We start from the raw sequence: 72089 nt of genomic DNA on the forward strand, positions 1-72089 counted from the left end.
GTCACACTTCAAACTCCACTATGGCCAAGACCAAAGAGCTGTCAAAGGACACCAGAAACAAAATTGTAGACCTGCACCAGGTTGGAAAGACTGAATCTGCAATATGTAAGCAGCTTGGTTTGAAGAAATCAACTGTGGGAGCAATTATTAGGAAATGGAAGACATACAAGACCACTGATAATCTCCCTCGATCTGGGGCTCCACGCAAGATCTCACCCCGTGGGGTCAAAATGAACAGAAGAACGGTGAGCAAAAATCCCAGAACCACACGGGGGGACCTAGTGAATGACCTGCAGAGAGCTGGGACCAAAGTAACAAAGCCTACCATCAGTAACACACTACGCCGCCAGGGACTCAAATCCTGCAGTGCCAGACGTGTTCCCCTGCTTAAGCCAGCACATGTCTAGGCCCTCCTGAAGTTTGCTAGAGAGCATTTGGATGATCCAGAAGAAGATTGGGAGAATGTCATATGGTCAGATGAAACAAAAATAGAACTTTTTGGTAAAAACTCAACTCGTCGTGTTTGGAGGACAAAGAATGCTGAGTTGCATCCAAAGAACACCATACCTACTGTGAAGCATGGGGTGGAAACATCATGCTTTGGGGCTGTTTTTCTGCAAAGGGACGAGGACGACTGATCCGTGTAAAGGAAAGAATGAATGGAGCCATGTATCGTGAGATTTTGAGTGAAAACGTCCTTACATCAGCAAGGGCATTGAAGATGAAATGTGGCTGGGTCTTTCAACATGACAATGATCCCAAATACACCACCCGGGCAACGAAGGAGAGGGTTCGTAAGAAGCATTTCAAGGTCCTGGAGTGGCCTAGCCAGTCTAGCCAGTCTCCAGATCTCAACCCCATAGAAAATCTTTGGAGCGAGTTGAAAGTCCGTGTTGCCAGCAACAACCCCAAAACATCACTGTTCTAGAGGAGATCTGCATGGAGGAATCGGCCAAAATACCAGCAACAGTGTGTGAAAACCTAGTGAAGATTTACAGAAAACGTTTGAGCTCTGTCATTGCCAATAAAGGGTATATAACAAAGTATTGAGATACACTTTTGTTATTGACCAAATACTTATTTTCCACCATAATTTGCTAATAAATTCATAAAAAATCCTACAATGTCCTACAAATCCTACAATGTATCTTTTTAACCTGTTACATCTATGGGGGCGCTATTTCATTATTGGATAAAAAAACGTGCCCGTTTAAGCGCAATATTTTGTCACAAAAGGATGCTCGACTATGCATATAATTGACAGCTTTGGAAAGAGGACACTCTGATGTTTCCAAAACTGCAAAGATATTGTCTGTGAGTGCCCCAGAACTGATGCTACAGGCGAAACCAAGATGAAACTTCAACCAGGAAATGAGCAGGATTTTTGAGGCTCTGTTTCTTATTGTCTCCTTATATGGCTGTGAATGCGCAAGGAATGAGCCTGCCCGATCTATCGTTTCCCCAAGGTGTCTGCAGCATTGTGACGTATTTGTAGGCATATCATTGGAAGATTGACCATAAGAGACTACATTTGCCAGGTGTCCGCCCGGTGTCCTCCGTCGAAATTGGTGCGTCATCTTCAACTGCACATCTTTTTCCAAGCGATGCACCGTAGAAAGTAGACTACCACGAACGATATATCAATGAAGAGATATGTGAAAAACACATTGAGGATTGATTCTAAACAGCGTTTGCCGTGTTTCAGTCGATATTATGGAGTTAATTTGGAAAACAGTTCGCCGTTTTGATGACTGAATTTTCAGGTTTTTTTGGTACCCAAACGTGATATACAAAACGGAGCGATTTCTCCTACACAAAGAATCTTTCAGGAAAAACTGAACATTTGCTATGTAACTGAGTCTCCTCATTGAAAACATCCGAAGTTCTTCAAAGGTAAATGATTTTATTTGAATCCTTTTCTGGTTTTTGTGCAAATGTTGCCCGCTAAATGCTACGCTAAATGCTACGCTAGCTATCAATACTCTTACACATGCTTGTTTTGCTATGGTTCAAAAGCATATTTTGAAAATCTGAGATGACAGTGTTGTTAAGAAAAGGCTAAGCTTGAGAGCTAGCACATTCATTTCATTTAATTTGCGATTTTCATAAATAGTTAACGTTACGTTATGCTAATGAGCTTGAGGCTATAACTGGATACAGGTTTTTTTCATAGCCAAACGTGAACAAAACGGAGCGATTTGTCCTACACAAATAATATTTTTTTGAAAAACTGAACATTTGCTATCTAACTGAGAGTCTCCTCATTGAAAACATCTGAAGTTCTTCAGAGGTAAATGATTTTATTTGAATGATTTTCTTGTTTTTTTGAAAATGTTGCTGGCTGAATTCTAGGCTTATAGCTATGCTAGCTATCAATACTCTTAAACAAATGCTTGTTTAGCTATGGTTGAAAAGCATATTTTGAAAATCTGAGGTGACAGTGTTGTTAACAAAAGTCTAAGCTTGAGAGCAAATATATTTATTTCATTTCATTTGCGATTTTCATGAATAGTTAACGTTGCATTATGCAAATGAGCTTGAGGCTATAAATAGGATCCCGGATCCGGGATTGCTCGACGCAAGAAGTTAAGCGGGAGAACTTGCACAATTGGTGGCTGTCTAAATACTTTTTTGCCCCACTGTATGCTCGATCACTCACCCATCACTGTGATTTGTCTGCCATGGTGCAATGGACCTTTCTCTCCATCAGGAAGCTAAAGTACTGGCACACCTTTGTATACAAAGCATTGATAGCACAACTCCTTTTGGATCTCTGTTCCTTACTGACCAGATCAGTCACTCAATGCAGTCTTTTTTCACAGTTGCTGCTGTCTGTTCCTAAGGCTAGAATTGAGATGAGGAAACAATATTTTTCCCATCATGCCCCTTCATCCTGGAACATGCTTCAAAATATATTAACGTTAGGGGAGTTAGTGGCCTTGCTTGTTTTTAAGACTCTGATCGACAACAGTTTTTGATAGCGCGCAGTTGTTCCTAATCTTCAAATGTATCTATAATTTGTGACACTTTGTCTTTTGTGTGTAAATGTAATGTAAATGTTATGTATTTTCTTTCTAATATTTTATGTACACACATGCTATTTCCCTGTTTTGCCTTCTTGCCTCAATGGTTAAACCTCTTACCTGGTTAAATAAAGGTTAAATAAACAATTAAATAAAATGTATTTTCCCAGAATGGTTTTTCCTGCACTGCTCTTTCCAACTCTGGTTTTCCCAGCAGCACAATCCTGAGTTGATTAAAAAGAGATATCAAATGAGAAATTATATTGTGTGTTATGTGTTTCTTTCCAAAACGCTACATCCACCAATTTTTCAAATTAGTGTTTTTTTCAACATAAGTTATTGCTTATGGGTTCCTTCATGTGTGTAAAATATTACTGTTCTTTGACTTTTTATTTATATATTTTTTTAATTGAAAGAAAATGTATTTTTTTCTAAATGCTATTTTTTCTAAATGCTATACAAAACATTAAGAACACCTGCTCTACCCCTGACATAGACTGACCATGTGAATCCAGGTGAAAGCTATGATCAACATGGGCCAGGATCCCTATGGAATGCGTTTCTCAATATTAGGACGTTGTTCCTAATGTTTGGCATACTCAGTGTTTATCCATTGTTTAGAATGGAATGGAATATTCGTATCCTGTATATTTGATTGTGATATTTGGTTGTCTTTGGTTCTTTCATCTTAAGATGAATGCACTTACTGTATTTCCCTCTAGATACAGATCTCATATGGATCTTTTTTTTTAAATACATTGATTTACATTTTAGCAGACGCTCTCAATTAACAATTGTTACCCGGAGAGAAATGGGGGAGGGTCACAACTTCTTGTGGTCAATTTGAAGTAGACAAATTATTTGTAATTATGTTCCGCCCCCCTGACCATCAAGAAATACTGGTTGATGATCCTTGCTGTAGGCTATTCCTGCGAGTTGTTCTCCTATGTTTACAAGCAATATGTTTATCCAAGGCCGCTTGTCATTTCATAAATATCTGATAAAAAATATATATATTTTGCTGTGCAAATTCATTGGGTAGGCCTATAGGGTATTCATCACAGTATTATTCCTAATAATTCCTCTTTAGCTCTTGGAGTCCCAGGAAAGGCTACAGTAGGACTACAATAGCTTGTTGTACACTTACACTACATGACCAAAAGTATATGGACACCTGCTCATCGAACATCTCATTCCAAAATCATGCTCTTTAATATGAAGTTGGTCCCCCTTTGCTGCTCTAACAGCCTACAATCTTCTGGGAAGTCTTTCCACTAGATGTTGGAACATTGCTGCAGTGACCTGATTCCATTCATCCACAAGAGCATTAGTGAGGTCGGGCACTGATGTTAAGCGATTAGGCCTGGCTTGCAGTCGGCGTTCCAATTCATCCCAAAGGTGTTCGATGGGGTTGAGGTCAGGGCTATGTGCAGGCCACATTGACCTCGACAAACCATTTCTGTATGGACCTCGCTTTGTGCATGGGGGCATTGTCATGCTAAAACAGGAAAGGGCCTTCCCCAAACTGGAAGGGCCTTCCCCAAAGTTGGAAGCACAGAATCATCTAGAATGTCATTGCATGCTCTAGCGTTAAGATTTCCATTCACTGGAACTAAGGGACCTAGCTCGATCCATGAAAAGCAGCCCCAGACAATTATTCCTCCTCTTCCCAACAGTTGGCACTATGCATTGGGGCAGGGAGCATTCTCCTGGCATCCGCCAAACCCAGATTCGTCCTTCAGATTGCCAGATGGTGAAGTGTGATTCGTCACTCCAGAGAACGTGTTTCCAATGCTCCAAAGTCCAATGGCGGTGAGCTTTACACCACTCCAGCCAATACATGACATTGGCATGGTGATCTTAGGCTTGTGTGCGGCTGCTCGGCCATGTTAACCCATTTCATGAAGCCCCCGATGAACAGTTCTTAGTGAGTCGGTAGTGAGTGTTGCAACCGAGGACAGACGATTTGTATGTGCTACGTGCTTCAGCACATGGCGATCCCGTTCTGTGAGCTTGTGTGGCCTACCACTTAGCGACTGAGCCTTTGTTGCTCCTAGAAGTTTGCACTTCACAATAACAGCACTTAAGTTGACAATGGCAGATATAGCAGGGCAGAAATTTGATGAACTAACTAGTTGGAAAGGTGGCATGCTATGATGGTACCATGTTGAAAGTAACTTAGCTCTTCAGTTCGATCATTCTACTGCCAATGTTTGTCTATGGAGATTGCATGGCGGTGTGCTCAATTCTAAACACCTGTCAGCGATAGGTGGGGCTGAAATAGCCAAATCCACTAATTTGAAGTGGTGTTTACATACTTTTGTATATATAGTGTATATACATGTATGCTTCATTTTTGCCAATAGGTAGAAAAGGGTCTCTTTATAGTAATGCTTTAATGACTTATACGCTAATGATGTTGAAATCAATCTGTTTAGGTGGTGACAGACATGATTCCTATAAGTCTCTTCTTGCAAAGGCTTGAATAATTAACTGACCATGAATGCCATGTTGTAATCATCTCGTTCTTATTTTACATTTAAAGTCACTGCACTTTTTATTTGATCTCTTCTCTTGTGCAAGGTTTGACTTATAATTAGATTTCATATTTTTTAGATATTGTATTTGTAATATAATGTATTTTCTGTTTCTATGGCCTTTATAATCAGTTGTTTTAACTCATGTATTCACTATTTTCCCTTTGTGTCAATTGAACTGTTTCTGATTGTTGATATATTTTTGCCCATATCTATGACTTCACAGTTAATTATTAATAATTCATCTTTGTTAAAATAAATTGAATTTGCAAGTACAGTGTGCAGGAGTATATCTAGTCGCCTCAAATTTTCACTTGTGTTACAGTAAGAGGCATACTTTCTTATAACTGGTGTTAAATTAGTAGAGACAATTATTTTATTAATTAGTCTCTGAGTATTTACCTCCACCAGCATCCTTGTGTTCTTTAGGAGGTGGTTTGACTTATTTGTGTATTTTGTTTAAGGCATTAATACAGTGGCTTGCAAAAGTATTCATCCTCCTTGGTGTTTTTTCTATTTTGTTGCATTACAACCTGTAATTTAAATTGATTTTTATTTGGATTTCATGTAACGGACATACACAAAATAGTCCAAATTGGTAAAGGGAAATTTAAAAAAATGGCTTGTTTCAAAAAACAAACAAAAAACAACGGAAAAGTGGTATATGCATACTGTATGTATTCACCTCCTGTTCTATGAAGCCCCTAAATAAGATTTGGTGCAACAAATTACCTCCAGAAGTCACATAATTAGTTAAATAAAGTCCACCTGTGTGTAATCTAAGTGTTACATGATCTGTCACATGATCTCAGTATATATACACCTGTTCTGAAAGGCCCCAGAGTCTGCAACACCACTAAGCAAGCGGCACCACCAAGCAAGCGGCACCACCAAGCAAGGGGCACCACCAAGCAAGTGGCACCACCAAGCAAGCGGCACCACCAAGCAAGCGGCACCACCAAGCAAGCGGCACCACCAAGCAAGGGGCACCACCAAGAAAGGGGCACCACCGAGCAAGGGGCACAAACCAAGCAAGGGGCACCACCAAGAAAGGGGCACCACCGAGCAAGGGGCACAAACCAAGCAAGGGGCACCACCAAGCAAGGGGCACCACCAAGCAAGGGGCACCACCAAGCAAGGGGCACCACCAAGAAAGGGGCACCACCAAGCAAGGGGCACAAACCAAACAAGGGGCACCACCAAGCAAGGGGCACCACCAAGCAAGGGGCACCACCAAGCAAGGGGCACCACCAAGCAAGGGGCACAAACCAAGCAAGCGGCACAAACCAAGCAAGCGGCACCACCAAACAAGCGGCACCACCAAGCAAGCGGCACAAACCAAGCAGGGGGCACCACCAAGCAAGCGGCACCACCAAGCAAGCGGCACCAACCAAGCAAGCGGCACCACCAAGCAAGCGGCACCACCAAGTAAGGGGCACCACCAAGCAAACGGCACCACCAAGCAAGCGGCACAAATCAAGCAAGCGGCACCACCAAGCAAGCGGCACAAACCAAGTAAGCGGCACAAACCAAGCAAGCGGCACAAACCAAGCAAGTGGCACAAACCAAGCAAGGGGCACCACCAAGCAAGGGGCACCACCAAGCAAGGGGCACCACCAAGCAAGCGGCACCACCAAGCAAGTGGCACAAACCAAGCAAGCGGCACCACCAAGCAAGCCATGAAGACCAAGGAGTTCTCCAAACAGGACTGGGACAAAGTTGTGGAGTAGTACAGATCAGGGTTGGGTTATAAAAATATCCAAAACTTTGAACATCCCACGGAGCACCATTAAATCCATTATTAAAAAGTGTAAAGCCACCACAACAAACCTGCCAACTGAGGGCCGCCCACCAAAGTTCACGGACCAGGCAAGGAGGGCATTAATCAGAGAGGCAATAAAGAGACCAAAGATAACCCTGAAGGAGCTGCAAAGCTCCACAGCGGAGATTAGAGTATCTATCCATAGGACCACTTTAAGCTGTACACTCCACAGAGCCGGGCTTTACGGAAGTGGCCAGAAAAAAAAACATTGTTTAACCCTTTCATGCGCGAGTTCCAAATATCTCTAACGGTCGCCCCAGCGTGAGTTTTTATGCACGTGATGTTAGAACGTTCTCTCAATTCCAGGATGTGATTGTTACGCAACAGTACATTTAACCCTCAAACCAAGGCATGCAGCCTGTTTTTATTTATAGGCTGTTTGTCAAATTATTTTCTAACAAGTTTTTTTATTTTCTAAGAACAGTTTTAATTGAGGTGTGTTCCGCCTCATACATTCACATAAAAGTCATCATTTTTACTTAGGTAAATGAGGTAACATTACTAATTTCATAACCTTTATGGTGTTATACTCAATGCTTAGGTAGGTAGCTACATTATTCTATTAGCTCTGGAAAACAATGCTAATTGCGTCAGAGAGGTATTAGCCTGTGTTGTATTTTGAAGATTTCCTGGCCTTATGACTCCCAAGTAGCGCAATTGTCTAAGGCAATGTCTCAGTGCTAGAGGCGTCACTACAGACACCTAGGTTCAAATCCAGACTGCGTTCCTATCAAAGTAAGTGCCGTATTATGTTATAATAGTTTCTGTATGTCATGTTATACTGTTTCTACTGTAGCTCACTGTGTGTATGGATTATAATATATTTGTGTATATTCCTTATAACCGCGAGTATGAGGTAACGTTACTAACGTCATAATCTTTATGGTGTTATATTCAATCGTGCGTACGTATCTAGCTACATTCTTCTATTAGCGCTGTAAAACAATGCTTATTGCATCAGAAATATTGGCTTGTTGTATTTTGAAGCTACCCTGGAAAAATTTTAAACATATCTTCTTGTACTACTTGGTTGTTTTCTGAGTGCATTCCACAATGCTGTTTATCTTGTCCGCCTTATCCACGGCCCCCATTTTGAGGTTATAGTCAAGCACACAGTCTGGTTTGATTTTTCTCTCTCCCCTCAGGTGGTCCACCTTCCCTGTGGCCGGCGTGGTATCTGTGTGTAGAGTACATGGATGTCTCGTTTGTCATGCCACTTTACTGCCAGGTGTTGACATTTTTTATTTTGTATAACGACTCATTTAGGATGGCAGTAGCATTGTTGATGAAATGCTGTCATAGCAGCAGAACGAGGAAGAAGTCTTAGGAAAAGAGGGCGGAAAAGAAGGGGGTTGCAAGCATAGGATCTGTGCTCCAGTATTCTCTTAGGGAGTTCTTCTTTACAATCCCCATGAGAAGGACTGTCACCAGGAAGGTATACATTTCAATTGTGGTTATCCCCCGGACTCCTGGCTCTCTCTTCTCCTGTAGCTCCAAGGCATAGAGTTTGGTCTCTGCTATGTCTCCCACCAGCTCCTCTGTCAGAAAACAAGTTGAAGCACTCTGCCTCAGATGAAAAGGGCAAGGGGCGTTGCACTCCAGACTGGGACTCATCAAAGCAAACAGCAGGGTCAGGAAGGGTGAAATGGCTGGCGGCCTTCCAGCTACCACAGGATTCCTGTACTTCATCCATTGTTGGCCTGCCTCCATCACCACCAGCATCTTCAAAGGGAACTGGGACTTTGTCAGTGGACAAAGGGTCCTCAGGTTCCTGGTCCTCAATGGCTGGAGGGCAGCTCCTCACTGTCACTGTCAAAATCTGATTCTTGACTTTTAGACTCATTGTCAGAATTGTAAAAAATCTCCAGAATTTCCGCATTTGTGAGTTGTCTCCCTTTGAAAGACATTGCTAATGCTACAGCTGAGCTCACTAGCGACATACAGTATATAAACAACAACAGTGAATGGCTCAGAGTGGGAGTGAGAGGTTATGTGATTGACTGCCTGCACGTGCCATTTGTATCAAATCACTATCATAAAATGTTTTGTTTGGTAATTATTGATATATTTACTGTTTTATTCACATGTTTTTCAAGTACCTGTGATAAATCATGCATTCCAATTCTTGCATAGATTGTAATGGGCACATTATTATGTGTGTAAAATACTTTTTTGAAGGTTGTACTGATTATGACGAGCTAAGCTAAATCCAGCTAGATGAGCCATGTTTGTTGACATACAATGCATTCTGGGTTTTAAGTAATCGTCTGTCAGACCAAAGATGCTATAACAAAATTAGGTGAGTAAGGGTTCACTCATTTTTTGAGAACTTCAAGAAGTGAATGGTGGGATGTGAACAATGGCAGATGACACACCACTTCAACTTGTATACTATAAAGAGACCAAACTCATCTTGTCTTACCTTTGATTTCTGTGAGGGAAAAAAAACATGGCGGTGCGCTGAAACTAATTGTCGGATTAGTTTTGATTTCTAGAAAGTGTTTTACTATAATTCATTTGTGCAATGGTGAGTTCACCCGTGATGTGAGTAATTATAAAGAGTAATTGCTATTATCTAATTCATATTGTAGTTTGTCAGCCGAGAGTTATACAATATAACCGCTTGTGTTGCATCAATCTTTCCTCAGTTAGCGCTAGGACAAATGTAGCCTACATTTTTCCGGTTTGGATGATTGCGTTAAGCTATAGATACTTCTGTGAATATCTGAACATTGCATCCAAAAATAAACTGCTCACATTCTGGACATAACTTTGTAAGGACTGTGTTTGTGCAAAATGTTTCCAAAAAAACAGTGTGGCCTGCTCAAACGCTGATTGTTGTGTTCTAATCATGTTGTTGCGTTCTAAACGTTCTAATCACACGGGTGTGATCGTATGCTTCATGGTCCACTGTAGAGTGATCACACCCGTGTGATGGTACGTGTAAAAGGGTTAAAGAAAAAAATAAGCAAACATGTTTAGTGATTGCCAAAAGGCATGTGGGAGACTCCACAAACTTATGGAAGACTGCACTCTGGTCAGATGAGACTGAAATTGAGCTTTTTGGCCATCAAGGAAAAGTCTAGCGCAAACCAAACACGTCTCATCACCCCGAGAACACCATCTCCACAGTGAAGCATGGTGGTGGCAGCATCATACTGTGGGGATGTTTTTCATCGTCAGGAACTGGGAAACTGGTCAGAATTGAAGGAATGATGGATGGCGCTAAATACAAGGAAATTCTTGAGAGAAACCTGTTTCAGTCTTCCAGAGATTTGAAACTGGGATGTAGGTTCACCTTCCAGGAGGATAATGACCCTAAGCATACTGCTAAAGCAACACTTGAGTGGTTTAAGAGTACACATTGAAATGTCTTGGAATGGCCTAGTCAAGGCCCAGACCTCAATCCAATTGAGAATCTGTGGAATGACTTAAAGACTGCTGTGTACCAGCGGAACACATCCAACTGGAAGGAGCTGGATCAGTTTTGCCTTGAATAATGGGCATCAATCCCAGTGGCAAGATGTGCCAAGCTTATAGAGACATACCCCAAGAGACTTGCAGCTGTAATTGCTGCAAAAGGTGGCTCTTCAAAGTATTGAATTTTGGTGGTGGGGGAGGTGAATAGTTATGCACGCTCAAGTTTTCTGTTTCTATTTATTTTTTTGAAAACAAGTTATTTTTTTCATTTCACTTCACCAATTTGGACAATTGTGTGTATGTCCGTTACATGAAATCTAAATAAAAATCCATTTAAATTACAGGTTGTAATGCAACGAAATAGGAAAAACGCCAAGGGGGATGAATACTTTTGCAAGGCACTGTACAATTAGAGCAAAGTGGGTGAAGGTTATCTTCAAGTTACAATTACATACTCTCTGAACATTTTAAAGGAGAGCATGGCTGCAACATACACAAGGTTATACTTCCACTGGGAACTATTTTAGGATACACAAAACAATTCTGGTGTTTTTAATAAAATAAAAACAATACATTTGGCTCCTTTAGTTGGACTATGTTGGTCTGGGGATACAACAAAGTAATAGGACGTTCTCACACCGTTCTTATCAATACAGATTGAGATACAGTGCATTACTGCCGCATACAGTACTCACGATGAACTACAATTACTGGTGCTCTTCAGCCTGCTTAGTTACACTTCCTTGTTTAAACAGTAGGGGTCAGTGTTACACCGGCCTATCCCCTGCTGACTGTAATAGGTCCTGAGCTTTCCCTGCTAAGCTCATAGGGTCAGGGAAAACTCTAACCATTAACCATTACACATATTTCTTAGACTACTTATCCCTTTGAAAACGTCTTTCTCAATAACTGCTCTTGTGCGGTTTTCAGTGGAGTGATGTTACATTCACAGACCATGTAAACCAGGTTGCACCATGAACCCCTAGTCAAAAGGTTTTGGTTTGAGGTAATGCTGATGCTGATGAAGTATCTGCTGTGAAATATACAGTAAATGATCTTAGATAAGGGGGAACCATATTGCCTTTGTTTATGTGTGTGAGGTATTTTACACATAGATATGAGGCAATTCAGGTTCCTTCAAGATGGTTGGAGACATGTTCCATTTCAGCAGAGCTGGTTCACTGTGGTGCTCTAAAGCAGAGGTTCCCAAACTTTGTTGTTTTCTATTTTATCCTATTTAGTCTATTTCTATGGGCACAAGCACTGTCCATGACACAAACTGTTCACACCCCTCTTGTTGGTGAAGAGAATTCAGCAGGTTTAAAGCTTCTTCTGTCTTGCAATTCTACATTTTTGCCACGTCTAATAGGTATTCATGCGATATTTGAGTGACTAAAATATTAGAACATCATCTCTGGGCTAAAAAAACTAAATAAGAAAACGTTAGCTGGGCTAGTTGATCTGGATATTTCTGACAAGTTATAAATAGCTCTCTAAGGTATGCAATTACTAACATGACAAGAGGAACTGATGATGCACTACCCAATTTCAAAATTGCACCTTGGGCATTCTGCTATTACAACTCTCAAGAGTAATTTTAAAGTCGGACGGAGTTCCTGCACCCCACTGCCGACCCCTCGTTCCCCCTACACATTTTGGGAATCACCGCTCGAAAGCATGTCTGGAAACGCTGTAGAAATCCCAGCCTAGATGAAAACAACACCCAGAATGGAAACCCTTAAGTGATTAATGCACCAAAATGACACAAAAGCTGCAATGTTGTGAATGTGCTGAGGGCAGGTTAGAGTTATCTGAGGTCATTGGTATAACTACTTTCAGACTAAGTTGTTTGTGTTAACACACTTGATTTACAACTTATACTTGCACTTATGTTGCTTGTTTTCAAACATTCAAAACCTTAAAAAGCAAAACATGAAGTAAAATTGTACAGTATCTTCTATACCTTGAAGATCGAATCCGCATTTGAAACTGTGCCACAGTGCCACAGCACCTTTTTGTATTTTTTTTGTTGTTGTTGATGAAATGGAGGATTGTCCGGTAGTGTGGTAAAAAAAATATCTGTACATATTATGCTGTTTTATTGCGTGTGCAATGATGTCCGAGGGGGGAAAAAACAGTGTGCTTTATTTGCAGTAACTTCTTAGTTGTGGCATTATCCCAAATGGACGTAGCAGTTTGACCAAATAAGGATTCTAGCTTTAAAGGGGCAGTTTGGGATTGGTACTATCAGAACTCAGGATAAGACTCAGATGCAGACAGCGCTTGTCACAAATGTTTATTGACCCAAACACGGGGCAGGCGAAAGACTTAGAATGTCCCTGTGGCTAACTTTTCTATGCACAACGAAATGGAGGTTGTCGTGGAAATTCAGTACTGAGAGAGACTTATTAATTTCTTCAAATAATCATCTTTATTTAATATTGATTAATTATTGCAATAATGAAACCGTCAGCCCAAGAGTCTTGACTGTCAGACCGAGTGCTTGAATCATACAGAGAATACTGTGTCTTTATATACCAAACTTAAAAATGCTTCAACCATGGCTGGCTCCACCATTCCCAGATAGATTGGGGGCGCACCACTTTGGGCTCATCCTGGCTTTATCTGCCCCTGGCGTTATCTTAACCCCCGACCCTGGCCTCATTTCCCAGGCCAGGATGTCTAAGGACCACTGAGGCCTTTGTTCTACTCCTCTCTATCCCAGCTAAACATACACCATATGTTGTCTATGGAATGCAGGCTCAATCAGACCAGAGACATATGTCTCACATGCACCACTAATCATAGAATGAAATGTGGATATTTGGTTTCTTATCACCGAGACATCAATCAGTTGTCAGCTTCAAGCCATTTCTAGTAAAAACCCATGTACTTGACACCCAGACTAGCTGCGGGAAGCTGGAGTTGACACCATAAAACTCAGCATTAGCAGGACAGAAATACCTTACTGTTTGTTAAGTAAATAAAAATGAAATATCCACCAAATAAGGTGAATACATAATATTTCTATCACAAGGTCCATTTGTAAGAACCAACTATCAGAACCTAACCAGAAGCAGACCATTACATCCAGATGTCCTGCTCAAAATGAATTATTGCATTTGTTTGCATTTTCCCCCTGGATCTGATTTACGTTAGCATTTTGCATGTTATGTCAAATGATGGATTACTACCTTTTCTCAATGAGGTTAAACCTCCCTGAAATAACTGAACCAAGGCCGGGGGGCTGTTTTTTAATCAGAATGCACATTGGCAGTATGGCGGAATGGCACCCCAATTCTTCATGACATCATCATTCAGTGGAAAACAATAAGATGTACACTACCGTTCAAAAGTTTGTGGTCACTTAGAAATGTTCTTGTTTTTGCCCATTAAAATAACATCAAATTGATCAGAAATAATGTAGACATTGTTAATGTTGTAAATTACTATTATAGCTGGAAACAACAGATTTTTAATGGAATATCTACATACAGTAGGCGTACAGAAGCCCATTATCAGCAACCAGCACTCCTGTGTTCCAATGGCACGTTGTGTTAGCTTATCCAAGTTTATCATTTTAAAAGGCTAATTGATCGTTAGAAAACTTTTTTGCAATTATGTTAGCACAGCTGAAAACTGTCTTTCTTTAGACTAGTTGAGTATCTGGAGCATCAGCATTTGTGGGTTCAATTGCAGGCTCAAAATGGCCAGAAACAAACAACTTTCTTCTGAAACTTGCAAGTCTATTATTGTTCTGAGAAATGAAGGCTATTCCATGAGAGAAATTGCCAAGAAACTGAAGATCTCGTACAACGCTATGTACTACTCCCTTCACAGAACAGAGCAAACAGGCTCTAACCAGAATAGAAAGAGGAGTGGGAGGCCCCGGTGCACAACTGAGCAAGAGGACAAGTACATTAGAGTGTCTAGTTTGAGAAACAGAAGCCTCACAAGTCCTTAACTGCCAGCTTCATTAAATAGTACCCGCAAAACACCAGTCTCAATGTCAACAGCGAAGAGGCGACTCCAGGATGCTGGCCTTCTAGGCAGAGTTGCAAAGAAAAATCCATATCTTAGACTGACCAATAAAATAAAATATTAAGATGGGCAAAATAATAGACACTGGACAGAGGAAGGTTAGGAAAAAAGTGTTATGTACAGACTAATCTATGTTTGAGGTGTTCGGATCACAAAGAACATTCGTGAGATGCAGAAGAAATGAAAAAATGCTGGCGTACTTGACGCCATCTGTCAAGCATGCTGGAGGCAATGTGATGGTCTGGGGGTGCTTTGGTGGTGGTAAAGTGGGAGATCTGTACAGGGTAAAAGGGATCTTGAAGAAGGAAGGCTATCACTCCATTTTGCATAGCCATGCCATACCCCGTGGACGGTGCTTTAATTGGAGCCAATTTCCTCCAACAGGACAATGACCCAAAGCACAGCTCCAAACTATGCAAGAACTATTTAAGGAAGAAGCAGTCAGCTGGTATTCTGTCTATAATGGAATAGCCAGCACAATCACCGGATCTCAACCCTATTGAGTTGTTGTGGGAGCAGCTTGACCGTATGGTACGTAAGAAGTTTCCATCAAGCCAAACCAACTTGTAGGATGTGCTTCAAGAAGCATGGGGTGAAATCTATTCAGATTACATCAAAAATTTGACAACTAGAATGCCAAAGGTCTGCAAGGCTGTAAATGCTGCAAATAGAGGATTCTTTTGTCGAAAGCAAAGTTTGAAGGACACAATTATTATTTCAATTAAAAATCATTATTTATAACCTTCTCAACGTCTTCACTATATTTCCTATTCATATTGAAACTAATTTCATGTTTATTTTCATGGAAAACAAGGACATTTCTAAGTGACCCCAAACTTTTGAACGGTAGTATACCTGTGGATTGTTCAATGTGAAGGGACGAGTTATATAAATAATTCCATGGTGTGCTAAGTGTTCATCAAGATGAATTCTACTATGGACTGGACTAGTTTCCATGTACAGGGAGTTTTTACATGGAGCCAATGTGCGTTCTCATGTCTTGAATCAGTTTTGTGGAATGATTTGTATCTCTGGCTTCTTCCAATAATCTCTAGGTTCTGCCAATGTCTTACTATTTCATTTTTGTCAAGAAGATGGAAGTGAACCTTTTGTCCTCCCTAACAAAATGCTCAGTATTTGCCAAAGGATTACTGATAGCAAGCCACATTTGGTAATGTTGCTCTTCATTGTACAATCACCGATGAAAGGATTATATGCAAAAATACAAAAGTCCTATATTTCAAAGCTTTGCATGCAAAAATGTAAATTAAGAAACTCCTTTATTTGCCAAGTATATTTACACATACTCAGAATTTTACTTGAAAGTATTCAGACCCCTTGACTTTTTACACATTTTGTTACGTTACAGCCTAATTCTAAAAAGTATTAAATTGTTTTTTCCACGCTTGGCATTCAGGCCAAAGAGTTGGAATTCACACAATTGTCAAGAGAGAAAGTCCCTTGTCATCCCTACTGACTCTGATCTGGCGGCTCACTAAACACAAATGCTTTGATTGCAAATGATGTCTATGCTTACCGTAAGTAAATAAAAACAAGAAAATGGTGCAATCTGGTTTGCTTCATATAAGGAATTTGAAATGATTTGTACTTTTACTTTTGATACTTTTTCCACCATTGAAATAAATGGTTTCGTCAGACCAGAGAATCTTGTTTCTCATGGTCTGAAAGTCTATAGGTGCCTTTTGACAAACTGTGGGTGCCTTTTACTGAGCAGTTGCTTCCTTCTGGCAACTCTACCATAAAGGCCTGATTGGATGAGTGCTGCAGAGATGGTTGTCCTTCTGGAAAGTTCTCTCATCTCCACAGAGGAACTCTAGAGCTCTGTCAGAGATACCATCGGGTTCTAGGTCACCTCCCTGACCAAGGCCCTTCTTCACTGATTGCGCAGTTTGGCCGGTCGGCCAGCTCTAGAAAGTATTGGTGGTTCCAAACTTCTTCCATTTAAGAATAATGGAGGCTACTGTGTTCTTGGGTACGTTCAATACTACAGAAAGTTTTGGTACCCTTCCCCAGATCTGTGCCTTGACGCAATCCTGCGTCGGAGCTCTACAGACAATTCCTTTGACCTCATGGCTTGGTTTTTGCTCTGACATGCACTGTCATATATGCACTGTTATATAGACAGATGTGGGCCTTTCCAAATCATCTCCAATCAATTGAATGTACCACAGGTAGACTTCAATCAAGGTGTAGAAACATCTCAAGGATGGTCAATGGAAACCGGATGCACCTGAGCTCAATTTAGAGTCTCATAGCAAAGGGTAGGAATACTTATGTAAATAAGTTGTTTTTTCCCCCCATACATTTACAAAAATATCTAAAAACCTGTTTTCGCTTTGTTCTTATGGGGTATTATGTTTAGATTGATGAGAAAAAGGCTGTAACGCAACAATTTTGAAAATGTCAAGGGGTCTGAGTACTTTCCGAAGGCACTGTATAATCCTAACAAACAGAGAATTTGTTTATCTATAGGTGATTAAAAGAAATCTTGGAGTATAGAAATATGCATAGATTGTGAAACAACTGTATGTCTTTGTCTTCACTGGCTTTTATGGAGTGTAGGCTCAGGGTGGGTCCTCTATTTGCCGATGATGACATTCCTGTAGCCCTTGACGTGACACAGCTTATTGCTGTCAAAGTCGACCACCAGTTTCCGTTGGCCTGAGTGGGTGGGCGTGAAGTAGATTTTGACCTTGGCATCTTGTCCGGGTTCCACCGTGGAGTTAAGTCTAAGGAAGGTACACATTTAGAAGTTACTCTATCGACATACTCTGTAACACTCTATCATGCTATATTCTCAGCATAACTTTTGAGACCATTGATCTTGTTTTCATGAACACCTTGGCTATCAATGGATGTCTTCAGCTAGTGTGATTGTAATAATTTAGCTGAGTTGACCAGCCAGGACTGTGTATGTATTGCTTCACTGTCTACAGTATGCTCCCATCCAGCCATATACATATGTGTGAACTAGAAGTTACTTTGGATTAAAATATCTGATAAATAACCATATTCATACAGCGGTATAGGATATGTAAATCTGTCATCGGAGCTTCTCAAACTCATTCAAACCTGTCTTTATGATCAAATCCCTTCATATTCTCTGCCTCTAGGTAGTTGTCTCGATTGCGTAACACCACATTGAGCCAAACATCTGGGGATCGCAGGTCAACCAAACCCTATCATCACCACCATCTGAATGCTTGGATATCCAACTCTGACAAAGCGATGGTCTCAGAAACCCAATGATTTTATATATAGTGAATAAATCCAGACAAACATTAATTAACTGGTGAAACAGCTTGCTTTTGCCTAGCCAACTCCCTAGTCTTCGATGTGAAAGTGTTACTTTTTAAATCAAAACACTTTTTTGAGAAGCTTCATGAATTGTGACCTTGGCAAGACACTTGGATAGTTTTAGTCTGCTTGATTTGTAGATGGCTGGGAATTCAGTATCCACCTTATTAGGGCTAAGGCTGTGACACTTTTGACATGTAAGCGTTAATGTCTTCTACAGACATTTCTCTTATCATTGACTCCAACTACCAAAGCATGGACATACACCACTCGGTGACCAGATGAGTAGATGATTATATGTGTATGAATTACATATGGTTATGGACATACCTGACAAACTACACTAAATGGCTATACCCTTTGACCTTTACTAACGTGTACTGTGTACACAAAAGCACATGTCCTGTTGTTAGTGTTTGAGCTACATGGGACTTGATCTGTTATCAGTCCTTATTGGACATAACGTAGATGTCACACTGCCATGGTTGTCCTACTTCTCAGTGATGATCTGTCCTCCGGTGAGGTTGGAACCTTCCACGGTGAAACAGCAGTTCTGCAGTGGTACTGGCAGAGGGTTCTGTAGAGTTATCTCAGCCACCAGCTTACGGTTCTCTTTGGGTTCCCCAAGAATCTACAACGTAAGGAACATCACTTAATGCTCTGAGACGTTGCATTTCATCGGCCAGAGAAATGTTCCATCCATACAAATCCGACTCAAGCTTGCGATGCCAGCTAGAACCATTCTTTTCACATGGATATCTTGTCTTAGCATGAGTACTTCCAGGCAACTTTGTTTTCTTGGTACTGTGGTTCGTCTACTTGGCTTGGGACCAAATGTTTGAAACTTTGATTCCCACGTCAGACTACCCCGTTGGTTATGCTGTATCCATGCATTAATTAATAAATTATTCAGGTTAACGATTGCATTTACACATTTTTATTGTATGCTTAAATCTTGTTTTGTTAAGTGTTACAGTAGTGACCGTACCCTGACTTTGATCTCAGGATTTTCCAGTACAACATTCCTCACAGCAAGGTAGGCCTCTCGGGTACCGTAGTCTAGGAGCAGAGCCACCAGCCGGATCAAATTGTCCTCAGTGAGGTTCTCGGCATACTTGGAATAGTTCATTCTCAGAGGAACTCGCTTCTCTGGAGAGAGACATTTAGCTTAGAAAGTGACACACTCACAAAATCACAACTTCTCACATCTTGCCATGTTGACATAGGCAGAGACACAAACCACTGCACATTTTGCATTCATTGACATAGATACACAGTTAGCATTAGACAGTGAAAGAACATGAAGAGATACATCAGTACACCGTCTTATAATCTAAATGAGCTAGGTGTAAATGATAATCAAATCCAGAAGTAGATACAGTATATAACACTCATACATTTATAGACTGATCACTCCATTCTACAAAGCCAACTGACCTTCTCCAGGTGCCAACTCTACGTTGAGCAGGTCTTTGAACCCACAGTTCTCTCCCAGAATTCCGTTGTAGGACACAGCTCTGGAGCCAAACACCAGACGGCACTTTTTCACATTCGGTGTGTTATTCGTAACCATGGCGAACACGTCAAAGTTATTCGTAACCATGGCGAACACGTCAAAGTCGCAGCCCTTCTTCATCTCCGCAGAAACCTTGATAGCGATAAGCAGGCCAGCATTTGTTTGCTGCTGCAGAAGTTTGTTCTGGTGGTTGGCTTTTGTAAAGGCCTCCCTTTCCTCGTCAGATCCTGGGGGCACAAGAAAAACTAAAAGTTACACATGCTTTCATACTGTGTATAGCCTCTGATCAACCCAGACACATTCAGGGAAGTATAAGAACCTGCTTCCAAACCAGAGTAGTCCGTATTGTTCTTCACCACAAATTGCTCCATACGCTCTCAGATTGTACATATAGTGAACAGACTATTACAAATATTGATACATAATATGTGATTTTCCTATCCGCTGTCTTGGGTGGCATATCGTGGTGTAATGTGACATTAGTGTGTCCTGATGCCATGTTACAGTGGTGTGTTGGTTAGTTTGTCCATTTTCAGTCAGTGTGGTGCAGTGGTGTGTATATATCATCGACACCCACGCTTCCCATTTCCTACCTCTCCTTCCCCTTATTATATCCCCGCCTTTTCACTCACAACCTGAGGTGAATTCAACAAGGCTTCTGTTGCGGCGAAAATGTTGCTGGAGTAACAATTTCAGTCGAAAAATTAACATTCTAAAATGTTTTGGTGAAACATCAAACAGCTACTTTTTGTAGTATCACTGTGGCTTTTTAGCGACAATATTCAAACAGCACATGGCTTTGCTATTCCTACTACATGTAATAGAAAGCCTACATGGTCACTTGATTATTTGTAGTCGCAGTTTAGACCGAAACAGACGCTTATATTCGTTGCTCACGACCTTCTCAGACCGTTCACTGTTCACAGCTAACACAAGACAAATGGAATATGTGAGCTAACGTTAGCTAACATTCACAGCTAACACAAGACAAATGGAATATGTGAGCTAACGTTAGCTAGCGTTCACAGCTAACACAAGACAAATGGAATATGTGAGCTAACGTTAGCTAACGTTCGCAAACAATTTCCCTCGTTGAATGCACCTCAGGTCAGCACTTGTCTGACTGTTGGTCACCCTACATAATAGGATGCCAGCCATGCCTGGCCCTATTGCCACGCTGCAAATGCTTATCAAGTATTGGGGGTCATTATTGTTTGTTGTAACGAAGCTCCCTACCTTCAGGGTACTTGTACAGGTGTGTGATGTCCTCTCTCCTATCACTGCCCACACTCTTCGTGCTGATCTTCAGGCCCACTTGGACAGAGCTAATGATCTTCTCTGTGCTGCCGTCTTTGCGCTTCATAAAGGTGTGCACGTCAGCGTTGACCTCCGCAAACACAAATGGGGCATCATATTTATAGGTGAGCTCGCCCTCCTTGATGGCTTTCAGTGGGATAGGGCCGCAGCAGTAAACTCCTGAAAGAAAGGGATAGTGAGTGAGTGGAAAAGTCATATAATCTGTGAGAGAACTGAAAATGACAAGTCTTATCTTAAGGCATCTTGTCTACTAGTAAAATATGTCAATTAGCGATTTAGCCGTTTCTACACCAAATCCCAATACGTAACTTTAATGGTATCAGGGGAAGCAATACACATTTGAATTGGGTTCAGGCCCTTTTATGGGCTATTCTGTATTTGTTGGGGTTATTATAGTTGGTGTTATTCTCAATGCCTTACCTTCACTCTTCTCCTGTGGTGTGGGGTCCATGGCCTGCCAGCCATCAAAACCTGGTTTAAGGTCAGGTCTGGTCATCCAGTTCTCGACCCAGCAGTGGTAGTTCCTACAAAGAAAAAATACCAACTCTGGTATGTTCCCATGGTGAATTAATCAGACGGACAAAACAAGACAACCTTTCGATCCAAGTTGGAGCACACCAGAGTTGCGGACATTCCTTTCTGCTTTGATATGTTCCTTTTTGCTTCTGTCCTGCAACTGATAAGTTGGATGTGTATAACAGCCAAATCTAATCAAATTGTATTTGTCACATGCACCGAATACCGTGAAATGCTTACTTTCAAACCAACAGTGCAGTTCAAGAAATAGAGTTAAGAAAATATTTACTAAATAGAGTACATATTTTAAATAAAAAGTAACATAATAAAATAACAATAACGAGGCTATATGTGCAGGGGTACAGGTTAGTTGAGGTCATTTGTACATATAGGTAGAGGTAAAGTGACTATGCATAGATAATAAACAGTGAGTAGCAGCAGTGTAAAAACAAAGGGTTGGGGGGTGTCAATGTAAATAGTCCGGGTGGCCATTTGATTAATTGTTCAGCACTCTTATGGCTTAGGGGTAGAAGCAGCCTTTTGGATCTAGACTTGCCTCTCCGGTACCGCTTGCCATGCGGTAGCAGAGAGAAAAGTCTTTGACAATTTTTGGGGCCTTCCTCTGACACTGCCTAGTATAGAGATCCTGGATGGCAGGAAGTTTGGCCCCAGTGATGTACAGGGCTGTACGCACTACCCTAGGGAGAGCCTTACGGTCGGATGCCGAGCAGTTGCCATACCAGGCGGTGATGCAACTGGTCAGGATGCTCTCGATGGTGCAGCTGTAGAACATTTCTTGGTGTGTTTGGACCATGATAGTTTGTTGCTGTTGTGTACACCAAGGAACCTGATGTGGACACCAGAAAACTCTTGACCAGCTCCACTTCAGCCCCGTCAATGTTAATGGGTGCCTATTTGGCCCTCATTTTCCTGTAGTCCCCGATCTGCTCCTTTGTCTTGTCACATTGAGGGAGAGGTTGTTGTCTCTGACCTCCTCCCTATAGGCTGTCTCATCGTTGTCGGTGATCAGGTCTACCACTGTTGTGTTGTCAGTAAACTTAATGATGGTGTTGGAGTCGTGCTTGGCCACGCAGTCGTGGGTGAACAGGCAGTACAGGAGGGGACTAAGCACGCACCCTTAAGGGGCCCCAGTGTTGAGGATCAGTGTGGCAGATGTGTTGTTTCCTACCCTTACCACCTGGGGGCAGCACGTCAGAAAGTCCAGGATCCAGTTGCAGAGGGAGGTGTTTAGTCCCAGGGTCCTTAGCTTAGTGGGCACTATGGTGTTGACATCGCGCACCAGCTGTTATTGACAAATAGACACACACCCCCACCCCACTTCTTACCAGACATAGCTGTTCTGTCCTGCCGATGGACAAAAAACCAAGCCAGCTCTATATTATCCGTGGTTTCGATCAGCCACGACTCACGACTAAGATATTATAGTTTTAATGTCCCGTTTGTAGGAATATAGACCTTTCCAGATTGCTGTCTGGCAAAACGAGCAGGACATTTGCTCATATGTTCTCCGGAATGCTTTGACTATTTCCAGATTGTTGGCTAAAAGGGATGAGTAAATTGAATCTAATCTACAAGATGATTTTCATCTTAAAACCAGATATGACTATATTTTGATTTTGTATTTTACTAGGCAAGTCAGTTAAGAATAAATTATTATTTTCAATGACGGCATAGGAACAGTGGGTTAACTGCCTTGTTCAGGGGCAGAATGACAGATTGGTACCTTGGGAATTGATCTTGCAACCTTTCGGTTATTAGTCCAATGCTCTAACCACTAGGCTACTGTGCCGCCCCATATAGCATAACCGTTGAAAACTGTAAATATACAATCATTTACCCCCAAAATATACTATTTAGAATGTATTTCTACAATACGTTTCAGTTCATTTACATCTTAAAACACATATCTTAATCAGAAATTACTGTTTTTTTCACTGTCGTTTTAGCCTGCCAAAGCAGTTAATAGCTGTTGCCGTTTTTGTCACTCTGACTCTTAATGTAAATGTCTGTAATTTTAAGATTTGGATGTCTTTTGTTGTCTTTTTTCAGTTAATGTTTGGCACCCTGTGCTGCCATACTTTTGACCGTGTTTTTATTTATTCATTTTTTTTTACAGTGAAAAACAGTATTTTCCAACTATATACTGTACAACATCCTCGAGCTCTGTGTTGAATTGTTTTGAGTGGAAATTCAGGCACTCGTCAATTTGATAGTCCTGAGTTCTCACCATATCATGTCTCTCGACTTCTGAACAAGTTGTCCGTTCTCATCCACATAGCGCTCTATCACCAGGTTACTGTTGGTGTCATGGGCTGAATTATAGTTGGTGACCACTCGACAAGGGATGCCCAGGGCTCTTGAAACTGATAGGGCAGAGAAATAATGTACAGTCAGCCAGTACTACTCAGGAACTATACTACTACAGATTTAACATATGGCATTATAAATACATTGTACACAAGTAGTTCATAGAATGTGCTACTTAACGTGTCTTGTGCAAAACGAAAAAAAATTATCCTACATCACGATACAGTATGTAAACATGCTGTTAGCGTTTCTCTGCGTTCATGTCTAACCTGAGCAGGCCACTGCTGCAAACACCCAGCATTGGCCAAAGCGCACAGGTTGACAGGCATTTGTGTCCCAGTTCCGCAGGATCTCCACACTGCCCTTCCATGACAGGGGGCTCACCCCACCGTCATAGTCGTCAGTCCACCTGCCCAGCAAGACCCCTTTGTCGTCATTACAGTTCACCTGAGGGACATGGACAACAATGGTCAGGCTCTTCATTTCACGTAAAATTTGCTTTGTTGTTTTGAGCGGTGCCATTTGCCATCTATGTTGAACTGCTGTATGCACTGTAGTGTGTAATGTAGTGCATGACAGGATGGGAAATCCATTTGATGTGATCTCACCATGGCACTGAGAACTCTGGACACATAGATTGGGTTCTTCCTCCCTGAAGCGTCTTTCCCAGGGTTACGCAGGCACTTGGGGTTCATTTCCAGGATTCTCAGACAAGCTTCCAGGATCCCATCCTCAAACTACACAACACAGACAAAACAAACAAGGAAAGATTGACTACAGATGTAGCATCTTAATTTGATCACTCTTTTGTTGCTCAAATTTTCCTACACCATAGGAAATGCAGATTACGTTTGTGATTTACAAAAAATGACTGAAAATTCATACTGACACGCAGTTAGTTATGTTAACAGTATTGCACTTTCATGTAGCCTACTTTTGGTCAGCTAATATCCTAACTACCAATCAAACAACATAATGAACCAAATGTTCAAATTATGTTTCTGCAGGATTATTTTGCTATGACAATATACCTGTACTGTAGGTCCAATTTAAAGTCCTACATCTGTACATGTGGATATATTGAAGCGACATCTCAAGACATCAGTCAGGAAGTTAAAGCTTGGTCGCAAATGGGTCTTCCAAATGGACAATGACCCCAAGCATACTTCCAAAGTTGTGGCAATATGGCTTAAGGACAACAAAGTCAAGGTATTGGAGTGGCATCACAATCCCATAGAACATTTGTGGTCAAAACTGAAAAAGTGTGTGTGAGCAAGGAGGCCTACAAACCTGACTCAGTTACACCAGCTCTGTCAGGAGGAATTGGCCAACATTCACCCAACTTATTGTGGGAAGCTTGTGGAAGGCTACCCGAAATGTTTGACCCAAGTTAAACAATTTAAAGGCAATTCTACCAAATACTAATGGAGTGTATGTAAACTTCTCATGCACTGGGAATGTGATGAAATAAATAAAAGCTGAAATAAATCATTCTCTCTACTATTAATCTGACATTTCACATTCTTAAAATAAAGTGGTGATCCTAACTGATCTAAGACAGGGATTTTTTACTTGGATCAAATGTCAGGAATTATGAAAAACTGAGTTTAAATGTATTTTGCTAAGGTGTATGTAAACTCCTGACTTCAACTGTACATACATACATACATACATACATACATACATACATACATACATACATACATACATACATTACATTGTGGCAAAGAAGGGGGTCGAGTGGTAAATGGCAGATATGTGAGAGCAGAACTAATAAACGGGCTCTGCCCGATCACTAAAATGGCCACCCCTGTCAGAACTACAGATCACAAAATGGCCGACCACCAAAACTACATGTCCCAGAAGCAAGGGGAACCCTCCGAAGGTGGAGCCAACCCACAGATAAAGGGTCAAGAAAAACCAGGAAGAGGAGAAGAGAGTGCTGGAAGGATCTATGAACAATAGAGAAAGAGACAATAGAGATTGGCTGGATTTACCGTGTATGAGCTGGACTGTTTTGGACTTACCTGTTGGCGTTTGGACCTGGACCTACGGAGAACCCGATTCGTGTACTGAACCCTGCTATCCTTGACCTCGCCTACGGCCTGGGTGGACCAGGACGAAGAAACAAACACACAGGTACTGTCCTGTTCAAAAGAACTCTCATTCTTGTGGCCTAACTTCGCAAAGTTAGGAAAGTCTCTACCCAATATTACATCATATGGCATCTTTGGGACCACACCGACCTCATAATCCAGCAGACCATCCTCTGTTTGTATGCTCACTAAGGCCGTGGGGTACAGACGGGTATCCCCATGAATGCATGTAACACTGATATCCTGTCTTGTATCCAGTTTATGATTCGGCACTAGGCTTGCAACGACCAGGGTTAGCATACTGCCGGAATCCAGCAGTGCTTCAACCTCTTTCCCTTCAACCTTCACCCTGCACATATGTTTGTTTCTTGATCTTTCAAGTACAGTGGTTACAACAGGACATATCATCTTCATTTTCACCGAGGTTACATTGCATTGGCTCTTCTTTAATAGGGCATTAGGCTGCAATATGTCCTGGTTGATTACAATTGTAACAGATAATAGGGGTTCGGGGGGGGAGACCCCTCGACACCCAGTCCCGGTTTCCGTTTTTTCCCTTAGTGTCTCGGCCTGATTCTGATTCTTTCCTCATGGCCCCACGCTGCTCTCTTCCCCCTCTATATGCTGGGACAGCCTTACCCTGTCCGCTGGTTTGCCCATGCCTGGGGAACGGGAATCTTTCCTCCTGTGCCTGCTCAACTGTTCCTGCCATACAATACCGTTCAACCAGGCCCACGAGATGGTCGGCGGAAAGTACCTCGTTCTGGCCAACCCATCGTCTCACTTCTTGGGGTAGACCTCGCTGAAACTGGTTGAGTACGATGGTCTCGACGATCTCGGCGGATGACCGGGTCTCTGGTCGCAACCATTTCCGTGCCTGGTGAATCAAGTCGAACATCTGTGTTCGTGGGGGTTGTCCCGGTCGGTAGGACCACTGGTGGAAGCGGTGTGCCCTCACGGTATTGGTCACTCCCAGTCTAGTCAGGATCTCTCCCTTTAGTTTATCGTAATCCTGTGCATCTTTCAACTCCAGGTCGAAATACGCTTTTTGAGCGTCCCCTGCCAGGTATGGTGCCAGAAGCCCTGCCCATTCTTCTTTTGGCCACTTCTCCCTCTCTGCCGTCCTTTCGAAGGTGGTAAGATATGCTTCCACATCATCCTGTGCTGTCATTTTTTGAAGAAAATGATTGGCCCTCCTCTGGGTATTTGCAGCTGGTAATTGAGCCCCAATTTGGTCCGCTAGACCCTTTAGGCCTTCTCTTAACTCCCGGGTGTTTCTCTCTTGCTCTTCTCTGAGCAGCTGGTTGGTGCGGTGCTGGACCTGTAACGTGTCCTGATACATTCGCATTGCATCCTGATGAGCTATTTGTTGAGCTCTAGTTGCCTCTTGTTGGGCGGCCACCGCTTGTAACAGGGCCTGTATGGCTCCCTCCATACTCATTTTCCTGAGAAACTGTCCTAACCAAACAAAGCCACAAAAGAACCTGACTCCCCTTTGGAGTGCTAACTGAACATTTTTCTTTTTCTTCTACCTAACCAGTGGTATGGTTAGTCCATGTCCGCATCCTCCACCACGTGTGGCAAACCTCTTCAAGGTTAGGAGCGTTTGTCACAAACTAAGTGGTAAACTGTCACCAAATCACCCAAGAATGAGAGTTCTTTCGAACAGGACAGTACCTGTGTGTTTGTTTCTTCGTCCTGGTTCACCCAGGCCGTAGGCGAGGTCAAGGATAGCAGGGTTCGGTACACGAATCGGGTTCTCGGTAGGTCCAGGTCCAAACGCCAACAGGTAAGTCCAAAACAGTCCAGCTCATACACGGTAAATCCAGCCAATCTCTATTGTCTCTTTCTCTATTGTTCATAGATCCTTCCAGCACTCTCTTCTCCTCTTCTTGGTTTTTCTTGACCCTTTATCTGTGGGTTGGCTCCACCTTCTGAGGGTTCCCCTTGCTTCTGGGACTTGTAGTTTTGGTGGTCGGCCATTTTGTGATCTGTAGTTCTGACAGGGGTGGCCATTTTAGTGATCGGGCAGAGCCCGTTTATTAGTTCTGCTCTCACATATCTGCCATTTACCACTCGACCCCCTTATTTGCCACAATATATATATATATATATATATATATACAGTGTATGTAAACTCCTGACTTCAACTCCTGATTCAACTGTATGTATGTATGTATGTATGTATGTATGTATGTATGTATGTATGTATGTATGTATGTATGTATGTATGTATGTATGTATATATGTATGTATATATATATATGTGTATGTATGTATATATATGTGTATGTATGTATATATATGTATATATATGTATGTAATATATATAATATAGGGCTGTAAACACAAACAAAAAGCGAGGTGTAAACCTCAAATACAAGGTACGAGACCTGTAAAAACAAGTGCACACTAACACGGTAACATGCAAACCAATACAACAGAGTACAGGAATTCCATTCCAGGTGACTTACCTCATGAAGCTGATTGAGAGCATGCCAAGAGTGTACAAAGGTGTCATCTAGGCAACGGGTGGCTACTTTGTTTAACACTTTTTTTGGTTACTACATGATTCCATATGTGTTATTTCATGGTTTTGATGTCATCCCTATTATTCTAAAATGTAAAAAATTATGAAAAACCCTTGTATGAGTAGGTGTGTCCAAACTTTCGACTGGTACTGTATATATTTTCTAAATGGAAGTAAACATGCAAGAGTGAGCAAAAGATCAAATAATGATCAAAGGATAAGAAGTCTTGCTTCTTGACTTTGATTCCCTCCTGAAAATAACAGGCACAAATGCTTAGTGAAGTTTGATACCAGTTACATGCAAAAGAAGTATGCAACTATGACACACACCCATTAAAAACAGAGCTGTATCAACAACAGAATCTAGGACTCGATATATCACAGTGGGATTATCATGATCTGTCAATCATACACTGATTGAACCAATGGAAGTGTCTAAATTTGGAAATTGATCAGCCTGAAATTGATTTTTCCAGTCAGCAGTTGACAGGATGTCCCACCCATCACAAGTTCCTCTGAACCCTATTTGACCTTTTTACTTTATCAAACTTGTCAGGCCACTGATACGTATATAGGCAACACTATCTCTATTTTGAATGTTAAGAGCACATATTTTGGTAACGGACAATTTTTCCTTATTGGGGTTAAGCTTGGGCCAAAGTGGAGCTGATGGCACTTGTGTTGATGTTGGTACCTGGCCAAAGTTCCAAGGTGTAGGGATGAGGTATTTCCAGCTGCCTCGGTAAATGATACCATCTTGAGCCAAGACGTACTCAGTCAGTTTCTCCTCACTGTCCATGTACACCACATCGCCTGTTGCCAAGAGACACAAATAATACTGTAATGAGGTATCGTCCTCCATAGAAAAAGACAAGCTACCAAAATAGTAAATGGAATGAAGGATGCCTCATTATGTGCTTGCAGTAAGAAAACACTATTTCAACATGCACAGGGTTTATTGAAGGTAGATAAAAGTTTTAAAGCTGCGGAGAATGGATATGCAAGATGCTCTTTGAATAAGGAAGTAGTCTATGGCACAGTAGATGTAGATGAAGAAATAAACAGAATAGTGGGTCAATTTCCGCAACAACTAAGAGCGTTAAAGTGCGAAGCTCAACTTCTCCTCTGTTTTGGTGCGCTGGTTACCAGGCTGTGAACTGCAGAAAACTAACCATGCACATGTGCAGATACTGTGTCAGAGCGAAGTCTTGATTCTCTCTCATCTCAATATCTGCGGTGCTGCTCGTGGCAATGCCATTTGCTGAGTGTACCTTTAAAATGCCCTTTTTTGCAATATTTATTTAACCAGGTAACTTGACTGAGAACACATTTTAATTTACAGCAACGACCTGAGAAATAGTTACAGGGAAGAAAGTATGAGCCAATTGGAAGCTGGGGATGATTAGGTGGCCATGATGGAATGAGGGCCAGATTGAGAATGTAGAACACCGCCAGCAGTGAGATGCAGAATGGTATGCTGCTGGCTCAAACATGCATGGTAGAATTGTCTCTAATTAATGAGACTACCTGCTGTTTATTTACTTTGTTGCCAATTGGGACACAATTTCTAAGTGTAACATGTATTGTAGATATAGCACATAGTAGGGCAAAAAATCCATCCCCATTCATGATCATCATATCCTCTCCCAAGCTACCACCCATCCATCCTGTTCTCCACACGTTGTGATCCTTCCACTGCTATAAGCCCGAATCTCTCCATTGATCATGTTCTCTGTCTATGTAATAGAGACATCTAAGGCATTCCCTCGCTGTACTGTACATAGGCCCCACTACACTGAATGGATACACTCGCAGACAGCATGACTCAAGGAATGTTTACCCACCTGTGCACCAAGGGTTATATAGCAGCACAAACTCCACCAAGCCCCCCTGACCCAGGGTCAAGCGCCAGCGTCCGATAGGCGCGTCCGGGGGGGAACAGATGGACAGGGACACCATATACCCGGGGGGACTGGTGACTGCGGCACTCCAGCGGGAGGTGTCGATTTGGTCAATCAGACCAAAGGAGGCCCGTGTGCCATACTGATCACTGGGCTGGGGACCTGGAAGAAGACATGGAGGAGAGAAAGGGATAGGGGTGGAATAGGAACCGTTGAAACACAGAACTGATGTTTGTGAAAAAGAATACATTGACACCTTTCTGTTTTCTCAATGACACTCAATTCAGCATTGAAAATAGGTGCAAGTTTAAGTTTGTTCCATCTGAGCGAGTCTGACCACAATGATGACACACCAAATTCATTTTATGGATCCTTTTTGTCTTCTAATGCCTCTAAAGAGGAAAGTAATCCAAAAGTAATGGAAACTAATCAGATTACATTACTGAGTTTGGGTAATCCAAAAGTTACGTTACTGATAAAAAGTTGGGACAATTAACTATCAATTGTAACAGATTATATTTCGAAAGTAACATACCCAACCCTGAGGGTAAATAATGGTAGAGGAGGCAACTAACTCTTCTGCTCAATACTGGTATCACTGATAATTGGACCAGGCTAAAACAGTTTCCCTTTTCTTAAAACAACATTAGACTTCACCATCATATTTTCTTCCTCCCTATTGTCTTCTAGATCACAATTGCCATTGTATAAAATAAACAAGGTCCCAGTGCCAACACACAATTATGCATTTCCATAGTACCTTTGACACTTCCTGACAGACAAGACCCAGTTAAAAAATGTTCTCAATTCCCTGTTCAAAATCTAAACAGAAACTTAATTCCAAAATATGTAAGGACTTTTAAATAGCCACAGTGAATACCTGCTTAAATTTTGATTTGATTAAATTAAAACAGTCTATTGGGCATGGCAGCAACGTCTCCCCACTGGGCACAGACGTCAGTTCAACGAACATTATTTATTTACATTTGATTGAGTTGTCAATTAATGTGAATTGTCACCATGACATTGGATTTAGGTTAAAAGTTGGTTTTCTGTGTTGATTCAATATTTTTTAAATGCCGTGGAAACAAAGTTGAGTGGGGATCAAGTCTAAATCTGCTCATTTGAAAATGCCTCATGCATGCGCGGATCCTTAGTGTGTAGCACCATAACAACAGACTATGCTCTATTTTCGCATTGTTTTAACGTATGATTTTTAATCAAAATTAAACATTGAGCTAGCGCCTTTCACACTGAATTGATGTCAGCTAACAACCCAGTGAAAACACAGTTACCTGTCTCCACGGTGAGGTCGAGTGCACTGCCGCCAGGCTGGTATTCCCGCGATCGGAGGTGCAGGTTGATGGTGAACGGCTGGCCCCTTCTAACGATCAGCTGCTCCACCCCGTTGAGCTCCGTACGGTGGTCTGTGTTGTTGAACTCACATTCCAGGTCCCATCTGGCAATTTCCAGTGCTGCGAGATGGATGAGAAAGAGAGAGGACTTTGTGAGTGGAATGACCTCAGGATTGACCTCTTAACATCTACCCAGCCAGTTACAAGGGAACAGAATTCTGCTCGAAAGTTCCTCTGCTTGTTCTTTTGAGGGTATACTGTAGGCCCACCTTCATTATAGTATGGTTTAAGACTTTCTGACAAATGTGTTTGTAAAAAGCGCTATACAAATAACATTTATTGAATGGCTATCTTGGCGTCTCAGTCGTGGGCCAACCCTCCCCTTGCTTTTAGGACAGTAGGGTCTATACAGACTCTCTATGTCTTCAGCCAACTTGACTCTTCCAATTGCTCCTGGCTCCCCCATCTCAACAGTGATTCTTTTTTTTCTTTTTTTTTTAAAGGCACGTTTTACACAAGAGAGAAAATGAGACAACGTATATTTCTTTTGTCACTGCCTGCTAGGCGAAGTGCGCAAGCAAATATTGTGCTCGTCCTTATCCCCCGGCCTTGGTTGTGACTAAAATCCCACCTTCTGATGTCCTGTTTATACAGTAGGAAGAACTACAGTCCCTCTGCTTCCTCAAGACAAGACAGTGTGTTGTTAAACAATCTTGGGCATTGAAAAAACTTGATGGAAAATGAACGTGCGATGCCAAAGGTTACGCCCATTTAAACACTGACTGACAAGTGTTTCTGTAGGTTTGTTTTTATTTACATGGTGCATTATAGCTTGGTGTTTTAACACTGACCCCTGTTTAACATTTCAAGTGTTAAGCTAAACACACTATATTGGGTCGCATCCTAATTGCCTACAGGACAACATAACGCCTCTTTTTCACACAAACAGCTAAGAAGATGAAGTTACATGGACCATGTTACACAGAGATATCTTCTTTAAGGTTGCTTTCCTTAGGATGCTACTTCTTGAAGAATGTCAGGGCGCTAACATTTATGGAGCTTAAGACCATCTGTATAGTATATTGTCTACATTTTGCCGACAGCATGTTTCACACCTTGTTGTTTACGTTTACATTTTAGTCATTTAGCAGTCGCTCTTACCCTGAGCGACTTACAGTAGTGAGTGCGTACATTTTCATACTGGGAAAGTGGGACTTAAAGGAGACAAACTTCAGTCGTCAGTCCAACTCTGGGGCATTATTAGCTCATCCTAAAGGGAAACATAGTAACCCTATTTTACTCAGCCATAAAGTATATCGGAGCTTGTGCTTTTGCACACATAATGTAACGCTTGTCATCTGGAAATAGAGAGGAGGACCAAGGTGCAGCGTGGTAAGTGTCCATATTTTAAATATTTTAATGAACACTGAAAACAAAACAATAAACAACCAACGACCAGTCCTGTAAGGTGCAACACAACACTAAACAGAAAATAACCACCCACAAAACACAATGGAAAACAGGCTAGCTAAATATGGTTCTCAATCAGGGACAACGATTGACAGCTGCCTCTGATTGAGAACCATACCAGGCCAAACACAGAAATAGAAAATCATAGACAAACTAACATAGACAACCCACCCAACTCACGCCCTGACCATACTAAAACAAAAGACAAAACAAAGGAACCAAGGACAGAACGTGACACATAGAGACAACAGGCCTATAAAATGGATCTATCAATGTCATAATCTGGGGAGCATTATGGAGATTAATAGCAGATGAGATGTGGTGAACCAAAATGTTGTTTTTTGACAACACAGGCAAAGGCTAAATCAATGTGATGGTAAAATGCAGTTTATTGCTGTGTGTCATAATCGCATTACATCATTGGTGTCAAATAAAATAAATTTTCCTTAGCCACTCTAGCATTGTGGTATGAAAGATAATGTGCCATCTGAATTGAAAGGGTTTCTGTAGGTATGGTGTAGTTATTGTTGTTTTGGATTATTCCACTGTTTAATTGTAAATCAATGATATCACCGTATTACAGTCTGCTAAAATAATGAATTGGCAAAGATTAGTACAAGCTATGAGTGTAGGGAATGTGTCTTCCCATTTGGATTGTCACATAACCCCATTGAGTGAAGCAACAGTACTACTATGAGGTCGCCATCTCCATCATGCCATCACTTTTGGCTTACCCTCCCTTGTTTTGCTTCCAGTCGACTAGCCTTGACCACCCCCACGTCAAGGCCCGTGCTACAGGCCTAGCAGAACTACTGGGCCAGCATAAATCCAATAAGACCAGGGCTATGAAGGATCCTAGTCAGTAACATTTTCACAGAGGCGGGTACAGTAAAGCCCAGGAACAATGAATTCCATTCTCTCAGCTATTACAAGCAACTTACCCAGCCTAGTCATGAATGAAGCAGGTCTCTCTCTCTCTCCTCTGACAGTTGTAAAAGCACAACACTGTGTCACAAATGCCGGGCCACTCTCTGTTGGAAATGTGGTATTTCGTTTTTCCCCTCACACCGGCAGCACTGTGCACTCCTGGGAGTCAACATAATCGAGCACTTTGTGCATGTGTAGAGAGAGACACATTGTAAACAGGTGACACTTAGTCCCCATTCCCTAGCTGTTTACTTAAAGCACATTGAACCAAACTGCCCCGCATGGCTCCAAAGGATGAGCGAATGCTGTAGTATGCAGCATGCAGCTTAAGCTTAGAGGCATTTAACAATGTTTCCTTGTACTATCATGGCAATAAAAACAGAAATACTTTACTCACATAAATATTCGGACCCTTTGCAATGAGACTCGAAATTGAGCTCAGGTGCATCCTGTTTCCATTGATCACCCTTGATCCCCAAGAATGCAGTGAACTCTATCAATCTGGAAGAATTTTGGAACCACCAACTCTTGGCCGCCTGGCCGAAAAGCAATCGGGGGAGAAATAAGATTCTCTGGTCTGAAGAAACAAAGATTGAACTCTTCGGCCTGAATGCCAAGCGGCACGTCTGGAGGAAACCTGCCAACATCCCTACGGTGAAGCATGGTGAAGGAAGCATCATGATGTGGGGGTGTTGTTCAGCGGCAGGGACTGGGAGACTAGTCAGGAACGAGGCAAAGATAAACGGAACAAAGTACAAAGAGATTCTTGATGAAAACCTGCTCCAGAGCCCTCTGGAACACAGACTGGGGCGAAGATTCACCTTCCAACAGGACAACGACCCTAAGCACACAGCCAAGACAACACATGAGTGGCTTCGGGACAAGTCTCTGAATGTCATTGACTGGCCCAGCCAGAGCCCGGACTTTAACCCAATCAAACATCTCTGGAGACACCTGAAAATAGCTGTGCAGCGACGCTCCCCATCCAACCTGACAGAGCTTAAGAGGATCTGCAGAGAAGAATGGGAGAAACTCCCCAAATACAGGTGTGCCAAGCTTGTAGCATCACACCCAAGAAGATTTGAGGCTGTAATCATTGTCAACGTTGCTTCAACAAAGTACAGAGTAAAGGGTCTGAATACTTTTGAAAATGTGATATTTCCTTCTTTTTTTTTATCTGAAAACTGTTTTTACTTTGTCATTATGGAGTATTGTGTGTAGATTGATGACAGGAAAAAATATTTAATCAATTTTAGAATGAGGCTGTAATGTAACAAAATGTGTGAAAAGTCAACTTTCCAAATGCACTGGGTTGCAGTTCTTGACACACTTAAACTCTTGGGCCTGGGACCTACTACCATACCCTGTTCAAATGGCACATAATATACACAATCCATGTCTCAATTGTCTCAAGGCTTAACAATTCTCCTTCAACCTATGTTCTCCATTTCATCTATGCTGATTGAAGTGGCTTTAACAATAAGGGATCATAGATTTCACCTGGAGTCACCTGGTCAGTCGAAGTCATTGAAAGAGCATGTGTTCTTAATGTTTTGTACACTCAGTGTATATGTCAATATATTAGGCTTAGGCATGGGTCAAACTCATTCCAAGGACAAAATGTAGTGTGGGACAGTTACTGGTTGCATTTACAGCTGCTGTCATTTGCTATTAATAAAAGCCCAAATGTCCCTTAGCAACAATTAACTCCCCCTGAAACACAAGGGTGTAACATTCTTCAGATGTTTGCTATACGAAACAAAACTGACAAGGTGCGAGAGACATCATACTTGTCATCAGAAATGGTCATTCAGAAAAATGAAATGTTGGTTTTATATTTCTAATAATCAAATGATGATCTATATGCATAGCCACGGGAAGTAGGGGTGCTGAAGGTGCTGCAGCATCCCCTGATGAATTGAAATAATTTTGTCATAATGATATAATTACTCGTGTCTAAACACTGACTGAATTTGGACAGCACACAGCCTGGCGATTTGACTGGTAAACTCATAGGTACGCTCAAAATGGCTGCCAGTCCGGACTTGAATGGGCACTGTCATTCTCTGGGTTCCATTTTTATGGATTCTATTTCTCTTCACACTGTCCATAAAGAGCTAATAGTCTTTTCACAAATTTCAAAATATAATTGTGGGCAATACGTTTGGAAAGCAAACGCCTGCTGCTAAAAAGAGAAGACTAATCTGTCAGTACACTAGACGCAACATTGTTTTTCTCAACAACTCAGACGAACACCACTGTTTTTCAAAGTAGCTCAAGCCTATCTTGAGACCATCACCGGTAGGGTGAGAAGCCTAGGCTATGAATATCCATGCTATCTTCATCATTGTGTAAGTCAGTGCCACTGGAAAGTTGATTTAGTAGCCTATTGAGATATATATATATATATATATATATATATATATATATATATATATATATATATATATATATATATATATATATATATATATATATATATATCCTCTTAATATTGTACATTCTGTATCTCCTTCTTTTTATTGACCCTGGGCCAGGTCAAGACAAGGTAATTTCTATTGATCTATCTGACAGTATCATTTAGGTAATTTGGGTAGTAGAATTTTTTTTCAATTATAATGTCTCCTGTCATGTAAGCCTAAATGACATACAATAGCATGAAATGGCCACATTTTTCTGGACCCTACTAAAAAGAATCCACATGTTTGTAAATCCTATTTGCCACTAGCAAATGCGACTTATTAGAGAAAAAATGTACCCCACCCAAACTCACAAAACATCTTCTCATAGCTCTGTCTACTGTGTACGCACCATGTTAGGTTGGTAGTTATGGTTTAAGCATTGGCCATAGGAAAATATTTGTTGCTGGACTTTCACACCATTATAGCATATCCTAGGTCATCAAATGACAACCAGCAAAACGATTTGCTGTCATAATTCGTCTATGGTGGGGTGGGTCAGATTTCACTTTGCCTCTTCAGTTTTTAGCGTTTTTTCCAAATAAAGCAATTATTCTCCAATAACCTTATAAGGCAATATGGAAATGCTCTAAATTCTTCAAATATTTAGGAACCAAGTTGTGGCTCAGCCCTGCATGGAGTAATTTATTTTTGGAAGCAATAACATAACAATAACAACAACAATAACATGCGCTACTTTAGTAGGATATGTTACTTGAGAATGAGTCAGAAACAAACAAAATCTGCCACTGGAGTCTACATTTTTGTTGATATTCCAAAAAATGTATTTGTTGTTTTAGCATACTGTTTATGAAACAGAAACATGTAATTCATAGTCGCTATCAAGTTCAAAGGTACGTTCAAATAAGCAGTAAATTGGGTAATGCAAGCACTACAGAAGTAGATTCGCTGATATACAATATTTTCAATATAACATTATGAACAGTCTAGTTATTGAAATCTTACCTTGAGCCATGATCGCGTTGATCTACAGCCGGACAAGAGTCTGGGGTATGCTGGCTGGCAGGAGATATTGGATGTAGGTTATTCTCAATGACTGTGTCTATTACACTATGCCGCGCTATTCAGACCAAACGAAGGTCTTATTTGGAGTGGTCATGCGCGTCACCGAAATTCCTTGGAACTGTAGGCTACTCTTGCCATATAGCAGCGCACCAAACATTGCAGAAGGCGACAGCCTAATGCATAATTTTGGTTGGGGAGTGATTGGGCTTCCCGAGAACCCCCGCATGCGCGCGCTCACATGCACGGAAAGGGTGCGCGCGTAAACACACACACACACACACACACACACACACACGGGACACACTCCACTGAGACCACCTATAGTTGCATAATTTACAACATTAATTCGTGTGACAATAGGGAATAGGAAAGTCATTTGCATGTACAGTGCCTTGCAAATGTATTCGGCCCCCTTGAACTTTGCGACCTTTTGCCACATTTCAGGCTTCAAACATAAAGATATAAAAAAATTGTGAAGAATCAACAACAAGTGGGACACAATCATGAAGTGGAACAACATTTATTGGATATTTCAAACTTTTTTAACAAATCAAAAACTGAAAAATTGGCGTGCAAAATTATTCAGCCCCCTTAAGTAAATACTTTGTAGCGCCACCTTTTGCTGCCATTACAGCTGTAAGTCGCTTGGGGTATGTCTCTATCAGTTTTGCACATCGAGAGACTGACATTTTTTCCCATTCCTCCTTGCAAAACAGCTCGAGCTCAGTGAGGTTGGATGGAGAGCATTTGTGAACAGCAGTTTTCAGTTCTTTCCACAGATTCTCGATTGGATTCAGGTCTGGACTTTGACTTTGCCATTCTAACACCTGGATATGTTTATTTTTGAAACATTCCATTGTAGATTTTGCTTTATGTTTTGGATCATTGTCTTGTTGGAAGACAAATCTTCGTTCCAGTCTCAGGTCTTTTGCAGACTTCATCAGGTTTTCTTCCAGAATGGTCCTGTATTTGGCTCCATCCATCTTCCCATCAATTTTAACCATCTTCCCTGTCCCTGCTGAAGAAAAGCAGGCCCAAACCATGATGCTGCCACCACCATGTTTGACAGTGGGGATGGTGTGTTCATGGTGATGAGCTGTGTTGCTTTTACGCCAAACATAACGTTTTGCATTGTTGCCAAAAAGTTCAATTTTGGTTTCATCTGACCAGAGCACCTTCTTCCACATGTTTGGTGTGTCTCCCAGGTGGCTTGTGGCAAACTTTAAACAACACTTTTTATGGATATCTTTAAGAAATGGCTTTCTTCTTGCCACTCTTCCATAAAGGCCAGATTTGTGCAATATACGACTGATTGTTGTCCTATGGACAGAGTCTCCCACCTCAGCTGTAGATCTCTGCAGTTCATCCAGAGTGATCATGGGCCTCTTGGCTGCATCTCTGATCAGTCTTCTCCTTGTATGAGCTGAAAGTTTAGAAGGACGGCCAGGTCTTGGTAGATTTGCAGTGGTCTGATACTCCTTCCATTTCAATATTATCGCTTGCACAGTGCTCCTTGGGATGTTTAAAGCTTGGGAAATATTTTTGTATCCAAATCCGGCTTTAAACTTCTTCACAACAGTATCTCGGACCTGCCTGGTGTGTTCCTTGTTCTTCATGATGCTCTCTGCGCTTTTAATGGACCTCTGAGACTATCACAGTGCAGGTGCATTTATACGGAGACTTGATTACACACAGGTGGATTGTATTTATCATCGTTAGTCATTTTAGGTCAACATTGGATCATTCAGAGATCCTCACTGAACTTCTGGAGAGAGTTTGCTGCACTGAAAGTAAATGGGCTGAATAATTTTGCACGCCCAATTGTTCAGTTTTTGATTTGTTAAAAAAGTTTGAAATATCCAATAAATGTCGTTCCACTTCATGATTGTGTCCCACTTGTTGTTGATTCTTCACAAAAAAAATACAGTTTTATATCTTTATGTTTGAAGCCTGAAATGTGGCAAAAGGTCGCAAAGTTCAAGGGGGGCGAATACTTTCGCAAGGCACTGATACCATCTACTGCATTTTGCCTATGCCGTTCTGTACCATCACTCATTCATATATCTTTATGTACATATTCTTTATTCCTTTACACTTGTGTGTATAAGGTAGTCGTTTTGGAATTGTTAGGTTAGAGTACTCTTTGGTTATTACTGCATTGTCGGAACTAGAAGCACAAGCATTTCGCTACACTCGCATTAACATCTGCTAACCATGTGTATGTGACAAATACATTTGATTTAATTTGCTTGGGGTTGAGGGCTGACGTTCCCATGAGAACTGCACCTGCTTTGCGGAAAAGTGTCTGGTCATTTCATTCACCAGTCGGTCAATGATAGGGAAGAACAAGGAGTGCGTAGATGTGAGAAGGAATTATAGCTAGACTAATCAAAGTGATCATGTTGTTTGTATGTGGCTGCTTTGAAAGTGGACTTTTCGTGTGTGTCACAACTGTCAATTGTGTGTCACAATTGTTTCACCTGTCCTTATTCTTGTCTCCACCCCCCTCCAGGTGTCGCCCATCTTCCCCATTATCTCCTGTGCATTTATACCTGTGTTTTATGTTTGTCTGTTGCCAGTTCATCTTGTCTAATAAAGTCTACCAGCGTGTTTTTCATACTCCGGTTTTCTTGAGCCCTGTTTTCTAGTTATCCCGGTTTTTATCATTCTGCCCCCTTACCCTGCCATTCTGTACCTTTTGACACTGCCCTGGATTACTGACCTCTGCCTGCCCTGACCCTGAGCCTGCCTGCTGCTCTGCCCTGGACTACCGTCCTCTGCTTACCCTTGATCTGTCGTTGGTATGCCCCGTAAAATACACATCTGTTATTCGAACTGTCTACATCTGGGTCTTATCCTGAGTTGGGATAGTGTTGTCAGTGATGTATTCATTCCACCGATTCTATTGAAATATATTCAACGGAGGCAAATTGAAAGAAACTGAGATAAACATACTTGAATTTGTTTTCAACTGTTGGACTAATGATTACAACCTAGATCAGCTAGATGCAGGCATGTGTTACTTTCGTTCACCTTGATTACTTACATTTCTCTCGACCTGTGCACGTACAATGTAAACTTTCATTCATATAGGCCAGGTTGTAGCAACCTCATGAAATGGGTAAAGGGAAATTGTTTGTATCATGTAGACGCCTACACCTATCAATGGTACATGGAAAATGATTGACAGTCATCCAATATGCTGTAATGGAAATAAGGCCATGCTCATTAAAAAAAAATGTGTGTCCTCCCTAATCTTAAACAGCACCAACCGCCACTGTTAAAAATACTATATACATTTTACAGAAACAGTATATTTTACATTAGTTATTTTTTATTTGTTTTTATTCCCAACATTCAGCTACCCTAAACCCCTCCCATCTATCTCTGAAAACCATCCAGTTTTGAATTCGAATTGCCATATATTTTTTTCTACTGTGCTGCAATGTTTCACAAAAGTTCTGAACCTTTATATTCTCATAGTTCTACAGATTGTAAATTAAAGATGAACATTTTTACTGAGTATTAGTATATTATTGATCGATTGAGCAGTGCCATTTGCAGAGTCAGTTCCAGGTAAATGTTGCAATTCTTCAGCCATTCCTGAATGGCGACCAAAACAAATGATCTATCGATTCTGTCTCTTCGTAGTAAAATCTGCAAAGCTGGGATGGTTGTATCCCCCATATACAGTGCATTTGGAAAGTATTCAGACCCTTGACATTTTGTTACGTTTTAGCTTTATTCTAAAAATGTATTAAATTGTTTTTTTCCCTCATCAATCTACACACAATACACCATAATGCCTGTATTTGGGGAGTTTCTGCAGATCCTCTCAAGAGCTGTCAGGTTGGATGGGGAGCATCGCTGCACAGCTATTTTCAGGTTGATGAACTGATATACAAAACAACATCAGATTCAAAACTCAGTTTTTCAGTTTAAATGATTGTACAAAGTTATTGCAACAAATAGAATGTTATGTACAGTGCATTCGGAAAGTATTCAGACCCCTTGACTTTTTCCATATTTTGTTATGTTACAGCCTTATTCTAGAACGGATTAAGTAAACAAATGTCCTCATCAATCTATACACAATACCCCGTAACAACAAAGCAAAAAAAGGTTTTTAGAAATGTTTGCAAATTCATTACAGATAAAATCAGAAATACCTCATTTACATAAGTATTCAGACCCTTTGCTTTGAGCTCAGGTACATCCTGTTTCCATTGATCATCCTTGAGATGTTTCTACAACTTGATTGGTGTCAACCTGTGGTAAATTCAATTGATTGGACATGATTTGGAAGGGCACACACCTGTCTATATAAGGTCCCACAGTTGACAGTGCATGTCAGAGCAAAAACCAAACCATGAGGTTGAAGGAATTCTATGTAGAGCTCCCGAGACAGGATTGTGTCGAGGCACAGATCTGGGCAAGGGTACCAAAACATGTCTGCAGCATTAAAGGTCCCCAAAAACACAGTGGCCTCCATGATTCTTAAATGGAAGTAGTTTGGAACCAACAGGTCTGGAACCTTCCTAGACCTGGCCGCCTGGCCAAATGGCGCAATCAGGGGAGAAGGGCCTTGGTCAGGGAGGTGACCAAGAACTCGATGGTCACTATGACAGAGTTCCAGAGTTCCTCTGTGGAGATGGGATAACCTTCCATGAGGACAACCATCTCTGCAGCACTCCACCAATCAGGACTTTATTGTAGTGGTCAGACAGAGGCCATTCCTCAGTAAAAAGCACATGACAGCCCACTTGAAGTTTGCCAAAAGGCCCCAAAAGACTCTCAAACCATGAGAAACAAGATTCTCTGGTCTGTTGAAACCAAGATTGAACTCTTTGTCCTGAAAGCCAAGAGTCACATCTGAACGAAACCTGGCACCATTCCTTCGGTGAAGCATGGTGGTGGCAGTACCATGCTGTGGGGATGTTTTTCAGCAGTATGGACTGGGAGACTAGTCAGGATTGAGGGAAAGATGAACTGAGAAAAGTACAGAGAGATCCTTGATGGAAACCTTCTCCAGAGCACTCAGGACCTCAGACTGGGGTGAAGGTTCATCTTCCAACAGGACAACGACCCTAAGCACACAACCAAGACAACGCAAGAGTGGCAAAGGTGCTTCAACAAAGATGCTTCAACAAAGTACCGGGTAAAGGGTCTGAGTACTTATGTAAATTAAATATTTCAGTTTATATTTATTTATACATTTGCAAAAAATGGTAAAAACGTATTTTTGCTTTGTCATTATGGGGTATTGTGCGTTGATTGACGAGGGGAAAATAACAATTGAATACATTTTAGAATAAGGCTGTAACGTAACAAAATGTGGAAAAAGTCAAGGGGTATGAATACTTTCCAAAGGCACTGTAATTTCTATGACATCAACTTTTTCTTCATAAACTACCTATTTGATGGATAATTCTTTTAAAATGTTGGGCACCATATCACAAATCAATTTCCGTTTGGAATTAAATAAAATATTTTTTATTTTATCAAAGTAAAGAAAAATACAAACACACAAAGGCTAAATATTTTGAGCAGTTTCATAATTTAATACATAAAATTGAGCTAACAACATGGAAATAAGAGTAAAAAGATGTTAATGTTGAGGAATCAAAGTGAGAAATGTTCATTAGTCTCGGACACCATTATGAACCTGTCACGAGACTAGCCATACTGTCATAACAGTTCAATACTGTGCTTATAACTGTACTAATAAAATCCAATAAAACACATTACAAGCAAGCACCAGTTAACGTTAATTTAATTGAGTTGAGAAGCCCTATTCAACATGAGATTTAAAAATCATGGACAGATCTTGTCATGGCTCTCCTACTGACTGGAAGGCATGGAACCAATTTATGGTTCTGCTGTTAAAAGATGTTTGGTCTTGCACATTTGATACAACAATGTGGGTCAATCAAATAGCTTTTACTAGTTTGCAAGTTTGGGCTATTGTAATATTGTTATTGCACATGACGCACCATACCTCGGGTGGTCTGGTCTAAAGCATGGCAGGTGTAAATGTAATGTCATGCCAGAACTGCATATTTCATGTAATAAGAGCATATGTAAAAAAATAAATAAACATCTATACTGAACAAAAATATAAACGCAACATGCAACATTTTCAACGAGTTACAGTTCATATAAAGAAATCAGTCAATTGAAATAAATTGATTCGGCCCTAATCTATGGATTTCACATGACTGAGCAAGGGCCTACCCTTGGGTGTGCCTGGGAGGGCATAAGACCACCCACATGGGAGCCAGGCCCAATCCACTGGGGAGCTGGCCCAGCCAATCAGAATGGGCTTTTCCCCACAAAAGGGCTTTATTATACACAGAAATACTCCTCAGCTGTCCGGGTGATTGGCCTCAGACGATACCCCAGGTGAAGAAGCCGGATGTGGAGGTCCTGGGCTGTAAGTGGTTACACGTGGTCTGCGGTTGTGATGCCAGTTGGACCTCCTGCCAAATACTCTATAACGATTTTGGAGGCGGCTTATGGTAGGGAAATTCTCTGGCATCAGCTCTGGTGGACTTTCCTGCAGTCAGCATGCCAATTGGACGCTCCCCCAAAACTTGAGACATCAGTGGCATTGTGGTGTGTGACAAAACAGCACATTTTAGAGTGGCATTTTATTGTCCCCAGCATAAGGTGCACCTGTGTAATGATACTTCTGTTTAATCAGCGTCTTGATATCACACACACACACACACCTGTCAGGTGGATGGATTATCTTGGAAAATGAAAAATGCTCACTAATAGGGATGTAAACACATTTGTGCACAAAATACGAGAGAAATAAACTTTGCGTGTATGGAAATCTGTGATCTTTTTACTTCAGCTGACGAAACATGGGACCAACACTTCACACATTGCGTTCATATTTTTTTTCAGTATTCATAAAAAGACAGTTGAAGTTGATTTATTGATTGATTCACCACTGTATTTATGAAAATGTTACCCGCACAGTTTACTGAGATCATTGTGTGCCATTGGTTTAGCTTGGCAGAAAACATGCTCTAGCCTGGCATGACATTCACACCTGCCGCTCCAGATCAGAGAACGCTCAAGGACAGGTATGATGGTTGCATCACGTGCAACAATTTCTTTGTGACATTTTGCAATTCACTATAACCTGTTGAAGCTAAGATAACACTAAGGTTAATTACATGTTGAATGTACTTGTCTTACACAACACAAACACAATTCAGACGCGGATGTTTAAATTGCAAAACAATATAAGAACATATGTGAAATACAGTACATTTTAGTGGTCAGATAAAAAAAGAATAGAAAAAGTAGAGTACAGTAACTGTCATATAATAGTCCCCTTTATACAGTGACACAGTTCATGGTGTCCTTCTGTTGTCGATAGGTCCAATTCTGTGAGGAGAGACAATATAGGATTGTATTTGGATAACCTAGGGAAAATGACTGAAAACTTGAAACATCCATGTGTAAAATACATTACATACAGTAAATAGTTACATAAAAAAAATATTTCCACATGTTTGTTTTGTAACTCCCCAGACATAAATACAGGCAAACTATAGATGGTGAATTGTGACCTCATTATTACAGACAAACTTACCAAACTCAGAGCTCAAACCTCAGTTGACTTTCCAATGGCCACATTTTGAACCTGTGGTGGAAAAAAAAAAAAAAAAATAAAACATCACTTCCTGTTGTATAGCTTACCAGATCACAAAGAGGTGAATTTTCACTTAGGCTCCCATTGACATCAGTGTATGACCTTTTTTTTTTACTATTGATATTTTTTGTAATTTTTAGGCTTTATTCAAACAGTGCAGAAGTAGATGGTGATGCAGGAGGTAAGGCCGGGCCTGGTCTTCGTTGGGGAGGCATACCTGCGATAGTGCCAGCCGTGTTTCCACTATACCACGGGCTCTACACCACCCCAATGTATGACTAGGTTGATTTAGAATTCACCCTAATAGTATTATAATCCTTGTGAAGTTGTACAACTCATGGTTAGGCTCAACCCACACCTTAGGTGGATCCTTAGTCATGGTTGGTGGTCTGTGTGGGAGCAGGGGCGTGGTGGTTCCCTCTGTGGACCGGGTGGGACTCTTGGCCTTGTGGAGGTTGGCTTCGGGTCTGCCGGCTAGCACCTCCTTCAGGCCGACAACGGAGGCGCACACAGGGGAGGCGTCCTCCGCCTCTCTGCCAATTGCGGAGTGACAGCTGTGGCTGGAGCTGCTGAAACCGCTCACGCTCTCCCCTGAAGACTCGGAGCTGTTCACTGGAATAGGAAGGGGAACCCGTAAGACTTGTCCACATTCAAGCTGAAAGGAGTGCTCGGAGAAAGGAGTGCTCGGAGAAAGGAGTGCTCGGAGAAAGGAGTGCTCGGAGAAAGGAGTGCTCGGAGAAAGGAGTGCTCGGAGAAAGGAGTGCTCGGAGAAAGGAGTGCTCGGAGAAAGGAGTGCTCAGAGAAAGGAGTGCTCAGAGAAAGGAGTGCTCAGAGAAAGGAGTGCTCAGAGAAAGGAGTGCTCAGAGAAAGGAGTGCTCAGAGAAAGGAGTGCTCAGAGAAAGGAGTGCTCAGAGAAAGGAGTGCTCAGAGGACTGTTGATTTAGGATCAGGTCCCACCTCTTATTCATTGTGACTCAAAAGGTCCAAACTAATCCGAGATCAGCACTCCTACATTACTAGACGCTTAGGAAATATGGGCTCAGGGTTTTTAAATGACTGATCCTTTATACATTGTCTTTAGTTCAATCATAAATGAGATGAAATAGATCCTCTGTCATATCATTAAAGCGTTCCCACATGTAATTAGTTATCTGCCTGGCAGTGAGACTCAAGTTTGGGAAAGCACATTTTCACCATAAAAATTCCCCTTTATAATAAAGTATTCCATTCATCATTGCGTTTGCAGACTTATGTAAGATAGGCTACTATTGCTAATGTGATGAGTAAATTGGAAGGTCATAATTTAAGATAATAACATAACTCAATCCCTATTTGCAGAAAAGACCGCAGCGAATAGTGGAGTGGTCCTAGGCTAGGCTATAACAGATACTGTACGTTTCTTTCCTTTCTTTGCATGAAAAAAAAAAGTGTCCTTTTCTAAACACATTTCATACTATTTACATGACTGGAGACAGTAGATTGTTTTTCTGCCTTTATAGCTACCATTTGGAAGGGAGCAAAATAGCCCGGCTCATTTTCTTTTGTGGATTTGAATTCAACATGAAATCAACAAATAAACAGGTCACCATGTTATTGGATTTACAGGGCCAGATTAATGCAGGGGCTTACCACGGCTGAAGAACCTGGTCCCAGACCCATGGAGGGGGGGGGGGGGGGTGAGGGGGGCTCCCTCTCTCACCTACTGTCTCGACCTCTGAATGCTCAGCTATGAGAAGCCAACAGACATTTACTCCTGAGGTGGTGAACCTGCTGCACCCTGTATAACCACTGTGACTATTATTTGACCCTGCTGATCATCTGTGAATGCTTGAACATCTTGAAGAATGATCTCGTCATGTACTCTTATAATCTCCAACGGCACAGCCAGAAGAGGACTGGCCACCTAGGTTCCTGCCTTTCTAGGGAGTTTTCTAGCCACTATTCATCGTTGGCTCTTTGGGTTTTAGGCTGGGTTTCTGTATAGGCACTTCGTGACATCTGCTGATTGGAATTGTATTTATTTGTTTACAGAGAATTATGGTGTGACAGGAGATTGGGGATCTGTGATTACTTAATCTGGCCCTGTGGATTTAAGTAAAACATTTTGGGGGGAAAAAAATCCTACATTTATTTATGTTGAGTTTCAGCAAATCCAATCAGTTTTTCACATTGATTCAATGTCATCAGCTATGAATCAATGTGAATCAATGATATTGAATCACCAGATATTACTTTGCCCAGTGGGTTGTGTGCATGATTTATTCTATGAAGTAAATTATCCCATGTCAGTTTTTGATTCCCAAATGGTGGGTTGGGTTTGGGACCAAGTGGTGGGCCATCATGACAGCGTGGCCACGCACGCCTCCAACTCAATCATCTAGTTTGCAGACGATACAACAGTAGAAGGCTTGATTACCAACAATGACGAGACAGCCTACAGGGAGGTGGTGAGGGCTCTGGAAGTGTGGTGCCAGGATAATATCCTCTCACTCAACATCAACAAAACATAGGAGATGATCGTGGACTTCAGGAAACAGCAGAGGGAGCACACCCTTATCCACATCGATAGAACAGCAGTGGAGAAGGTGAAAAGCTTCACGTTCCTCGGTGTACACATCACTGATCATCTGAAATGGTCCACCCACACAGACAGTGTAGTGAAGAAGGCACAACAGCACCTCTTGAACCTTAGGATGCTGCAGAAATTTGACTTGGCACCAAAAACCCTCAAACTTTTATAGATGCACAATTGAGAGCATCCTGTCGGGCTGTATCACCGCCTGGTACGGCAACTGCACCTCCCATAACCGCAGGGCTCTCCAGAGGGTGGTGCAGTCTGCCCAACGCATCAAAGGGGGCAAACTACCTGCCCTTCAGGACACCTATACCGCCTGATATCACAGGAAGGCCAAAAAGATCATCAAGGACATCAACCACACGAGCCACTGCCTGTTCACATCGCTATCATCCAGAAGGCGAGGTCAGTACAGGTGCATCAAAGCTGGGACCGAGAGACTGAAAAATTGCTTCTATCTCAAGGCAATCAGACTGTTAAATAGCCACCACTAACACATTAGAGGCTGCTGCCTATATACATAGACTTGAAATAACTGGCCACTTTAACAATGGAACACTAGTCACTTTAATAAAGTTTACATATTTTGCATTATCCATCTCATACAGTATGTATATACTGTATCTTAGTCTATGCAGAACATTGCTCGTCCACGTATTTATATATTCTTGATTCCATTCCTTTACTTAGATTTGTGTGTATTGTTGTGAAATTGTTAGATATTACTGTACTGTTGGAGCTAGAAACACAAGCATTTCGATACACCCGCAATAACATCTGCAAAACATGTGTATGTGACCAGTAACATTTGATTTGATCATGGCTGCTTAAGTTTGGGCGGTGGTATGAGATTAGGTCCTCTCTAGAAATAGATCACTCTCTCTTCATTTTTGGGGTCACAGAAAAATCCCCACTATTTTTGGTGGCTGGGTCACTAATAGCACAAACATTTCTGAGAACCAGCTAGCCTCTCTCAACAGTAGCTGTGTCTTACAACAAATAGGAATCATAGGAAGAGAGTCTGACCCTGTAAACAGTATTTGGACAAGGAGACAGCAATTCATGCTTTGCATTTGTTTAACTGGCTACTGTCAAAACCAAATGCAAACTTCTCCCCAATTTAGCATGTTTTAATGTATATTCCCCAAATGAGCTACCCTTCACATTATATCCACTCACTCAGATTCTGACTTCCGCTCTCCTGGTCTATGTCATCCTCCTCCTGGACCCCAGGGGGTGGGGAGTAGCCCCCGTGACCCCCTGCCCCCCTCCGCTTCGGGCCACACTGGTACCCCTCCACGGTGGATGACATGGACGACCCTCTCCCAGAGGAAGAAGAGGAGTGGCTGCCGGAAGACGATGAACAGCTCCCCGAGCCAATGGAGTTAGGCCGCAGCACAGGACACCCGCCCTGCGAGCTACACGTCCCCGAGGAGGCCAACGCCTTGGATTCTGGGAGGGTCAGATGAAATCAAATTGTATAAGACGGGACATGAATGAGACAAAAATAGAAATTCCGAAGGAGGATCAACCAGGACCTCGGAAAAACATATTTATGATGGTGTTAATTTATTACTAAGAAGAACCATTCCAATTACATTCTAATTGAAATATTCTATTATGGGTGTGTACCTCTTCCCATCAGAGCACAATTGACTGCCCTGTCATTGATGGCCGCATCGCTAGGCTGGATGTCCATGAAGGGCTTGTTCCCGATACCCATGAACACCCTCTCCTGCATACGAATCTCTAGAATATAGCAAACAAAATACCGTTTAAACATTGACCTATTTTGAGAAATGAGCTGGCAGATATACATTTGTCTTGGAGCAAGTCACAACATGTTACCATGGACAGAGGGAAGTGGAAGGATCTAATTTTGGCCTTACATTACAAGGGAATGAAAAGGATTAAAATTGACATATAAGGGTAGGACCACACAACAAAACTCAAACATTGACCCAAGAAATACTATGGCTGTGTACTAGTCTCATTCTAAGATGTGTATTTGAACAGTACATCAGGTAGAGTGCTTTAATTTACTACTTTTTTGCTAGAGCTTCCCGTCATGACCCTCGCTGCTTCTACTTAAAATCCAGGTTAATATTACTGGCAAGGCGAGCTGCATGCCAGAAGCCTGACCTTTTTTATTTTTATTACCTCTATTCCTTCATGACCACCTGACCAAATTATCACATTTGAAAGTGTTGGATTGGTGTACATCATATTGCACTCACCCATCAATTCCATTCACATCAGTGGGAATGCGGGAAAGAGAATGGCATACTACATGACTGCGAGAAACCAATAAAACCAAAATCTTAATTTGATCACTCGATTGTTGGTTAAAATGTTCCTGCACCACATGATTGAGCTTCAAGATGTACATATATTCACTGAAAACATGCATTAACACACGGTTATATTAACCCTATTGGACTTTTCATGTAAACTCATTTTGGCCAGCTAATAGCCTAACCAACAATCAAGCAACATTATGGACTAAACGTTAAAATCTCGTTGCTGCAGGATCATTTTGCAGTGACAATACAGGTCAAATTAAGATCCAACATCTTTACTACTACTACATACTTCACTTCTGGCACATAAATGTATGACAGTTCTGAAAATGTTACTACAGGTGTAGGATCTTATTGTGACCAGTATTGTAGCAGCAAAATCATTCTGCAGAAACAGGAATTTATAATTTAGTCCATAATGTTTTTTTTTTATCAGTGGTAAGGCTATTAGCTGGCCAAAATTAGGCTACATGAAAAGGGGAATACTGTTCATATAACCGTGTGTTGTTCTATTTATTTCAGTGTGTTTATATGAATCATGAATCTACATTTCCTTCAGTACAGGAAAATTCTCAGCAAAAAAAAGTATGATCCAATTAAGATCCTACATTTGTAGCTTTCAAATCCTTGCTTCCTCTGTCCTTCTTTCCTCAATTCCCAATTGACGTTTAGTAATGTTTTCCGTCACAGACCAGATCACCTGAGGACTCTTTATGGTGATTCTGAGAGACCTGATTGGCTGGGTGACCTCTGACCTCTATTGTGTACAGCCTGCTCCCAGAGGATGCGCTCAAGGTCTTTGGTCCAGGCATCCTTCACCTCACTGTTCCCGGCCTGCAGCGTGTACGTGTCCTGGGACTTCCTCCTTCGGAACCAGATCTCAAAGCACAGCCCGCTGTCCCCCGAGTTATGGGTCATCCCAATGTCAGAGGTCTGTCAAAATAGACATGGCTTTTACTTAAATACAATGTTATGAAGACTATAAGAGCCTACACTTTACGGATATTACAGTGTACAACTTCGTCTTAATTTCTGCTTAGAAATTAATCACCCTAGACCACGTGTCAAACTCATTCCACAGAGGGCCGAGTGTCTGTAATTGATTGATGAATTAAGGTCACTAATTAGTAAAGAACTCCCCTCATCTGGTTGTCTAGGTCTTATTTGAAAGGAAAAACCCAAAACTCGCAGACACAAGGCCCTCCATGGAATGAGTATGAAACCCCTGCCCTAGACAGACGAGGTCATCTGCAGTGCACGGTTCCCTTCTCCATTTTAAAGTAGGGGTATGTGTTAATGTATCATATACAGTTCAGCTAAGCAATAGAGGAAGTGAAACATTAGGAGTGTAGCTAGGTCAAATGGGACATTCCATATAATGCTCTTTCGTGTCACACAAGGCCTTTTTATAACTTAAACATGTGTTTCAATGAAAGCCAAGGGAAGTGGCTTTAGCAAAATATTCATATTGGGGTATATTGTGCTGTGTTGTATATTGACTGTCTCCTCACCTTAAATGACTGTTTGTAGACATAAGTGTCATTGCCCACATCAGTCCACTTGGTCTTGCTGAAGAGGACGAGGTCCTGGAAGAGGAAGATGTGGCGGAAACATTTCTTCTTCCTGAAGGACACCAGGAACTCGTCCTGACGAATCAGCTGCCCCTGCTCCTTCAGGTTGACCTAGAGGCAAAGAAAGATGACATTGAGGGCAGACTGTATTCTGCCAGGATATTTCTAAGGTAAGAAACCATTTCTAGTACCTTGACATTTGACATTATACTGTATTCACCCCCTGATAGGAACAAACTAGCATGTTTTGTAGGTTCCCGAACAACCTCACACATGTGGTAGATAGCTATTTTGGTCAGGTGGGTAAATCATTATGCCAAAGTGATTTTCACCTGAAAAAAAAGGTTGATGACCCCTGCACTATACTGTATGACCACAAGGTCAGTTGCCAATGCACAGTAGACCAGAGCCAAGTGGTGCCTTGAAGTTCAGAGATAACAGGTGCGGTCAACTGCATGGGCAGTATACAGGTCTAAAAGGAGTGAAAGGTTTAAACAAGCTTGTTATCTTACAAAAAATGTATGCAACCAAACTACCTCACAAACTCATCATCTCTCTCAGAATGATCTTCTTGGCCCTAACCAATCAGGCTTCAAGGCAGGTCACTCAAATGAGACTGCTCTTCTCTGTGTCAGAGAGGCTCTCCGCACTGGCAAAGCTGACTGTCTCTCTCCTCTGTTCTCATCCTCCAAGCTCAATCCACCGCCTTAGACACTGTGAGCCATCAGATCCTCCTCTCCACCCTCTCAGGGCTGGGCGTCTCAGGCTCTGCACACTCTCTGATATCATCTGTAATGACTCTCCTTGCTGAGGATACAAGGCCCCAGATCAGATTAGCAAATGGCTGACGATGACCAGGGTTTCAAGCGCTTTCAGAGAGCCTCTGACACAGAGAAGAGCAGTCTCAGTTGAGATATTGAGATGAGATATTGGATAAAAATGTTACTTTTGTATGTCTTGTCACAATAAAACCAGGATAGGTGCTGGAACATTGGTCGTGGAGAAGTGAGTTCCCTGGGCCACAATGAAAACGGCTTTGAGCACTTGTTTTTTTTTCAACTAACAATATCAGACCACCTATTACTCCTGTCCAATCCCCCGTACCCCAATCCATCGTAATTTCTTATTCTTCCCCATCTATGCTACAGTTTATGTTCTTACATACTGGAACTGATATGAGACAGACAACTAGCATCCCACACAGCTGTTCCAAGGATAAAGTTTCCTCGGAAGTAGTATATCCTATGCAACACTACAACAGTGAAAAACCAACAGTCTAGTCTAGTCCTGTCCTGTCCTGCCCAGTCCTCTCCTCTACTCTACTCTACTCTCAGATGACCTCATCCCCCACCCAACCCCACATGTCTACTACGGTACACCCAGAAATAAGAGGATGTGTAAGAACATAATGTTTAGATTAGGGACATATACTACCGGTCAAAAGTTTTAGAACACCTACTCATTCAAGTGTTTTTCTTTATATTTACTATTTTCTACAGTGTAGAATAATAGTGAAGAAATCAAAACTCTGAAATAACACATATGGAATCATATAGTAACCAAAACAACTGTTAAACAAATCCAAATATATTTTATATTTGAGATTCTTCAAAGTATCCAACCTTTGCCTTGATGACAGCTTTGCACACTCTTGGCATTCTCTTAACCAGCTTCATGAGGTAGTCACCTGGAATGAATTTCAATTAACAGATGTGCCTTGTTAAAAGTTAGTTTGTGGAATTTTTTTCCATCTTAATGCATTCGAGCCAATCAGCTGGTTGTGTTGTGACAAGATGGGGGGGGGGTATACAGAATATAGCCATATTTAGTAAAAGACCAAGTCCATATTATTGCAAGAACAGCTCAAATAAGAAACGACAGTCCATCATTACTTTAAGACATGAAGGTCAGTCAATATGGAATATTTCAAGAACTATAAAAGTTTCTTCAAGAGCAGTCCCAAAAACCATCAAGCGCTATGATGAAACTGGCTCTCATGAGGACTGCCACAGGAAAGGAAGACCCAGAGTTACCTCTGCTGAGGATAAGTTCATTAGAGTTACCACCCTCAGAAATTGCAGCCAAAATAAATGCTTCAGAGTTCAAGTAACAGACATCTTAACATCAACTGTTCAGAGACTGTGTGAATTAGGCCTTCATGGGCAAATGTCTGCAAAGAAACCACTACTAAAGGACACCAATAATAAGACGAGACTGGTGGAAATTTGTCCTTTGGTCTGGAGTCCAAATTGGAGATTTTGGTTTCAACCTCCATATCTTTGTGAGACGCGGTGTGGGTGAACGGTTGATCTCTGCATGTGTATTTCCCACCGTAAAGCATGGAGGAGGAATTGTTATATTGTGGGGGTGCTTTGCTGGTGACACGGTCGGTGATTTATTTAGAATTAAAGGCACACTTAACCAGCATGGCTACCACAGCAGCGCTATGCCATCCCATCTGGTTTGCGCTTAGTGGGACTATCGGTTGTTTTTCAACAGGACAATGACCCAAAACACCTTCAGGCTGTGTGAGGGCTATTTTACGAAGAAGGAGAGTGATGGAGTTCTGCATCAGATGACCTGGCCTCCACAATCCCCCGACCTCAACCAAAGTGAGATGGTTTGGGATGAGTCGGACCGCAGAGTGAAGGAAAAGAGGACAGCAAGTGCTCAGCATATATGGGAACTCTTCAATACTGTTGGAAAAGCATTCCAGGTGAAGCTGGTTGAGAGAATGCCAAGAGTGTGCAAAGTTGTCATCAAGGCAAAGGTGGCTTTTTGAAGAATCTCAAATATTGTCACGTTGTATGAGACAGGAGCAGGAAATATTTTTTTTAATCCTCTACTCAAAATAGAGTACATCATGAACATGACGTACGTGTTAGGTTTGAGCTTTGTACGTACACACACACACACACACACACACACACACACACACACACACACACACACACACACACACACACACACACACACACACACACACACACTTTTGCTCTTGTTGATTATTGTTCCATGTCCGTTGGTCTTGTGACCTGTGGTCTGTTGTATAGGCTTGCGTGTTACTGTGTTAGTGTGCACATGTTATTACGGGTTTCATCCTGTGTATTTATTAAAGGTTTCTACCTAGCTCTTTGTTTAGATTTATATATATATATATAAATCTAAACAAAGAGCTAGGTAGAAACATGTAATAAATTACATATATATAAATCTAAACAAAGAGCGGAATGAGCAGGAGTACCGGGGGAACCCGTGACAAATATAAAATATATTTTGAAATGTTTAACACTTTTCTGGTTACTACATGATTCCATATGTGTTATTTCAGAGCTTTGATGTCTTCACTATTATTCTACAGTGTAGAAAATAGTAAAAAGAAAGAAAAACCTTGGTATTAGTAGGTGTACTAAAATTTTGACCGGTAGTATATATGGAATAAAGATGGAGTTTCTGCCTCTGCTTGCTCTTTAGGGTCTAGCCCAGGTTACTGTAAAAGCACACGTGACAGCTGCCGATAACCCCCACTAAAAAAGGGATTAATGAATACATGTGATTGATTGGCTTCACCCCCTAACACTCACGTCACAGTCCTGTATGTCGTCCATGGCCAGCAGGTTGTTGCCATGGTGCAACTGGAACTGGATGACTTCAAGGGCACGCCTGACTTCGGCCTCCTCGCGGCCCCGGTGGGGCCCGCAATCCCTCACCATGTCCTGCAGCAGCAGGCTGTACTTGCTGATCCGCTGCACCGGCTTCAGCAGATATGATGACAGGTCCATCTTGTCGCCCAGCTCTATCTGTTTTTGCTAAAGTGTTGGGAAGATATACAGTGCATCGCGTAAAGTATTCAGACCCTTTGACTTTTTACACATTTTGTTACGTTACAGCCTCATTTGAAAATGTATCAAATATTTTTTCCCCTCATCAATCTACACCCAATTACCATACTGACAAAGATAAAACAGGTTTTTAGAAAAAAATTAAATATCACATTTATATAAGTATTCAGACCCTTTACCCAGTACTTTGTTGAAGCACCTTTGGCAGTGATTACAGCCTTGAGTCTTCTTGGGTATGATGGTACAAGCTTGACACACCTGTATTTGGGCAGTTTCTCACATTGTTCTCCGCAGATCCTCCCAAGCTCTGTCAGGTTGGATGGGGAATGTCGCTGCACAGTTATTTTTTTCTCTCTCCAGAGATGTTTGATAGGGTTCAAGTCCGGGTTCTGGCTCAAGGACATTCAGAGATTTGTCCCCAAAGGCACTCTTGCATTGTCTTGGCTATGTGCTTAGGGTCGTTGTCCTGTTGGAAGGTGAACCTTCGCCCGAGTGTAAGGTCCTGAGCACTCTGGAGCAGGTTTTCATCAAGGATCTCTCTGCTCTGTACTTTTCTCCGTTCATCTTTCCCCTCAATTCTGACTTCTCTCCCAGTCCCTGCCGCTGGAAAACATCCCCACAGCATGATGCTGCCACCACCAGGCTTCACCGTAGGGATAGTGCCAGGTTTCCTCCAGACGTGATGGAGGGTCAAGATAATGGGTTTTACTAGAGAAAGCTTGAGCTGACAATGAATTGGTGATAAAAACACAATCTGGCAATCCATAGACAAGATGTTGGTGTGTGTGACCCGAGATAGAGATAGCCTGGATGAGTTTAGAACAATCTCTCAACAATCTCAGATCTTCTTCGAATCTGGGAAACTAAGACGGGTTTGGAGTAAAACAACATCCCGTGCGGATAACCAGGAGATGGACCAAGGTGGCTTATGGGAGGGGTTGAACCAGCCCTGACTAAGCATTTTTAGGTCCTATATTATATCTGTTTGTTCATTTTCAGTTAGGTTACTCGGCCCAACAGTCAAGACTGTTGGGTAAACCAGTCTCATTATTGCAGTAATTAATCTATATTGAATAAAGATGATTGTCTGAAGAAATGACAAAGTCTCTCTCACTTGTTTAGAATATTCCACCACAGCTGTCATGTGCCTTTTACTGTGGAGTGGCTTCCGTCTGGACACTCTACCGTAAAGGCCTGATTGGTGGAGTGCTGCAGAGATGGTTATCCTTCTGGAAGGTCCTCTGTGGAGATGAGAGAAACTCTGGAGCTCTGTCAGATTGACCATAGTGTTCTTGGTCACCTCCCTGACCAAGGTCCTTCTCCCCCAATTGCTCAGTCTGGCCAGGCACCCAGCTCTAGGAAGGGTGTTGGTGGTTCCAAACTTCTTCCATTTAAGAATGATGGAGGTCACTGTGTTCTTGGGGACCTTCACTGCTTCAGAAATGTTTTGATACCCTTCCCCAGATCTGTGCCTCGACACAATCCTGTTTCGGAGTTCTACAGACAATTCCTTCGACCTCATGGTTTGGTTTTTGCTCTCACATGCACTGTCAACCGTGGGACCTTATATAGACAGGTGTGTGCCTTTCCAAATCGTGTCCAATCAATTGAATTTACCACAGGTGGACTCCAATCAAGTTGTAGAAACATCTCAAGGATGATCAATGGAAACAGGACACACCTGAGCTCAATTTTGAGTCTCATAGAAAAGGGTCTGAATACTTATTTAAACAAGGTATTTCTGTTTTTGTTTCTAATACATTTTTTTTTCTTCATCTAAAAACCTGTTTTTGATTTGTCATTACGGGGTATTGTGTGTAGATTGATGAGGACATTTATTTAATAGATTTTAGTAAAGGCTGTTAACGTAACAAAATATGAAAAAAGTCAAGGGGTCTGATATTTTCCGAATGTACTTTATAGGTTACAATAGATTTAAGGTAGATACAATGCATCAGGGCCCTACTTTAGTATTGATTTGTTAGGCCTTTGCCCATGCAAGTTATTCCTTCAATAGCGTCTTAGTAGGAATGTCGTACAATAGGAAAAGATTATGGAAATGCAGGAGTATTGAGAAGTTCATGTTAAAATATACTATTAAAGGCCTCAGAATTCTTTGCAAAACCGGTTGTTCCAGTGATCCACTTCCACAAAAAATGAATTGATCTAATATTAATGTACTGTTGTGAGGGATGGTTGAAGTCCTCACCTTGAAGAAGTCATGGCCGTGGTTGAGGAGTAAGCGGTCTGACTTGGGTTTGTTCTTGCTGTAGAGGGCGTACAGACCAAAGCACTCTCTCTGGATAGAGGAAAAACAATCCAAGCAACAACGTTGAAACCTCGTTTTCAATTTCCAATGAAATACAACAGAAAATATCTCTATGTTTCATATTGTTGGGAAAACAGGAAATTGGATAAAAAAATCTTAGGAAATTCCCAGGAACTCTGTTTAATCTCCAGTGTGCACATCTGGAATATTTTAGACAGTGGTAGACACTGCCTGCTTGTTGATTCAACAAGATTTTAGTTGAACTGACTTGTGGCATGCGGTCCACATCAATTGTTGGTGACTGCAGATTACAGATAAGATACACAAACAGTCTGAAACATCTTTCACCCCAATAAATTGTTGTTGATTGTTTGTATAAGAGCAGTTGGATTACAATATACTGTAATACCGGTTTTACTTTCCTTTTAACTTCCCTGTGAGGTGATGGGGACACTACCCTGGAAAGGGGGCCGTCCTTCACTTAAACCTATCATCATCATCATCATCATCATCGTTTTTGATCTTGAAAACTATAAAACAATTGATGTAATAACAGTGGACTTATGAACAAAATAATGAAAGATTGTTTTGAGTGAAATATCCCTTTAAGGTTAAGGTTAGTTATCAAATGGTTAAGGCACGTAACTATGGGAACCCACATGTCGTAGGAAGCTGCGTCCCACCCTGAAAGGCTCTTGGAGGCAGCCCTCCAGCTCTTTCAGGAAGTGGTGTCGATGGAAGTCATGGAGCTTCTCCAAGTTGCCGAAAATGCTCCCCCTCTGGCCCCTTAGGTCCTGAGGCACGTCAGGCCTCTCCAGCTCGGGGAAGTAGTGCTCTCGGACATAACCTAGAGATCGTACATACTCCCTCTCAGTCAACAAGAGCTCCTCCATGATCCTCTGCAACTTCCTGTCCACACAAGAAACATGGAATAGGGATTTTTTTTAAAGATGTTTACAAAGCATTCGCAACATTAAGAAACATACATGCCAAATATAGACCATATATTGTGTTCCCTACAGGTTATAGAAAAGAAGCTTTCCGTTCGGTCCGGCCTACCTACAGGTTATGGAAAATGTGCTCTTTTAGTTTTTCACCAGTAGGTTTTCTCAAGGAGAACGCTTCCACTTCTCAGCCAAAGATAATAAAAAAAACACTACATTAAATACTACAGTAACGTCTGCAAAAACACTACAGTAATACTACATTATACCTCAATCAGCAAAAACACTACCTTTATTACAGTATATACTACAGTTCTCTTTTACTACTTCAGACCCCTTTTTCCACATTTTGTTACATTACAGCCTTATTCTAAAATGTATTAAATAAAAAAATGTTCCTCATCAATCTACACACAATTCCCCATAATGACAAAATGAAAACAGGTTTTAGACATTTTTGCAAATTTATAAAATAAAATAAAAAAACGTATTTATGTAACTATTCAGACCCTTTGCTACGAGACCTGGAATTGAGCTCAGGTGCATCCTCTTTCCATTGATCATCCTTGAGATGTTTCTACAACTTCATTGGAGTTCACCTGTGATAAATTCAAATGATTGGATTTGTAAAGGCCCACACATGTCTATATAAGGTCCCACAGTTAACAGTGCATGTCAGAGCAAAGAACAAGACATGAGGTCGAAGGAATGGTCCGTAAAACTCCAAGACAGGATTGTGTTGAGACACACATCTAGGGAAGGGTGCCAAAACATTTCTGCAGCATTGAAGGTCCCCAAGAACACAGTGGCCTCCATTCTTAAATGGAAGAAGTTTGGAACCATCAAGACTCTTTCTAGAATTGGCCGCCCGGCCAAACTGAGCAATTGGGGAGAAGGGCGTTGGTCAGGGAGGTGACCAAGAACCCGATGGTCACTCTGACAGAGCTCCAGAGTTCCTCTGTGGAGATGGGAGAACCTTCCAGAAGGTCAACAATTTCTGCAGCACTCTACCAATCAGGCCTTTATGATAGATTGGCCAAACTGAACCACTCCTCAGATAAAGGCACATGACAGTCCGCTTTGCGTAAGCCAAGAAAACAAGATTGAACTATTTGGCCTGAATGCCATGCGTCACATCTGGAGTAAATCTGGCACCATCCCTACAGTGAAGCATGGTGGTAGCAGCATCATGCTGTGGGTATATATTTCAGTGTCAGGGACTGGGAGACAAGTCAGAATCGAGGGAAAGATGACTGGAGCAAAGTACAGAGAGATCCTTGATGAAAACCTGCTCCAGAGCAATCAGGACCTCAGACTGGGGCGAAGGTTCACCTTCTAACAGGACAACGATCCTAAGTACACAACCAAGGCAACGCAGGAGTGTCTTCAGGACAGGTCTCTGAATGTCCTTGAGTGGCCCAGCCAGAACATCTCTGGAGAGACCTGAAAATAGCTGAGCAGCGATGCACCCCATCCAACCTGTAAGAGCTTGAGAGGATCTGCAGAGAAGAATGGGAGAAACTTCTCAAATACAGGTGCCAAGCTTGTAGCGTCATACCCAAGATGACTAGAGGCTGTAATTGCTGCAAAAAGTTGCTTCAAAGTACTGAGTAAAGGGTCTGAATACTTATGTAAATGTAATTTACGTTTTTTATTTTTAATACATTTTCAAAAAAAAATTAAAAACCTGTTTTTGCTTTGTCATTAAGGGGTATTGTGTGGAAATTGATGAGGGATTTTTTTTTTGAATAAGTCTGTAATCTAACATAATGTGGAAAGTCAAGGAGTCTGAATACTTTCAGAATGCACTGTATATTATAGTTTACTGTAAATTACAGTATAATACAGTACATACTAGTGTTCACTGTAGTGTCTTTGGAGAATTTAGCCCGCAAAAAAACTACAGTGAATACTATATTGTTTATACTATAGTATTTTTTCATGTAGGTATATCCGAATAAAGTGTGACTGGTATACTTAGTGTAGTTATTGTCAAGGTTTCAGGCAAATAATCTTCATCTGAAATCTAACAAAGACCCAAAGAAAAACCATCTCTATGCTGCCCTTCTACTAACACTGCATGCTGTAAATGTCATTTGTCACTCAGTTATTTATTTAAACTGCCAGTAAGCATGATATCAAGACTTGTTTCCCAGAACCATTTCAATAACAATGCCATTTTGTTTGTCTGAATTGCAGATTGTTAATAACTCTTGGGTGACTGTTGGCATGTTGGGTTTATTGGAATTTCTGGGGAAACATTTGCATGTTATTTTGGGATTGCTTTTCTCATAGCTGTTGAGAAGGGGGAGGTGCATCACTCACAGAACATTGTTGCCATTATCTTCAGCTTGTGTGTCGGCCAATGACGAGACATTCTGGGTCCTGTCACCAGTCGGGTCACAGGGGTCAAGGAAGGACACTGAAGACACCTCTATGGGGTCACCATCTTCTCTGTCATCGTCCCTTTCCCCATTTGTCCTACAGCAGGAGTTGCAAGAGCAGAAGCTTCCATTATGGGAGATATCACAAGGGTTTTGGGGGGACTGCAGGGCCACTACTGAGGGCTGACTATGGGAGTGTCTTGCCGACAAGGGGGAGGAGCCATACTTTGAGGACAGGGGAGAGCTGATACAGGAACCCTCACTCAGGGATCCCCCCAAAGTGCCAAGTTTCCATGGAAACGCCTCACACCCAGCAACCAGATCCCCCATTTTGAGGTCCGTCTCACTGTGGTGCCTTCCTGGTCCACCATCTCCATCTTGGGGCACCGCTGGTGTCAGTTTCCCCTCTATGCCGGGGGATTTGGCCAACTGGGATGCTTCTTTGGCTCCTTTGCTCCTTTTCAAGTCATCTTTGAAAGGGAGGTTAAAGCACGCAATGTTAGCGCTGTGCCTAGCACGGCTGTCTTTGCTCTCCATCTGTTCCACGGAAACCCTCCCTGAGTTATTGGCCATATCGGCCACCCCTGGAGGGGAGTTTGAGGCTTGGGTTAGGGAGCAAGGGGCCACAACCACCTCCTCCTTGTCTTCCTCCTCTTTCTCCCTCTCCTTCCAAGTCTCCAACACCCTGTCTTTCACTTGAGCTCCGCATGCTGTGAGCTGCTGCTGGTATTTGTTGGCTGCATTCTCCTGCCGCAGCCTCTCCCCCAACCGCTGGCTGACTTCCTGGCACTGGACCCAGGTCGCATTCCACAAATTCATCCCCCTGGAGCTCTTCACGCTGCAGGTTTTGATCTTCTGGAAGTGTCGGGACGAGAAGCAGTCACCCAATCTCTCCTCGTAGGTCTTAAGCATGCTTAGACAGGCTTTGGCAGGATAGCACCCTGTCTCTAGTTGCTCAAGATATTGCTTGCATTCCTTGGCGAGGGCAGCAGCCTAGAGGAAACAATACAGAGATCAGTGTTATTTCAGAAGTGTTGGAGAAGTTAGAAGTGGTTTTATTTGTGTGTATCTTGGATGGGGTGTCAGGGTTCTGAAAAGATTGATGGGAATATTGATGACTGTTGTGGCTAGGGGTTAAAGAAGTGGCCTGTCTGTATATTTTTTAAATGTATCAATCCTTCCTTCAGTTCCTCAGTTCATACTTGTTATGAGTTACAACAGACAACATGGTAGTGGTGGTCAAAGTATGGTTGGAGAAATAAAGCAGAGTTAAGGTATAAATTCGCATTAGTTGACATTCCTCTATAAAAGTCCGATACATTTCTGGCAATTGGGAGGAATTTAAATGAAATTAAGAAGGTAAGGACTTAAGAAAGGAAGAGAAGGAATGGACTATTTTTCTGAGTATTTTGACAGAACCAGGGTCTTCCTCAACTAACCTCTTCACAGAAGCGGTAGACATGCACCATGTTGTCAAGCTCGGTACGCCGATGCTCAGCGCGCAACATAAAGTCGGCCATATTAGATTTGAACGTGTTCATCACAGTCCTAAAAACCTCCGTCTCAGGGTTGGAGTTGGTGGAACCCAGAATCTTCTCCACCTCCATCACCAGGGTCAAGGTCTCCTGTTTCTTCTCCTATGATGAACAACAAAATGTCAACATTTCCACCACAATATTTTACAGTAGGGTTATTTTCTGCCCATGCACCCTTATTTCAACGCTAAACCCACCACTGGTGTGCATGGCAAAATAACTCTATTTTCATGTCATCCTACAAATGTAAATGCCTGGAGTTTGCTGAACGGCATTGGCACGAGGATTGTAATCGGTGCTATGGTCAAATGACATGAAAATAGAGCTCTATGGCTACACACACCGGTGATGGGTTTGGTGTCGAAATAAGGATGCATAAACAGGAAATAACCTCATACCCGATTTTATATGTAATTGGGCACTTTTGCTTCCATTGGTCCTTGGGCCTTGTTAAGGTCAACGACATCATGAACTTTACCCAGTAACAGGACATTTTAGCCAAGAACCTGGTTGCCTCTGTCAGGAGGCTGAAACTTGGCTGCCAGTGGATCTTCCAGCAACCCCAAGCACACGTAAAAAATCACCAAAGAAATTGTTAATTTAACACAAAAAAAATCAACATTTTGCATGTCTCCGGACTTGAAACCCATCGAAAACATGTGGTTTGAATTGAAAAGTGCAGATCAAACATATCAAGGATCGGGAAGGCTTTTGTATGGAAGAAGGGTCTAATATCTCTAATGTGTTCTCCAATATTATAAAACCATTTACAAAAAGGCTCAGTGCCGTTATCCTCGCAATGTGAGGTATTGAAAACAGAGGTGCCAATCATTTTTACCCCCATTTTTTTTTTTTTTTATAATATTACTTGTTGAACAAAATCTCTTAATCTGAGCAATTGTATTATAAAATAATACAATATATACATACAATATAGCTCAGTATTTGTATTATTTATTTTATAGTCTAACCCCCAACCCAACTGTACCTTGGCCTGAGTGAGGACGGTGTCAAAGCGCTGAAGGGCTTGGTTCACACTCTCCAGTGTGTCCTCAGTGGAGTTGGAGAACTTCAGCCATTGCTCTCCTTCTGTATCAAACCATGCCTTGGCCTACAAGGTGAAAAGAGTATTAGTTTTCTTTCAATGATGTTAGGTGTGCTTGATTCAACAAGAGCAAGCAGGCACAGTTCCTGAGTGACAAGGAAGAAAGTATGCACTACACAATATACAGTACTTCTAGCTGAATGTTCTGTAAGGTTAGAACCTCCTGACCTACCGTGTTAAGATTTGACTCCGCCTCCCTGAGTTTCAGCAGGAAGTCCAGATACTGTAGTGATTCATTGGACTTCATCACCAGGGTGTGAACATTCACCTCCACCTGGTTATATAGGACCGTCACCAAGTCCAAGGCATCCCTGTAGTGAGAGTTGGACGTTGTCAAACATTCACTCCAGTCCTTACCTCTCCAACTTGATAGATTATGTTTGGTCAGTGGTGTTCTGGCAGAAAAAAAGGTTTCCTTGGTATTACCTAGATCCCTCAAACTCAACTCCGGACCTCGGGGCCAGTTCCACTGCATTTTTTTTATTGTTCCCTTCTAATCAGGGACTGATTTAGACCTGTGACACCAGGTGTGTGCAATTAATTATCAGGTACAACAGAAAACCAGCAGGCTCCGGACCTCGTAGGGGTAAGAATTGAGTACCCCTGACATAGATGGTTGCTACCATAGAGCTGGATAGAGGGCTCACTTGCCAAGAAGCCTGTTTTAGAATGGGCAATGCAGTGGAGGGCAAGTAGTCGACTGGGTAGGTGGGACATAGAAGTGATCAAAGATAGGTGTGCCCTCTTTCCATCTCTAAGGGTGCTACACACAGTTAATCACAACCATTTATGAATTAGATAAATAACAGTACCTGTAGTCGTCGGACTTGGTAAATCGAAACTCCTCCCTCCTCATTCTGGTCAGAATGGCCCCACCTTCTCTCTGTAAAGGGACCAATCGGGCATCCTGCAGAACCTCTTTCATTGAGGTCTTCTGATCTTGAATAGATAGCTGAACATCCTGAACCAAAAACAACGCAATGTAAAAAAAATCAGCCCCGAAAAAATAATGCTATAGACTTTTAATTTATAATTGTAATGAGCTACCTGGGCGGTGTCCGTTTTTAGATTACCATCAATTTTCTTGATTGCTCTATGTAGTAAATGGGCTGCCCCTTGCAAGTCCGACACAAAGGAAACCAGTTTCTGAAACAAAGGAAAAAGATTTTAGGATCCAGACTCATCCCAAAACAACGCCGATACAATAGATTTTGTTGATTGATGCTTCAGAATAGCAAAGACAACAGCTACATGAGTGCGAACAAGTTCACTTCCAAACCGATTTCTTGCCCACTAAAGCCATTTATAAATATTATACTGTACCTGGTGAAACTGCAGCCAATCAGTGTGGCTGTAGGGAAAGTTCCCGCCTAGGTCAGAGGTCAGCTGTTGTCCCTCCACCATCTTGTGCAGGGCCTTCAGAGAGGTCACCACTTCCATCTGATTGACAGGAGGCATTTGTATTATTTTCCCTTTATTTAACTAGGCAAGTCAGTTAAGAACAAATTCTTATTTTGAACGACGGCCGAGGAACAGTGGATTAACTGCCTTGTTCAGAGGCAGAACGACAGATTTTTAGGGCAATAGGGCTATATTCAGTATACCAACCCTACCTTGTCACAACACAACTGATTGGCTGAAACTCATTAAGAAGGAAATCAATTCCACAAATTAAATTTAACAAGGCACACCTGTTAATTGAAATGCATTCCAGGTGACTACCTCGTGAACCTGGTTGACAGAATGCCAAGAGTGTGCAAAGCTGTCATCAAGGCAAAGGGTGGCTACTTTGAAGAATCTCAAATATAAAATATATTTTGATTTGTTTAACAGTTTTTTTGGTTACTACACGATTCCATATGTGTAATTTCAAATATTTGATGTCTTCACTATTATTCTACAATGTAGAAAATAGTAAAAATAAAGAAAAACCTTGGAATGAGTAGTTGTGTCCAAACTTTTGACTGGTACTCTATGTGCTTTCTGACCTGTAGCCCAGGGTGTCTTTCAGGGCGAGGGCCTGCGTCTTTATCCACCAGTATCAGCACACTATGGACTGCATTCAGGGCTTGTTCCTTTGGGGCCGACCAATAAGGGAACATGTCAGGACAAAGGCATCATGCAAGGTCATCATAATGTGTTCTTCACTCTCGGGATTCACATGTGTATTTTGTCCCCAATATGTGTTTAAATGGTTGGTAAATATCTATGATAGAAAACGATAGATCATTATCAATGACATAATTGACTACTGTGCAGTGGACAGAAATCCCTATGAATTCATATAGGATACATTTGGGGAAGTCAGTCACATGCAGCAACCAAAATCTCCTTGTGGACTTCCCAGGACACAGCAATCCCCAAACTATCATTAACTGCAGCAAAGATGCTTTACTTTACTCAGAGCAATAGCTTGTGTTGTATGGCTCTGGTTGTATGACCTGTTGTTGTCATCTATGCCATGGTGTCTTTGTTGATAGTCTTTTTTACCTCAGTGCTTGAGAATGCAAGAAAAATCTGGCAAAAGCCAATAATGTGAACTAAACTGATCTGAACTGATGAACTGCTTGACCTGCCACCATATTGCATTTGAACGGTGAGTAACTAGATACACCACAATCGGCTCTCTATCTCCAAATCTAAATGGGTGGATTACGGGTTAATAGTTGACTTATTGTGATGTGATGACTCATATTTTCCTAACCTGAACCATCATTAGGGCTTTGTAGAAGAGGGAGGGAGGGTGCATCTTCCTGGCATTGACCACCACTGTCATTCCCAGGTCCCGGACCTCTTTTCTAGAAAAGAAAAAACAGGGAAGCGTGTTGTGGCACATTTAAAAGTTGTTCACACTTTCCTGGAATTCTCCCTCATCAGATCGAAGTGTTATTTGAGCGGTTTTAGTGGTTTCACCTCTCCTCTCCCACTGACTGTGTCTGTCCGTCTCATGCACTACATGCACTACATGCACACACAGTCAGTCCCCCTCACCCCCCCCCCCACACACACACACACACACACACACACACACAAGCTTCACCGTAATTGCTCCATCTTAGGTTACCAGTTGGGTCTGTCTGTTCTTTAGAAGACATGCATACCAGAGAGTTGGCAGTCAGCGTATGGCCTGCGGCAATAGTGTTGCTATTGTGGTTTGTCGGAATGCCTCTTAAAAGGTTAAATGAGGAACATTCCGGGAATGATGTTAAAGGGACAATCTGTTTTAACGAGACAGCCGTCACCTTGAAATTCAATGTGTGTCCATTGAAGCTGCGTAAAGAGATTAGATTGTAAAATGTGTATTATGAGGACGTTTGGCTTTTAAACACCTCCGGCTGTGAGACCAGTGTCAGCTGGGGGTAAAGCTATAGGGTTAACTGAGAACACAGTGGATGACATGTCTCTATTTCTTCATCAGTTTAAGAAGTGGGAGACTATGGCCCTGTTCAAATACTTTACAACTGCATCCTTCCTTCCTTCCTTCCTTCCTTCCTTCCTCCCTCCCTCCTCCCTCCTCCTCCCTCCTCCTCCCTCCCTCCCTCCCTCCCTCCTCCCTCCTTCCTCCATCCCTCCCTCCCTCCCTCCTTCCTCCCTCCTTCCCTCCTTCCTTCCTTCCTTCCTTCCTTCCTTCCTTCCTTCCTTCCTTCCTTCCTTCCTTCTGCCATTAGAGTAATCACTGATATGATTGAACAATTTCACAACAGACCATGTCAGTTTCGCTGATAAGTTCAATGAAGGGTGGAAGGAAGGATAAATTATCAATGTATTCGAAAAGGGCATAGTAGGGTTGCATGAGACATAAGATTGGTGGTATTTCACTGCCCTCCTGTGGTGAAAAGATATAGCCACAAATCCATGTCAAATGTTTTGACGGCATGCATTAAAAAGTGATGAGAGGGTTATCTAAATGTCTTCCAAACCATGTAGAATATTTACTTCCATTTCATAGTGTGTTCACAATACGTATTACAAGGACACACAAAACAAATGCACAAATCACAATTATAGTAAGGTAAGAGTGGACAGAACAGGGCCCGGTTTCCCGATAGCGATGGAATTTAGGCTTATGAGAGTTTTAACGATGCATCATCCCTACAATGTCCGAATATGTAACGTGTTTCCCAAAACATCACAATGAAAGAACGTTTGGCTAAATGTGTTGTTGATACTGATATCATCAAAACAACAGCATTGCTGATCTCCGATCAACTTTCTCCAATCAAATCTTACATTAACATTAGAATTATTACACAATACCGACGACGGATCAGCTCCAAGAGAGATATTATCGCCCAGGCTTATTTCGCTGCAACTATTGTGGAAGCTTATTCTAAAGCTAAACCAATAATAATGCATTAAATCACAGATTTGGCACATCATTGCAGACATGTTGTTACACATTATGAAATATACTGAAACAAAATATGAACGCATGTAAAATGTTGGTCCCATGTTTCATGAGCTGAAATAAAAGATCCCAGAATTATCCATACGCACAAAAAGCTTATTTAGGTCCTTGTTATTGAGCATTTCTCCTTTGCCAAGATAATATTAAGAAATTGATTAAACAGCATGATCATTACACAGGTGCACCTTGTGCTGGGTACAATAAATGGCCACTCTAAAATGTGAAGTTTTGTCACAAAACACAATGCCACAGATGTCTCAAGTTTTGAGGCAGCGTGCAATTGGCATGCCGACTGCAGGAATGTCCGCCAGAGCTGTTGCCAGAGAACTTAATGTTAATTTCAATACCATTCTCCACCGTCTTCAATGGACACTGGCACGCTGGAGAAGTGTGCTCTTCATCAGATGAATCCCGATTTAAACTGTACCAGGCAGATGACAGACAGCATGTACGGCGTTGTAGGGGCGATTGGTTTGCTGATGTCAACGTTGTGACAGAGCTCCCCATGGTGATGGTGGAATTATGGTAAGGGCAGGCATAAGCTACGGACAGTGAACACAATTGCACTTTATCAATGGCAATTTGAATGCGCAGATGTTGTAAGGATCTGTACACAATACCTGAAAGCTGATGTCCCAGTTCTTCCATTGCCTGAATACTCAATAGACATGTAACCTATTGAGCATGTTTGGGATGCTCTGGATCAATGTGTACGACAGGGTGTGGGAAGCAAGTGGGAAAACATTCCACCGGCCACAATCAACAGCCTGATCAACTCTATGCGAAGGAGATGTCACGCTGCATGAGGCAAATGGTGGTCACACCAGATACTGACTGGTTTTCATATCCATGCCCCTACCTTTTTTTATTAAAGGTATCTGTGACCAACAGATGCATATCTGTGTTCCCCGTCATGTGAAATCCATAGAGTTGGGCATAATTCATATATTTCCGAAGACTGATTTCCTTATATGGAAACTGAATGCAGTCAACTGAAATGTGTCTTCCACATTTAACCCAACCCCTCTGAATCAAGGAGGTGTGAAGGGGTGCCTTAATCGACTTCCACGTCTTCGGCGTCCGGGGAACAGTTGAACTGTCACTCAGTAAAATCTTTGAAATTGTTGAATGTTGTGTTTATATTTTTGATCAGTGTGTATTGAGTCAAAAATAACAGACAGTGCAGCCTGCAATTTGCAAAACAGAACTCATGCAGTCATTTCAGTTTTCATTCATAAAAAAAAAAAAAATCCTTTGCTGGTTGAAACCGTTGCAAAGACATTGGCAACTTTGTATTGATAGTCAACTTCAGAAACATTGCTTTTGGGAAACTGAGCCCAAACCAGTTGATCACCTACACCCTATACAAAATCACAGACAATAAACTCCCTTGAACTACCACCAAAGATATTTAGGGATCGATTGGTATTACCTGGGGATGGAGTGGAGGTAAAGTAGCACTTTACACACCTCCTGGGCAGACAGCAGAGGAGACATCCAGGCCTGCCTGTTGCCATGGACCTCCAGCACGGCCCTGCCCACCCTGTCTCTGCTACCTGGGGGTGGAGGGGACAGTAGAGGGTGTCATGGAGAGGTTAGATAAAGAAAAGTGTGGACCAGGGGCGTATTCATAAGGGAACAACGTAGCTACATTTGTGTTTCTTATTGGACAACACTGGGTAACACTGGATGTCATTCAGAACAAACACAATACCTGGTAGACTGACGAAGCCCAGGTGAAGTAGGCCACTGATACTTCTGAAGATGGAGTCTTGGGAGGGAGGATATGGAGGAGCTCTGTGTATGGGGGAGGGAGGTAGAATTGGGGGCGCTGAGGGCTTGGGCTTTGGACTCTGGAGTTTGGTGTCAGGTCCGATGGAGGGTGCAGTAGCCTGCGTTTCAACTTTGCCAGGCGAGGGATCTTGAACTAAAAAAAATGACAGATACATTTGTCCAGCCAGAAAGTGAATGTGTTCACGTCATTTATTGCATCTTCTCTAATAGGTATCTGATTACGTCTGTGTTTATCATTTTAATCAACTTAATCCGTGTTGTTCAAGACTGTGCTTAGACTTCTGTTCTAGCCTAACCCCAACACATCGCATCCAACCAAACAACTAATCATCACATACTGTATTTTAGTGCTGGGATAAAACAAAAGCCTGCACACAGTCTTGAACAATACTGATTAAGTTGATTAAAATGATAAACACAGAAGGAGACATCAGTGACGCATTAATAGATGTCTCACTAACCAGGATTGAAGAACAACGCTCTACTGTAAAGTCTTCCTGGTCAAGATTTGACCTTTTAGCATTGGGAGCATTTATTTGGGGGACATAGATCTCAATGGCTGTCTTTCATACAAATATTAACCTTACATGCCACAGTTGCACTATGTAAAGCCTTTAAACATTGCACATGCTCTCTCCCTGTAACCAAACACTGCCAGGCTGTTAAGCATGGCTTTGATTTTGAGCATCCTAATTGGCTTCTTCTAGAGCCAACAAAGGCTCGTCTGTGCTCCCTCTCCCTCACCAGTCCATTAGTCTTGAGTCCTCCGAGGGCCCTTGTGAGGGTGTAGGGAGGAAGGGTTTAATAGGGAATGGGGACAGTCCCCTCCCTCTCTTTCTTCCCTAGCCCCCTGCTAGACCTCTGAGTGCCCTTATGAGTCCCCGTGTGAGGGTGTAGGGAACGGGAACAGTGCCTTCTCCTCCCTCACCACCACTCTCTCTCCATAAAATGAGTGTCTTGTTTACTACCATAGCTAATAGCCACTGGCCTAAGGGCCCCCTTCGACACAGCACACTCCCTTCAGCAAAAAGGGGGCCAAGGTTGAGTTTAAATTAATTGGTGTACACAGAGATGGTTTCAGTGTCCCTTTGAAACATGCACTATTTATGAAGCAAGACAGTAAGCTGGATGAGGTACAACAATACTAGTCTATGTTGCAATGTTGACGCAATACCAAAGACATCACTGTATGGTTCAGGTCAGCACAAACGTGTGTAAAGGGAACAGTAGTCCCTCTTACCATTCTTTGCAGACTGCCACCTCTCCAGCTTGGGGGACACCAGGCCGAAGGCATTGATTTTCTTACACTGCACCTCCTGGACACAAACGGGGGTCATCTCTGGACAGATGTCACTGTGGCTCCTGTTGTTCAGTTTGTGGACCAGAGGACTTCCTCTGGCAGTCTCGGACACAGTGGAGAGTGCCCTGGGCTTGGCCTTGTGTTTACCAATGGTTTTCACTGCCTCCGGGTTCCAAACTGGCTTGGAGTTGAAGTCACAGTCAAATGCATAAACCACACCCTGGTGATGGCCCACCGGAGGTAACATTAACATTGAGTCAGGTCCTGTTTGATGGGCTTTGTGGTTTGTTTGAAGTTCCTGGTTATGAGGTTCCACTTGGCAGAGTTTATGAATGGCTTGAGGTTCTTTAGTATGTTTTCCTGGTTTGTGAGTTAAGGAAGGTTTGTTAGATTTGTGTGGTATGTGATTTAGGTTTGGGGATTCCTTAGCAAAGTGCCCATGTTGGTGTGGCTCGTGACTTACAATAGGCTCCTTATAGTGGTTACAGCACTCCCAGTGATCCTGACCCAGACCTCTGGCGTGACCCTTGAAGCCCGACTCCTCTCCCCCGCAGGGGCCGGACTCCTCCAGAGCAGCTAGCAGTCCTACGCTCCCCCTCTCAAAGGGAACTGGGTTGCGCAGTGCTGCTAGGTAAGAGTCCCTGTACCTGCACTTTAGTTCATGCCCACTAGGCTCCTGCCCTAGCCTCCTCTGGCTGCATGGTGTGCAAGTCTCCCCCGAAAACCTGAGGGTGCACCCACAAGGGGTGCTGCTCCCAAGTGGTATAGGAGGAGGGGGCCTGACCGGTTTG

At 42.0% G+C, this 72089-nt stretch overlaps 2 protein-coding genes across 2 annotated transcripts in view; both read right to left on the minus strand.

Moving 5' to 3' along the window:
* Positions 1-16106: 16106 nt before the first annotated feature.
* Positions 16107-37778, minus strand: LOC135539616 (protein-glutamine gamma-glutamyltransferase 2-like). The gene is made up of 13 exons (XM_064965606.1): positions 37543-37778; positions 31661-31840; positions 30309-30527; positions 29159-29277; positions 24447-24575; positions 24108-24285; positions 23759-23894; positions 21415-21518; positions 20914-21153; positions 19599-19904; positions 19150-19310; positions 18656-18792; positions 16107-17593 (listed from the first exon to the last, which is right to left on the minus strand). Exons 1-13 carry the CDS (start codon positions 37550-37552, stop codon positions 17443-17445), a joined length of 2070 nt encoding a protein of 689 aa, XP_064821678.1. The 5' UTR covers positions 37553-37778; the 3' UTR covers positions 16107-17442.
* Positions 37779-43142: 5364 nt separating this feature from the next.
* The window catches only part of LOC135529080 (uncharacterized), a 93244-nt gene continuing 64297 nt past the window's right edge, over positions 43143-72089 (minus strand). The window contains exons 6-27 of the mRNA XM_064957991.1: positions 71239-72089; positions 69919-70131; positions 69637-69760; positions 66501-66594; positions 65785-65871; positions 65120-65236; positions 64844-64942; positions 64609-64757; positions 63969-64107; positions 63680-63802; positions 62596-62793; positions 61098-62149; positions 58488-58737; positions 57769-57858; positions 55302-55526; positions 51658-51828; positions 50902-51079; positions 49479-49595; positions 49026-49298; positions 45630-45883; positions 45212-45262; positions 43143-45003 (exon numbers count right to left, since the gene is read on the minus strand). The exon at positions 71239-72089 is cut by the window's right edge and continues 758 nt beyond it. Coding sequence (XP_064814063.1) covers positions 45224-45262; positions 45630-45883; positions 49026-49298; positions 49479-49595; positions 50902-51079; positions 51658-51828; positions 55302-55526; positions 57769-57858; positions 58488-58737; positions 61098-62149; positions 62596-62793; positions 63680-63802; positions 63969-64107; positions 64609-64757; positions 64844-64942; positions 65120-65236; positions 65785-65871; positions 66501-66594; positions 69637-69760; positions 69919-70131; positions 71239-72089 — 4843 coding nt within the window. The 3' untranslated portion in view covers positions 43143-45003; positions 45212-45223. The remainder of the gene's footprint in view (positions 45004-45211; positions 45263-45629; positions 45884-49025; positions 49299-49478; positions 49596-50901; positions 51080-51657; positions 51829-55301; positions 55527-57768; positions 57859-58487; positions 58738-61097; positions 62150-62595; positions 62794-63679; positions 63803-63968; positions 64108-64608; positions 64758-64843; positions 64943-65119; positions 65237-65784; positions 65872-66500; positions 66595-69636; positions 69761-69918; positions 70132-71238) is intronic.

Source organism: Oncorhynchus masou, chromosome 5, assembly GCF_036934945.1.
Source record: "Oncorhynchus masou masou isolate Uvic2021 chromosome 5, UVic_Omas_1.1, whole genome shotgun sequence".
NCBI lineage: Eukaryota > Metazoa > Chordata > Actinopteri > Salmoniformes > Salmonidae > Oncorhynchus > Oncorhynchus masou.

Excerpts from the sequence above, each read along its gene's own strand:
- LOC135539616 (XM_064965606.1), bottom strand. Across the intron at positions 24,286-24,446 it reads CCAGAGTTCTCAGTGCCATG|GTGAACTGTAATGACGACAA; the intron begins GTGAGATCACAT and ends CATGTCCCTCAG. Across the intron at positions 19,311-19,598 it reads AGAGTTGGCACCTGGAGAAG|AGAAGCGAGTTCCTCTGAGA; the intron begins GTCAGTTGGCTT and ends GTCTCTCTCCAG.